Consider the following 72,089-nt stretch of genomic DNA (forward strand, 5'->3'; position numbering starts at 1 on the left):
CTTATTTGTATTTTAATCTCTTTTTTCCATTTCCTTTCTGTTTTCTATATATTTCATTCACTGTATATTTTATTCCTCAACGAATCTCAAGACACATTTATTTCACATAATCCATCCTAGTATATTTCTTTTATTGGATGTACATACATATAAACATACATTAGGTATGCTGTAGCAATGTTCTAGTGGATAAGGATTCAGATGTATATCTATATATTGAACTAAAATTTGTTGTACCAGGAATACTCATTAATATTTATATTTCCACTCAATTCAGACTCAATGAACCTACCACAGTTAACTCGAGTCATTTTTCAATGAACTATATCAAGTCCGGCGTAGGAATACATTTGTCGAGCTTGGACTATATTTTTTTTAATTCCTTTTCAAAAGTGATCATATTATATGAAATAAATTCCTTTAAAACTAATATTTGTTTTAATTCGCTATTAAGTTTGTTCACGAAAGAAATCCTGAAAGTATTAACCATATGTAGACGAAGAGTGATGACGTACATTTCGGTAAGTTCTGTGGTAGACTTGCACAAGTCCCTATTTGTCAAAGACAAAATATTGTACAAAATATCAAAAATATATAAATATAAGGATTGACTAAAGTTATGTTGAGGTGTATGGGGGTATAAACCTCAATAGGTCTTGAGACAAATTTATTATGAACTGCTTCGCAGTTCATAAAATTTGTCTCAAGACCTATTGAGGTTTATACCCCCATACACCTCAACATAACATTATTCAATCCTTAATTATATGTTTAAGCCGTCCTTTTATATATTTAACAACAGTATTATTTCTATTTTTGAAAAGTTGTACGTCCTTGATTACATGAAAAAATGTAATTTTGTCGAGGCATGAATAAATCAATCAAGCAAGTCTAATTATAGATTTTATGTTCAAATTAATGCATGCACACTAAACTGTCATGAGATGAGTTCAATGTTACAGAGGCTTACCCGCAGACGGACCGGTAAACGGCACATCTCCGATCACTAAATAAACTTCAGTACACGTTTCTATGTGACAAAATTAGAGGCTTTCCGACTTTATTTCTTGAAAACAATTACAGAATATGTATTTAAAAGACGTTTTAAAACTCAACCTGAGAGGGAAATGTATGGAATATAACGGCAAATCTTCTTTGTAAATCGCCGCTGCCTTTGAAGTTATCACTGTGCGGCACTGTGCACGTGCTTGTTTCTTTGATGTGTCAATCAAATCAGACTTAGTGCGGGTTGCGATTAAATAAATAATATTTAAAAATGAGGTTTTAATATCACTTTTCAGCGTTTAATAAGGAAAATAAAATGAAAAACTCAACAATTCCAACAATCTGTCATGTGTAAAAAATCTTTTTCTATTAGCCATTTTTTCTGATCTCTCTGCGAGCAAGCCTCTTTAACGTATGTAAGAATTAATGAAATATATTCGAAATGCAATATAATAGGTAGATATGAGAGATTGGTACATGGCGTCGAGGAGAGCGAGATGGAAAACTAGTGTATCGGATAACATGTCAATAAAATAAGTTATCATTAAACTTCGAATACATGAATCAATCCATGATATGTTTCATGGAAATTTTATTATGCAAGATATTTAATAGCTTGTTGTTGAATCATGTGTCAGCATAAATCCTTATAAAGGAAGTATACTCGGCATTGCTAAGGCAAGATATGTTGCCTACCGACCCCCGATTAAAATAGTAACAGTGACCTTGACCTGGATCAAATAACTCTAAAATTCGACCTTGCGATAGGCTATAGTTCTTTAAAATTGCGTAAACTTGATCCAAATTCGTCAAGTAATGAGGCCGCTAGAGGCGGAAATCGAGTGTACACTTTTAGTCCACCCGTTTCACAGGCGGGGGTCTAACGTTGGTAATCGTATTTAACCGAAACACAGATGGACATCGATGCTCCGTTACCGTCATTAAAAGTATTGTACACAATGCAAATAAATAAATACCTGCCAAAGTGAGAAGAATATATAATCGTCGTATTAAATGTCACTTTTTAATCTCTCATGTGATAAGATTTATGAAAAATTCAGGTGTAGATATGGCATTAAACGTACCTTCAAACATGTATTCGAGTCATGTATCTCTGCATCACATGCATGCTGGTTTTTACCTAATTATACTTTTAATTTAAACATATTTTATCGTCAATAAAGGGACAGAGTTTTCATGCAATGTACCTTTTATGAAATTACCATAAACTACTTTTTTTTAATTTACACATTTGATAATGTTCACATTCAAAGAAGTAATTATGTACATGTATGTGAACTGTCTATCAAAGCTATATTGGAATACAACAGCACATTTATAGATATTTAAAATTTAAAAGCAAAATATTTCAAAGGTATGTTAAACCTTACTTAGATAAGAATAGACCACGTGCACACGTGACAGCGGTCTGTATGTAGAGAGAATGTAACATAAATAACAACTTACCACCCACGGCGTTCGGTCACGTGAATACATTCCGAACTCGCATACAGACTTAAAATATGAACTCAAGCAGTCGAATTAACCGAGTACATTTATATACACGTTTTAATGTGGAACTTAATTTGGACCAGTTAAGCAGAATATGTATAAGTTGGCTGTATCCTTCAAATAAATCTAATCATAGTGACAACAGCAGTTATTTATATGACAGTGACAGACTTTAAGGGGACGCCTATCAGAGAAGGAAGTCACGAAAATCAATCTAGAGAATTATATAAGAGGTTATCTAACACAACAAATACAGTTAACTATATAGTTTTTTTTGTTTTTTTTTTTTGTTTAACGTCCTACTAACAGCCAGGGTCATTTAAGGACGTGCCAGGTTTGGAGGTGAAGGAAAGCCGGAGTACCCGGAGAAAAACCACCGACCTACGGTCAGTACCTGGCAACTGCCCCACGTAGGTTTCGAACTCGCAACCCAGTGGTGGAGGGCTAGTGTTAAAGTGTCGGTACACCTTAACCACTCGGCCACCGCGGCCCCTTAACTATATAGTCATTAGAACATTATCAAATGTGTTAGATAACCTTTTATATAACTATCCTAACCAACCTGAAGATTTTTTCATAACAATAACGAGAATGTTTTATATCATTTTATTCAACAGACAGCTTCGCCATTGTCAATATTTACTTAGATCTGCTCCCATACATCAGAACTATGAACGACTATGATAAGCCTCTCCTTGATATTTTCGACACTTAACACACGGCCGATATAATAACTTAACGTCTTAGAACATCCAAAGTGGACCTATGTAATCAAAGCGAGACACGTGATACATATTCATAAACCTCTACGTCATTGAAAATCGCCTACAACGACGACATGTCTATTCATGAGCAGATCTATAAATATTGTTACAAGCTCATTGATTGGTTGGTTAAAAAGCGGATGCTGGGTATTGATGTTGAGTCTCGAGCTATTTCCCGCGGGGCGTTTTATCATCACACCACACACAACAGAACGGATCCAACGCACGTGCAACTCTATTCTAAATCTCTTATTGATGATGTCGGTCTTCCGTTCCATGAATGTGCACTGAATTATATTGAGATCCAGCCTTGATATTTTCTTTAATGTGGAACGGATTGGGATTTGTGATTACGTTTTTAGTCGACCATGTGATTGAAACTTCTTACCTGCCGGAACCGTTTAAAGAGAACTTTTTTTCGTACACCGACACTATTTCCCATAAGTGAAGCAGTAAGGACGTGTCGGGCCTAACTGGGGTTTTAATTTTGCATTAGCACATATCTTGATCGAGATCAAAGAAAAGATTTGATCATTCAATTGCCATAACTAAAGAGGAAGGACTGGCTAACCTTTAATGACATCTTATATACTGTCAGCTTGCTCGAACACTGAAGCATACGTTGGCCTTGTCGTGCATTGTGACGTCACATTATAGAACTTTAAAAATACCAACGCATGATATATAACTGGTTGGCCGAATATTTTCATTCATTCAGAAGATATATTAGAACATTAACTCGTTGGACAGTATCGAGTGGTGCTTGTTATATGGGCTGACTGACGTGAACTATTTACATTTGTCCTGTTAATTAAGTTCTGTTTACGTACAGAACAAGATATTGATTTCGTTTTTGCTGAATAATATAAATTTAAGTTTCAAACGTAGAGCTTGCTGTTTTTGACTCGGACACATTTGTTTGAAGTGTCGATATCGCTGTATAAGTCCTGAAGTTTTTATCTAACTTCCAGCTAACTAACTGTGTAAGTGAGGACTTATCCAGATTTTCCCAACTCTCGGGAAATATTAAAAAAACTGTCGATATAGCAATAATATCGATATCATTTTACAATTTAATTCAAATTTTACTCCAAGAGATTCCAGAAAAAAACCCATCAGAAATCGTTTATTCTTTGGATATCATGATGTAAAAAACGTTTTAGATTTTGAGTTGTGATTTAAGAGACATTCTCTCCTGGAAGGTATCGACATCTTAAGTTTACAAACTGAAAAATACCGAAAGGTTTTAAAAGAGTACAACACAGCCCCAAACATGGACTTCGAGGAATACAGAAAAAGAGGTGAGTTCTTTTAGACTAGCTTCATTGTACACGTATTAGCTTTACTAGAATGTAAATCATTGTCGACCTATGCAGCTAAACAGCAGACTATTCGATTTTGATACTATTTTAAGATAAACCGTTCATGGATATAGTCCTGTAATTTTCATAAATATATATGTATCTATGCAGATATCATTAATCAAAGTACAGGAAAACTCACATTTAAGTCCCTTACTCATTTACAGTAAACCGCCCGTAAACGTTCTCTTTGACTTTAAGATCTTTAAAAAGAACTCTTCGAAGAATACGTTAAATCATTTAGATAATGCCTATCTTCTAAACTGAAGAAACGTCAATTTAATGCACTCGTTTATAGAACGTAAATCTAAACGGAAGTCAGTATTAGTACCACTTCAATATAGCGACCCCAGATTATATAAAGTAAACGCCTTGCTTCACTGTACTGCCTTTTTAATATAAAGCAATACATTGGTATATATACTAAATGCCTATCACACAATAAAAAACTTATTATTTTCTATCGTTCACACACAAATATTTACCATTGTATGGCACTGCCACTATATAACCCTGCCAATTCAATTGCGAGTTCACCAGCTTATGAACTGCCAACTGAAATTTGAATTTGAAAATTTCAAAAAAAAAATCGCACGACAAATAAAAAATCGCAGATGGTAAATATAAGCATTGAACGACTTTCAGTTGGCATTCTTAGTCAATATGAATGCCAACTGAAAGCCGTTCAATGCTTAATTAAAACTCTCTCTCTGTGTTATCATATTCAGGAAAGTCTTGATATACAACTTGTCATAAACACTACATATGATCATAGAGATGCTGTATTGTGTATGACAAGTTTTGACATCAAGATTTTCCTGTTTATTAAACACTATAAAGCCTCTCTGTTATCATAAACAAGAAAATATTTATATAAAACTTGTCAATGATATATAATAGATAAGGCTCTATTAAGCCAAAGGTCTATTTAAAGTAAACCATTGATTGGATAGACTGCCGATAGTTTACATACAGCGTAACCCGTTACTGTATATTTGTTTATATTCGCGAGGACTTTAATCTCGCTATATTCGCGGTCATCTATAATAAAACAATGATAAAAACCCAGCGAATGTCAATATATACGCTGCAATGTATCAAAGTGTTTAAAGCATCAAATGTTTGTAAGGTAAGGTGACCTGAAGGTAACGTCATTTAACTTCAAAGAAATCCCCTCTCTCTCTGTCTCTCTCTCTCTCTCTCTCTCTCTCTCTCTCTCTCTCAACGTGTATACACTGTCAGAATTCAGTGCAACTTACCTTGTGTATATACACAGAACAAACATATTTGAATTCTGATGATAAAAGGACAACCTTGTAACACTTTATAAATCACTTTGCTATCATGCCGTAAATCTTCCAACCTTACCTTGAGAATAAACCATATCATCACAATAGAAATGTTTATCTTTCCCATCTCTTTTGGTTTGTATTGTTTAACGTCTTATCAGAAGCTCTGTTCACTGTCTACGCGGTGAGTGTGTGTTTTGTTGGTCGTGGAACCTGCCTGTTTGTCTCCTACCGCGAAACTGATGTAGAGTTCGTCCAGAAGGACACCAAACCCGGTCACATTATACTGACAACGGGCGAACCACTACTAAAATGCTAAGAGCTTAGCATGTGTACCAACTACCGTTTTAAGAAACTCTGGTATGTCTCGGCCAGGGGACAGAACATAAAGCCTTCCTCACAGGGACAAACCCAAATCCGTCATTAATTAACACTCCTTAAAATGAACATTTTTTGAGTAAATCGCAAACAAACAAAGAAACAAACCACAAAAATAGCTCACAAAACTTAATTGATAAACAGTAACCAATCAAGCCGCATACTAACCAGGCTCCATTTTTGGTTAAACGATTTTAATCCGAAACAGACGTCACCACACATTAAAGTGTTTGTCGAGTAGACGACATTAAAAGAGGGATCGAAACACAGTGTTTATCTCAGCAGAATACCAATAGGGAATCTTGGAGCGTCTCTATAATCACTTCAAATTCTTCAATTGACAAGTTTTTGCGTTTTGCCGGATGTTGTTTTTTTTTATTAGAATTGCGGTATTGTCTATTATTACCCTCTTGTCATCACCGAACAAAGCGTTTGTTTTAATAGGATTTCTGTAGGGACTCATCATTTATGTCTGAGTATTGTTATATAAAACAGTATAATGTCTGAAGTCAGATATTTTTACTAGCACACTAATACACAATGGTATAACTGGGTTAAGCTGTTTAATATCCGGGAAACTCTTTAATGTTTAAACAGCATGTGTTAAACTTTTACTGAAAATCATTTATCATCAAAGATTTAAGATACCGTGAAGGCGAATAAAGAATACGATGTATAGAATATATATATAAATTGATAGCCTATATTGTTGATAGCATATATATCAATATCATATTAAATTGTGTAACTTTTCTACGTTCTAATATTTGATCGTTTGTAATTTACTTGTGTCTTGATAAAGGGGAAGATTCCCTCGAAATTTGACAATTTACTTTTTGTGCTGTCGTTGTTAGCGATGAATATAAAACATCAGAACAATATAAAAAGAAGTATTGCTGTACATGTGAACAACGAGGAGTCAGCTCATGATTGTAGCATACCTTTATATTGTATCTGACGTTTTAACATCTGAAGTTCAGTCGCGTGTTACATTTCGCGAATCCTTGTCGGTAAGAGGCAATTATGTAGGCCTTTTACCATCGTGCTCTGTGCTTGAGGACATGAACGTGACTTTTTGCAACACTAATTAGTGATAACGACCAGGTGGAACATTATAATACCATGCTATGGTGTGATATTTCAGTGCGATAACACTATAAAGGCGTCCGAGAGTACAACATGTAGTTTTGTCTTCCGCATACGACTCCTTTTTGTGCAATTGACTTTTGCGAAGACGTAATTCCTCGACCAAATTAACTGAATGACTGACACATCATCTAACAACCTTAGTCAGAATGTGTGTATTTCGTCACATTATCTGACAACTTTAGTCTGAATGTGTGTATTTCGCACACCATCTGACAACTTTAGTCTGAATGTGTGTATTTCGTCACATCGTCTGACAAAGTTAGTCAGAATGTGTGTATTTTGTCACATCATCTGACAACTTTAGTCTGAATGTGTGTATTTCGTCACATCATCTGACAACTTTAGTCTGAATGTGTGTATTTCGTCACATCATCTGACAACTTTAGTCTGAATGTGTGTATTTTGTCACATCATCTGACAAAGGACGTCTGAATGTGTGTATTTCGTCACATCATCTGACAACTTTAGTCAGAATGTGTGTATTTTGTCACATCATCTGACAAAGGACGTCTGAATGTGTGTATTTCGGCACATCATCTGACAACTTTAGTCTGAATGTGTGTATTTCGTCAAATCATCTGACAACTTTAGTCTGAATGTGTGTATTTTGTCACATCATCTGACAAAGGACGTCTGAATGTGTGTATTTCGTCACATCATCTGACAACTTTAGTCAGAATGTGTGTATTTTGTCACATCATCTGACAAAGGACGTCTGAATGTGTGTATTTCGGCACATCATCTGACAACTTTAGTCTGAATGTGTGTATTTCGTCACATCATCTGACAACTTTAGTCTGAATGTGTGTATTTCGTTACGTTGTCTGACAAAGTTAGTCAGAATGTGTGTATTTTGTCACATCATCTGACAAAGGACGTCTGAATGTGTGTATTTCGGCACATCATCTGACAACTTTAGTCTGAATGTGTGTATTTCGTCACATTGTCTGACAACTTTAGTCTGAATGTGTGTATTTCGTCACATCATCTGACATTGGTAGTCTGAGTGTGTGTGTTCCGTCACATCATTTGTCAAAGTTAGTCTGAATGTGTGTATTTCGTCACATCATCTGACAAAAGCAGTTTGGTTTGTTTTAACGTCCTATTAGCAGCCTGGGTCATTTAAGGACGTGTCAGGTTTTGGAGGTGAAGGAAAGCCGGAATACCCAAAGAAAAACCACCGGCCTACAGTCACTACCTGACAACTGCCACACATAGGTTTCGAACTCTCAGAGGTGGAGGGCTAGTGGTAAAGTGTCGGGACACCTTAACCACTCGGCCACCGCGGCCCCTGACAATGGTCTGAATGTGTGTATTTCGTCACATCATCTGACAACTTTAGTCCGAATGTGTGTATTTCGTCACATCATCTGACAACTTTAGTCTGAATGTGTGTATTTCGTCACATCATCTGACAACTTTAGTCCGAATGTGTGTATTTCGTCACATCATCTGACAACTTAAGTCTGAATGTGTGTATTTCGTCACATCATCTGACAACTTTAGTCCGAATGTGTGTATTTCGTCATGTCATTGAGTGTAACTGTCTCGAGGGTGGGAAATGTTTAGCTATAGAGACGAGTATTTATGGAGATTCAGAATAATACGAACGATCGAAAGAGAAGACACAGAGCTCATGTGGCGGTAGTAGGGTACCTTGAATAGGATCGGTCGTTTCTATGTTACCCAGGCAGGAGACTTAAAAGAGTTATTTCACAACTATCATGAAGGCTATGACCCTGGCAATATCAGAGAGGCAGATTTGTTTAAGGAAAAAAAGAGTCATAAGCCAAATTCAAATTCCCCTTATCTTACACTTTACACAGCAGGGAACTTCCTTACAGCTATTACATCACATGATTGTGAAATTAACATTTCAATGGCACTTGCATGCAAATTTGTGAGTAAGTTCTATTCTTAAAGCCACATCGTATTCCTGAACAATTGTTCACTTTTTATTCGAGACTGAAGAATTTTCTCACCTGAGAATATCTATAACAAGGTCAGCTGTGCATATTTAACGATTGTGTCTATCGAGCGAATCTGTAATACGACGTGGATTTTTTTTTTATATCTGCTGTGGTTTTAGCCACAAGGCTAACAGCACTCGATCATAAAATGTACAATTTAATAAACTGTGGATACGTATTTGTAAGTAAATTCTATTTATAAATCCACATCGTAGGTCTACTCAATTATTCACCTTTTTATACGATGTTGAAGACTTTGCTCAGGTGAGAAAATCTATAAAAAGATCAGTGATATAATATTGATGGTTATGTCTATCGGACCAGTCTGTATAATTAATACGTCGCAGATTTTATATCTGTCGTAGTTTTAAGGAAGGATCATTGATAATATCATACAATTGTTTGTTTAAGGTGTAACATCACGACATGCACGCGCGCTCTGGATAATAAGCAGGCACGAAACACAGCTCTACAAAGTTAATTCTAGGTTGACGGTGTCTGTCTGAGTGCTCCTTTGTTTTGGGAAGGTCATTGGTTTAGATCTCGCAAAATCACGCCAACGTGATTACGCTTCCCTAATGTCAAATTCACCTTCTGTCGGAGCCAAATGCATTGGTATAATGAACAGGTTACTTGGATTGAGCTGCCACAGAAGTATAGCGTGGTACCAACATATTTTATTCGTTGTCAGTATAATGTGACCGGGTGGGGTGTGCTGCTGGGTGTCTTCGGCAGTATGCTTCAGTGAGGTAGCACTATAAATCGGCAAAAGTTCCGGCCTATCACAAGGAGACTTAACACGAACATACCGCAGCTTCCCAAAATACACATACGCACTCACCACACGCATGCATGTCGCACGCACGGGAGGCCGTCCTTAAATGACCTTATCTGTTAATAGGACGTTAAACAAAATAAACCAAACCAAACCAATTTGATTGGTGTTCGGCTGGCAGAGTGGTAACACACTTGTCTTTTACCCAAACGGCCGGGGTTCGATTCCCCGATCGACATGAAAAGGTATGGGGTCACCTGCCCGACCACCTTGGTTTCTCTCGGTACTCCGGTTTCCTCCCACAGTAAGACTCTTCGTGCGCTTCATCCGGGTCAACAAGCCTGATTAACAGAAAATGGAATAATTTGTTTAGCAATTTGTTGTAAAATAAAATTTTACATGACAAAAATAGTTTTCCGATTTAGGAAATTATGATTATAAAAAGTATTCACATTACCGAAACGGAGGATGTGATCGATGGAAAATATTTGTGCAAATAACGCAGTTTATACTATAAATGTGGAAGCGTCTTAACTAGAAACAAGCTGAAGAATTTGAAAAAAAAAAGTTCTCGAGTTGCTTTTTTTTTAACAAATAGCGTTTGACCTCACAACCTTTAACGTTTTATAAATCTGTGGAAGATTTAGGAGAATCTGCAGGACGAAGCTGCTTGTCCGGTGTTTATCGTCCTGGAAAAACTCAAGGTTATATTAGGATCAGTTTCCAGAGACAGAACAGTCTGACTCATTTAACAGTTTTTCAGAGAGACAAAAATTCAGGGCCGTTTGAGGACGATTTTGTAGCGACACAAACATGTTGATCATATGACATCAATAACTGTGTGTTCTGAGGACGTGTTTAGAGAGACACTTACAAAGGAAAATAATACAAAAATATAGTGATAAAGATACAAAGTGTTGCCATGGGAACAGAATATCTCGTTTGGTCTCTTCGATGTCGCTTTAATAGAGGTACGAAAGAAAATCCCGATTTTGCATGGGACCCGCTTTTAGTCGCCTCTTTTGACCAAGAACGGTGTTACAATGATATGTATTGAGTATAATACCGATGATACATTTGTTAAACTCTTTCATGAATAAACATTTGAAAATCCTTCTTGATTTATTGATTTTGAATAAAAACATTTGTATTCCCAAGTTAATCATCAATATTTAAAAGTGAGAAAATGTTAAAATAAAAAAAATATATTGTTGAGGAATATTATTTGCATTGCCAAAAAATATCTGTTTTGTGTGACATTAGAAAGTTAGCATGGTCCATTTAAACTACATCTATCTTCTTCATGCATTGATGATTCGATGATTCTGAAATATTACAACCATACAATACACGGTCATTGTGTTCGGGCCAAGTAAAGGTTCCTTTGTGTAGCATTGTGTTTTAAACGTAAATATCACTGTGTCAACAAAGCCACTACCGATAGAAAGAGGATTAATTATTCATTCCATTTTCTATCATATCAGAAAATCTTAATTAGTTTTACAACGCAACGAACAACTACAAAAGGGATTCTTTCGAAAGATAGGCATTTCCTTTAAAAATGTAAAAAAAAAAGTTCCATAAAATATTAAGGAAACTATTTCTCTGCGCCAGCATCAGGAAAGTTGTGAGTTAAAGTGTTGGCGTCATCGTGAAACAGATCTCCGTAGACTGTCAATTTTAGATGACGTTACAGGAAAAAGTGATTGACGTTCTTTTTTATACAATAGAAATGTACAATTCCTTTCCTTTCTACTGCTTACAAAACGTAATCGGTTGTTCACTTTGTGCGAAATTTTGAGAAAAATCGTTAGATATGATAAATTGTTTTGTCAATAACTCGTTCGCGATGTGAGTGCTGGTTTCTAAATCAGGTCATTTCGCTGCCGGAAGTTATTGTGAGAAGCACAGATAGATCTATTTATATATACATTGTACCCTATACGTTCAGTTTCTCTCTCTCCTTTTATTAAACTCATTGTTTGTCAATTCATTCCTCACTCGATAGTTCTTTAAATAGTGATCAGATGACAAGTGTCATACTTTTTATGAATGACGAAAAGTCTAAAAAAAAAAAAAAAATAATAATAATAATAACAAAGAGCTTGTCAGAAAAAACCTGTTACAATCAGATACTGTCGTTTATATATACATTAACATTTCCGGTGTGTGTTCGTTACATAACCTTACAAACGAAAACATCGTTTACAAGTGTGTCAACATGAAAGTTGACGCGTAGGAATACAATGTTCATCGCAATTAGTGTAAATGCGCAAAGATCATTTTCGCCTCTGTTTTGACTTTCTTTCTAATGAAATATAAATGGAATATGGTAGAATTAACTAAACATAACGAATAAAAATAAAATGTTTGAACTATCTTACACAAATCGAATACAAAACGATGTTGCTGTGGAACTCTATTATATTTCTTCCTGTAGTTGACAAACTTTCCCGCCAAATTGGAGTCAGCTGTACATGTTTAGCGACTCCGTTAATTGGCCGGCTGTAACGAATTTGTTGATAACCTTGAATGAAAACACTGATTAAAAAGTAAATATAAGGACTAATTTTTGTTTGGAACCGTTTACTGGTGTGTAAACTGCATTTTTACAGATATTTCAACCTGACACTGTCATTTAAGGCATATATAAAACAAACAAAATCAGCTTACACACCAGTAAACGATAAAAAAATCATTAAAGATCAAAGTAAATGCTATATTTGTTTCATCTGAATACATCCCATTATGATGCTATTTTCCCTGAATAGATCAGATGAGTAGGGCTTTAGTTTGTTAGATTTTTAAACACACCAACATTATTTTTATTTCTAAAACTTTAAAATGCTATGTTCGTGTGTACTTTTTTTCGTGGTTGGGACTTTCAAATTATTCCGTGGGTACAAACTTTCGAGGTTAGTCCATGAAACAATGTGTTAACACACAACAATGTCTGTTCCATATCGAACGTTTCATGTTATAAGGTAGTGTTCTGAATTCGAAATTTACGAAAAAAGGCACATTTTGTCAGGCTTAAAGGGGAATTCCTTCGTTTGAAAAATTTAACTTACTGGATATTATATGTATTTTAGTTATAAACTTTAAATTGATATGACATTTTTACTCTCAAGATAAACCAAAGTTCTTCGAGTATGAAATCCTGAAAATTCTTAATTCGACCCGAAATATCACTAATTACCGCAAAGGCATATGGTATTTGTAAACGATACGCCTTTTTTCCTGTACATTTCGGCGTTAATTTCATTACATGTAGGCATAAACACTCATACAATCATCGCATCATTAAGGCTTGTGAGAGAGAACCTTGCATACAGTTTCACACATCGAGGTGACATTTGCCAAGAGATTCCTTCCATAGCATAGTCACAACAATAGTATAAATGGCTGGTAGTGTCCTGAAGTCACGTTTTGTTCTCGCGAGAATTTCTATGTAATCCACACGAACATATTATGAGAATGATGACTTCCAGCCATTTACGATCAGCTTGCTATCTCATTCGATCGGTGACGCATACGTATAATAGGACGGATAAATTTCACACCAGAATTCGGCCTTTATAATTGATCAGGTTTCCGTGAACTCTCGCGAGATTTAGTTTCCAACATCCCGTATGCCACATGTCATATTGATCGGCTCGTTATGTGCCCTAATTACGTCACAACTGATCTTCATCTCATTACGACTAAAGCTACACGGAAGTTAAGCCGGTCAAGTGGTCAGTTGTGTCTAAACCTCACATCGACCGCCGAGTAGGATCCGGAATATGACACATGGATATATGATTCTGCAAACTGGATAAGGACCCCGCCGGTATCGGTTGTTTTGAGAGTAATCCCGCAGTGCTTGGAGTCTGGGAAATATAAAGGGTAGGGTACGTGTACCTAGAAATTGAGATAAGATGTCAAGAACATCCAACTCGGCTCGACACAAACATTGTCCGGAAATATCGTTGAAATAGAGAAGTAAGATGTCGAAGTGTCACGTAATGCAATAAATGTATTCTAAGATACGCAATATCACCATACCACTAACACTGACCGAAACAATCATTAAAAACAAAAATAAAGCATAGATGGAATGATCCATCCTGTTTTACCATGCATCATTGCTATCCATTTGTTAATGTTCATATTCTCTGCAGTGTACTGATTATGAGAATAAACAATTGTCATTGCCATTGTCATTGGGCATTACGCCATACAAGCTCAACGTTTATTCTGTGACGGTGACATTTCCATAAAATATAGAAGTGGCTTTCATAGAAATTTACTGTCAAATCACTTTGGACAAAATACACCAGCAGAGCCTACCTCCTAACTCTCGGAAACAACACTCGCTAACGATTGTACTGCAACTTGTACATAGGGAAATTAAACGAACGGCACGGCTTGACTTGGCGACAATCTTTTGTTAATTAGGGAATCAGACTGTTAAATACATACATGGTTTGGTTTGACTTGTATTGTTTGAGGTCGTATCAACAGCTGTGGTCATTTAAGGACGGCCTCCCCTTTGTGAAAGATACATGCGTTTAGTGTATGCGTGTTTTGTTGGAGATTGCGGGTTCTCCATTAAAAAGTTTAGGTGTAAATCATATGCAATATCTCGTAAATAAGACAGTTCAGAATAATTAAAAATTGAGCATTGATCATATCAGGAAAAGAAATTTGTTATAAAAAACAGGCTATATATTGGGTTTTTTTTCGCCAATTAAATATTATTTTATATCGTTCTATTTATTCCTTTCAGCGGGCGACTACATACTTTATAAATCATAAATGGTATTTAGAATCAATAAAAAAGTTCGCGTTTGTTTCCCTGAGATGCAGAATACCGTCGAAGACACCAAGCAAGACACCCACCAGGTCACATTACACTGCCAAATGGCGAACCCAGGCATCCCACTCCCCAAAATTGCTGAGCGTTAAGCAAATAGTCATGTTCAATTACCAGTAATATGGGTTTAGTCATCAGGAGCCTGACCAATGAGAGAACAAACAGACAATTTAAAGAAACCTCTAGTTTAATTTTATATCAATACTCATTCAAGTGTTTTATATAAGTCGATCATCAGACAGATTTATTGTTCATGTTCCAATAACGGTCAAACTCATTATCGTTAATGCTGCTGAGGATCCCATCTATCATGTCGATTGGTTTTAAAACATTAAATAAAGAAAACTGATTACAAAAGTCAACGTGTAATGCTGGTTATGCTTAAATAATTGTCTCTATTTCAGGTTCACCGATAGCTCGTTGTCATATAGTAGATGATTGAAATGGATTTCTGTAGATTGTGATGGTTTGCAAAACAATTTCATTCAAATAAATGATGATACATGATGCGCGATGGGCGATCACAATTAACTGAACTATGATGCAACAATGCTAATACTTTCATTCAATAAAACAGCAACAGAACATCGAATAAGTTTAAATAGAAGAACACGTTGGATCAGAGTGACGACAAGACAGAAAAAGAAAGTAATGAAAAAAAACAACTCTTATCATTACAGTATATCTACTCCTCTGTGTTTCTGTGAACTTTTTTTTCTGTCGGTGTCTCAAATACACCCCATCCTGATAATTATAACCCTGTCTGTTGGTGTCACCATGACACCCGTCCTCATATGACCCTGGCTGTTCGTGTTACCATGACACCCGTCCTCATATGACCCTGTCTGTTTATGTCACCATGACGCCCGTCATCATATGACCCTGGCTGTTCGTGTTACCCTGACACCCGTCCTCATATGACCCTGTCTGTTTATGTCACCATGACGCCCGTCATCATATGACCCTGGCTGTTCGTGTTACCCTGACACCCGTCCTCAAATGACCCTGGCTGTTCGTGTTACCCTGACACCCGTCCTCATATGACCCTGTCTGTTTATGTCACCATGACACCCGTCCTCATATGACCCTGTCTGTTGATGTCACCATGACACCCGTCCACTTTCGAATATCGTTATCTCGAAGTCAGCGGGGTCATGAAAACTACGGAATGTTGCAGGTATTCAAGATAACCGACTCTATTACACACATATATATATATGATTTTTGTGTCAGAGCTAAACTTCTACTTTGAGTTAAGCAGAGTAGTCGAGTGGCCCGAGTTCGAAATAAGAAAGATTCGTTGTATTTATACAATCTGGTGACACCTACACTAGTTTGATAGTCTGATAGATTAAAGTCCTCTTAAGCCGCAACCTTGTACGTATACCACGTTAAGTATCAAACCGGTTCAGAATACACACTGATTTTGTATTAGTTTACAGTTATTAATTATTCAAAACTCGAGCGGCTTTTGTTTTTGTATAACTTCACACAATGATAAAGGATAATAATATCTCGGAGAAATTAAAGCTTCGTGGTTTTTAGGTCAAGGTTAAGGTCACTGTTACTATCTTTAGTGGGGGCCGAAAAGGGGATAAGTATTGCTTTAGCGAAACCAAGTATACCTAATATATCCATATTCTGCATTTCTGGACCATTGCTACACTAACGAGACGAAACACTTTTATGGAGCAGATCTGTGAATTATGTAAGTCCTGTCTCCATTATTGATTCTGAGGGTGCCATCTTACGTTTATCTCATTAAAACATTACCGTTGTCCTCAGGTGCCATGTCCTTTTGTACCAATTTTGTACAAAACGACAATTCGATGTTTTTTATTTGACATATTGCCAATACTTAAACACATATGTACTTTATCTTACTAGTATTCTAATCAAGTAAGTTCGTGACAATACATCTTGTAAATATTTACTAAAATATATAGAATACAGTGCCGAGTATTAAACATTGATTTTTAGTTCTCATTAAAATACAGGTTAATGACATTTTTGTACCGTGTCAATACTTCAATGTGTTAAACAATAGAATCAGATTTTTTACACGTGACTTGTTTCCTGTTACTATGAGCAATGCATTATTTTAAATTTATTTGAAGTGCAATTAACAAAACCTTATACACGGAAATCCCATACAGATCATTTACAGATTTGACATTAAGGATTATTTATATACAATTTGATAATATATATCAACCTTGCATTGACACTGAAACCTGCATCCATTACCTACTTACATTTATTTTATCAAATGTACCAATACCCTGGTCGTATCCGAGTGTCTATAGAAGTAGAGCGATGCATTTACCGTAAGTATACCCCTTTTAATACATCATCTAGCCGACCTTATTCCAGTAGACACCACCGGGTCATAAATGACCTTATTTGATAGGAATTTTAACAATATAAGCCGAGGGGAAGAAGAAGTCTTTGAACATTTTATCAAGCTGCATGAAATTTAGGTGCGATATGTTTGACACACAAGTATATACAAAACATCGTAATCTAAAGTCTATAGGGTCATGGAAAAATAGCTTTGTAGGAAAGCTATAATATTTATATAGAATTTCGCTGTAGGAACTAAATTCTTATTTCGAGATAAACAGTCTTTGAAGCATAACAGCTCGAGATGACGAAGTTTGACTGCAGTATGGCAGTAGTAGTTGTAAGACAATAGATAACGTATTGGTTAAAATTACTAAAAAATCCAATTTGTATTGTTCTTATTTTATGAAAATATATGTATAACTAGAGCGATGTCAGGTAAGTGTAGCATCAATGTGGGGCTAAACACGTCGATCAAATATGCATATTACTCTGTTAATTATATATTTGTTCATATATGTACAGATCAGGTCATATGAATTGTTTGATTTTTTCCGACACGACAAGGTGCGTGTTAGACATTTACTAACATAGGCTATACATGATTCTATAGACATCTTAGTATGTGCAAAACTATGCGTGTTTGTGCTAAACACTCCCATTGGAGATTGTGGTTTGACCAGGACTTGACCTAGATTTGTATGACACAGAAGACGCCTACTCTTTTGGAACACCTGGTATCATTCTCATTGTACTTTTGCTATGAGTCTCCACGCAAATATAATTTTTTGCTATACATCAAATATTTACACTTGTCATCACTTCAATCACAATTTTAATCTTTGTTATGAAAACGTTTTTATATGTTGACACAATATGTTGAGTCTCTTGAGAATACGAATGAGGCCTGCTGTGTATGATTAAAAGTCACCATTTCAGCTCCTATGCATTCTTTCTCCACTTTTTTTTTTGTTTCGTCCTGTTGCCCGTCCCCGTTTGACCCTGGCTGTTGTCATGACAATGAACCTGCAACACAAAGAAAAGTACAAATGATCTGAGAAACAATAGGAACGTTATCACCACTTCTGACACCACATCAGATGACAAGGGACATAATTAGAGCCTAAGATAAAATGTTTACTACTTAATTCCATTTTAATGTTGATACACGAACAAATTGATGACAGCTGATTTCAGAGAGTGCATTTCTGATTGTTCCGATTACGGTTAAAACGCAATTTTAAAAATTGTTGAGGTTTTGCTTTCATTTTGAGCAGGTGACGTAACCTGTTTTTGATCTAGATTTGCATAATGGCTGTAGTCGATAAGCAAAAGACGTACACTCGTCCGGAACACCTGGTCATATTTTCCTTGTAAATTTCCAAGGGTCTCCATATAAAACCTTTTTCTTTTCTTTTTTCTTTTTTTTTCTTTTTCTTTTTTTTTCATATTTTGTACTTTTTTGTGAGAAAATATGGTTTCTTTATCATGTCAGTATTATCTTTTTTTACTTAATATAAAAAAGGAAACGGATATCGTACGGAATTTTGCAACGTTATGTAGAGCTAACTATTTACGCTACTACTGTTTAACTATAAAATATATTTTATGATAAAAATATCAAGAGGATTCGTTTACTTATTGTTGAACTCGTCCGGTAAATCTAAATCGGTCTATTTAGAACATGACGCTTAATTCCGTTGACGTCATGTTATCAATATAGGTCAATCGGTTACACTGTTACTAAGACGAGAAATGATACTAGCCATTGCGATAAAAAAAAATCAAGGGACAGGCAGTGTCTTGTGAGGCGAAGAGTTAACACAATGAAGTCTTTGTTTTATGGACAAATAATGATCCTCAATTATGCTCAGGTGTATTTTAATTACAAATGTATTGATTAAATATTGTAGCTTATGGATATTCACAAGGGATACACGATTTCTAAAACAGCATAAAACGATGACACCACACCGGACAGATCGTTCCAACTGTTTTAGGATTTTGTAATGACGGCCTTGAATAATTAAACTCAAACCCATAGTAAATACTGACGTCACTGTCTACGTCACTGTCTGGACAGACTGGTATTCCTTATTAATGGCCCACAGTCCATGAACGTGACCTTAGAATTCTCTTTTTCAAATAAAGGTGTTTGCCTCTTGGATATTTTAGAAACTAATCGATGTTGATTCTAAGTTTTTTTTACCTAATATTGATACCTTTGATCCGCGTTTAATACACTTTGGAGGTTTTGTTTACGTCCATATACATATCTGATCTTGACATTGTCTTCATTTATTATTATGATCAAGGTAAAAATATATCAGGAATGACATGATAGGGGAAAGCCTTAAAAAACGTACCTAAAATTGATATTATCATATGTAGACACATATGACTTATATAACATAAGAAAGATTAAGATGTTTTCTTATGGTGCCCTGCCAAAACTTCTGTTCCCTCACCTGTTCCCATTGTTGTCATATCCTTTGTTCTACCCTGTCACCTGTTCCCATTGTTGTCCTACCAATTGTTCTACTCTCTCACCTGTTTCCATTATTGTCCTACCCTTTGTTCTACCCTCTCACCTGTTCCTATTGCTGTCCCATTCTTTGTTTCTACTCTCTCATCTGTTCTCATTGTTGTCATATCCTTTCATCTATTATCTTACTTGTTCCCATTGTTGTCCTACCCTTTGTTCTACTCTCTCACTTGTTCCCATTGTTGTCCTACCCTTTGTTCTATTCTCTCATCTGTTCCTGTTGTTGTCCTACCCATTGCTCTACCCTCTCACTTCTTCCAATTGTTGTCTTTCCCATTGTTCTACCCTCTCACCTCTTCCCATTGTTGTCCTGTCCTTTGCTCTACTCTCTCATCTGTTCCTGTTGTTGTCCTACCCATTGTTCTACTCTCTCACTTCTGCCAATTGTTGTCTTTCCCATTGTTCTACCCTCTCACTTCTTCCAATTGTTGTCTTTCCCATTGTTCTACCCTCTTACCTGTTTCCATTGTTGTCCTATTTGTTTTGTTTTTTTGTCTAGCAGGTTCCTGTAAATGTATTCAATGAAATTGATGGTGTGTATTGTCGGTTTCAAGCATCTTTTATCTATTTTACTCCCGAGTCTCATGCAATATTCATGTATAGTCTGTATCAGATTTCCCACATATTGCAAAAGTGCAATGTTTTTATCCATTGACATAATTATCTATATCTAGTCTGTGTGAGTACAAACTATCAATGAGGAACGAGATATACAAAGAAACAAAACTGTACGACTTATTGACAACATATGAGGATCTTTTTCACACGTATGGGCAGTAGTAGTAGATCAATAGTACCTGTCGTAGTACCAATCCCTTTTTTATGAAGCGATGAAAATCGTTATCGTCATCAATCGTGGCTCTTGAATATTTTGTATTCATTGTTAATGCCTCAGATTTTGGACTATAGGAATTATCAGTTTATGCTCCTTGCTTAACTCAAGAAAATACTTACGGAGGAATTCATTCTGTTAACGTACTCATATACAGCGTAGACGTAAACAAATATTAATTTTATTTGCTTTACATTAATGGCGAAAGAAGAAGACATGTATATCAATTTATATTAAGCACACTTGTTGGCCCGGATGAAAGCGCGTGAGTAAGTTTACTGTGGGGGGTAACCAGAGTACCCACGGAAAGCTACATGATCGGACAGGTGACCAAATACCTGTTCACGTCTCCAAGGTGACAGTATGTTACCACTGTGCGACCCGACCACCAACGACATTGGCGTAAATACAAGTGTGATTTTGTGGCGAAATAATGAATAGACGAATTCGCAAAGCTCTTCGTGAAAAAAAAAGTATATAATAGCGGAGTGATTTCGTTGCAAAAAGCGATAAAACAATATTACCGATAAAATATGCAAATTCGCAGTAACTGGGTAATTCGTTTATCAGTGACTACGACATTTCGATAAAACTTGAATTGCCTTATTGTGCCGATAGAAAGTTTTATACCAACAACCAATCGTAGCAAGTTAAGTTCCATTTAAGCATTGATGTCATTTTTTTTTAGTTTCATCGGGGTATGAAACAAATTTTGTTTTCAACCTGTATGAATCCGCGTAGCGGATTCTTACTGAAGTTTGCAAACAAAATTTGTTTCATACCCCGATGAAACTAAAAAATAATTGACATCAACGCTTATAGTTAATTTTTGAAAATTATTTTCTAATTTAAAACATGTTTTATGTACAATTTTACTGGTTTTAAATGGGATTCTTTTTCTCAAATTAATACGCAACGTCAATTGTCGTATTGTGACGTCACATTTTTCGCGCCATTCTCGGAATTTATTTCATAGAAGAATGAAAAGAATTTTTCGACCAATCACATTTGAATATTTACCATGAAAACAAAGAAAAATTAATTATTTGATATTAGCGTGGATTCAAAGAACTTGCAATCTTAGGATGATAATGTAGGGGGTGGAGTGTCCTGCTGGATGTCTGTGGTAATATGTTTCAGTGAGATAGCACTATAAAGTCGGTATAATTGCCGCGCTACCACAGGGAGACAAACACAAACATACCGCAGCCTCCCAAAACACGCACAGACAGACCACAATATATCATCTCGCACAAAGGGGAGGCTGTTCTTAAATGACCCTAGCTGTTTATAGGACGTTAAACAATACAAAAATAAACCAAATTCCACGGTACATCACTTCGTCATTCTGTAGGCGGTATGTGAAAAGGAATATATGATGCAAAATCTGGCCATGAAAAGTTAGTGATATAGCCATCCAGCTGAGATAGTCGGGGTATTAGACATCAGTACATGCATCAACTCAAATATATTCAAGATAAATCTGGAAAAGACAAAGGTAACCGTCTCTCCTCCTTGGTCAGCAAATAAAGACTCTCGAGATAGCGGTTAGATTTCTTTGGCAGAAACGTTTACCACAAATCAAAACAAATCAAAAATCTTATTAGAATGTAAGTTTAGAGAATTTTTGAGCCTTTTTAAAGAGACATGAACAACATAAAAACTGGACACAGGAAAACACTGGTTAATATACTGTAATAAAAGTCTATACGTTTATAGACTGGACATCGGGAGAGTGTAGTGTCCCCAAATCGATAAATATAGATATTCTAAAATGTATCGACGAAGTGTCAAACGGAGCTAGATGGATTAAACAAATATAGATAGATTCACAATAGTTTGTGTGTATACATGCCGGGAGTTTAAGAGTTTATTGTGAAATGATTCCAGCCTCATCTCAACCTATTTCTGGCCCTCCTTAAGGACATTTAACACTTAAGTATAGCGTACAGCGGGAGTGTTTAAACCCGCGCTGCCAAGTTAATATGATATTTTAAGGCAGCAAAATTAAAAGAGGAAATCGATTACTGTATATATTCGGTGCTTGTTCTGACGGAACCTGTTAAATCTAAATATCACACAAATAATACCGAACATACTCTGTTGTTTCTTCCGTTGATCACACTGCCTACGCTCTTAAAATACCGGTCTATAGAAATAACTAACAAAAATTGTGATTCTAATACAAAACTTATATGGAATGATTTCGCCGTATTAGCGTTCAAGAGATACATTTTGTATAGAGATATATATAATAAACATCCATTGACGTCAAGTGTGTATAAATGTAGGCCTTAAACTCGAGCCGACTTGGGAAATCACGAAATACTAATCTCGCGAAAATAAACATCCATTAGCATCAAGTGTGTATAAATGTAGACCTTAAACTCGAGCCGACTTGGGAAATCACGAAATACTAATCCCGCGAAAATAAACACCCATTTGCATCAAGTGTGTATAAATGTAGGCCTTAAACTTGAGCCGACTTGGGAAATCACGAAATAATAATCTCGCGAAAATAAACAAATTTACAGTAAAATTTTGTATAACGAGGAAACCCAAATTAAGATTCACAAAGAATTGATTACGAAAAACACAGGTTGGGGTGAAAGAGTCATATGCTACCATTTCTTTTCCTAATCTAAATTTTAAAAAGCTACTAACGTGTCTTTTCTTGTTTGTAAATCATCATAAATAACTAGTTACTAATCCACTGAAGAAGACATTAAATACAGCAAGGCCTATCGACATAGGACTTGTGAATTTATCGTTTACATATTACGTATACAAATATCTAAAACTGTTTCTGTAGCTCGACACATGTCACAAGCTAAACTGGGGATGTCATCTGGACATTTAGTAATACATTTCGTCGGATCCAGTTTAAAATAGTGTCTATTAATCAGTCCGCGTGTAAAAAAAAAACCAACTTCACAAACAAGCAAATCAAAATAAAAAAACCAAAAACACTAGAAAATTACTGTATTTATAAATACTAGAATGGTATAATGCCACATAAACAAATCAAAATTCTTATAGATCTAATGTTTCACGCCTTATTGGCTTGTCCGGTTCTGTGAAAACATAAATAGTAAATGAAGGACAGACTCTTGTTCAAAGTAAAAATGCAGTTTCAAATACTTATGAAGGTAGACCACTCCTAAACTTAAACAGAACTGAACCTCGGTCGAGGGCGAGCTATTTGTGGACATTACTTTCTATTTTTACATGTACATAGATGTGCTAATATACAGTGTTAGTCTTTCCGTGCCGAGCTGTGTAACAGTGATTTTAATCTATAAACAACCTTGTAGTGTTCCTCTTGCCGAAGGTAATTAATGGCTGTCCAATGTTAATGCCAGTGTCTGAGGCTCGGGCTGTCGTGGGCCCAATTTATAACGGCAGGGGACACATACACCCTACGGCATCCACCTAACATCGCATCTCAAGCTTCATAGACAGGAAATATAAAACTTTAAATACCGCTTCTGAGCGTTTAAGCTATGTTTATAATACCTGAATATTTTCATGAATAGCATGTCATTTTCTAACTTCATTATTACCAACAAAATTGCATTTAAGTCGGATAAAAGTGCTGTTGTTAAAGATTTCAGTCAGATATCATGGTATGTTGACAAGCTAATAGTACTTTACACAAGCAAGGACGTGACTCGGACGTTTGAGTGTATCTGAACGAAGCATTCGCCATCTGTCACTGCCGTGTGTGACATGCTAACCACTTTATAGTAGCCGTCGGCAAGCTGACAGCGTCTTATAAGTGTTTTGACTCGTTTGTTTCCGGACACGTTCGGGTCTCTTCGTTAGGTAGCTAGTTTAATTTGTATCTCTCCACCTGGGTCACTACAACTTCGTGTGTAAGAATCAGCTGATATACATGTATACTCAATTCATTTAATATCTCTTGCTGCATAATGAAATAAATGAATAAATAAATAAAATCTATTTTCATTTATCAACGATTAGTTATAATAATAATTAGATATGGCCCGAATTACCTCAATTCTCATTGCCGAAAATATGGTTATTGAAGGGTTAATGGTTTGAAATCTTAACCCGATGTTTCTATTTTTGGAAGTACAGAGTCAATATTTTGTTCTAACGTAATTATCATTGTGACGTCAAATACATCAATGTAAAAGAATGTAAAAATGAAAGTAATACTATTCCATCATTTAGTAAACAAATATCATTGATTTGGCTGATATCAGGTTATATCGACATTTTAAAATCTTAAGTATTGACCCAGACTTCACCCTTAGTCAATATTTGTTTTCATCCTGCCACTGGAATCCTCATTGTTGGAATACACCCACCAGATATACATGCATTTTTGTTGTATTCCGCAGTGACAGAAACCAGCTGTATTTCAGAATCTTAGCACGTGCGTCAATTTGACTGACTTTACTTCCACGTGAAAGATACCCTTTTATTTAAAATGCTTATTTTTGATGACTGCTGCAGGATAGAATGAATACATGGTCAGTGTATCAAAATATGTGCTATATTTTTGGCCCGGATAAGAAAAAAACAAAAGTGAATCGCTAAGGATCGTCTCATTTGTCTTTGCTTACCCTCGCCAAATTACAACTTATATTTTAAGACACTAACCATGTCTTCCCTATCTACAAGGTTGATATATCACCAATATTAACCTCGCCAACGTTTCAAAATAGATAAATATCAGACATTGCTGCGTAAGCAATAAAGACAAAGTTCGGTATTAATTCATTAGGGTTTAATTTCGTTATGACTGATACCTATATAGTTCTTAATAACACAACGCTGGCATAAGATTATGTTACAATATAGTGATAGTCATACCTATGTAACTACACAAACACCACATAACATTTTAGTGATGTCATAAATAGTCACGGTATTGCTATGAAAGCTGTGTGCTTCCGACAAATATGGGACTCGATATTGCTATTGAGCTAGGATGTACATCAAGGGACACTTTATATAAATTCATACTTTGCCTAGATTACTTGGATAAAATTCGAAAGTTGTCTCTTTGCAATATCATATATCTTCGTCAGTTATGTAAATAAAAGTCCGTTGGTTTCCGGACAAAGTTGCGTCTATCGGCAACAGTTTTGTTTCCTCTGGGAATTGAAAACCTCACTGGCATGCGTTAATCATACTCTGTATTAAAATTGGAAATGTCGATCGCAGTCACATTTCGATCAATTAATTCAGCTCGTGAAATTCCGTTTGTTTCCGAGAAATTCCGGGTATTTCCGCAGAAAGTTCGTCTATCGGCCACGGTATTGTTCCCTCTGACAATTGATAGCCTTACTGTCAAGCGTTAATCACATCCTGTATTTAGCGAGGTTATTGGAATTAGAAGTGTCCATGGCAGTCACAGTTCAATCAATTAATTCAGCTCATCTCCATATCAATTCCAGCTTACTGCTCGACATAGTATCGTCAGCTTAGTTTAAAGAAAACATGAGACCATCAAACTGAACACCTTTGACTGGCGAAGTTGGGTTTGTATAATCCTATCAGAAACAGATCATTCAGTTATATTACACAAACTTTTATTGTACAACTGAAAATGTAGGACATAAAGTTCACATATATAGATATGTAATTTTATATAACATTCATAGCAGGGGTGGGGTGGGGTGGGGGAGGGGGGCGGAGGAGGGGGAGGGGGACAAATGTGATTATATGGCACTGTTTCTTCATTGGCGTTACACAATTTAAGCAAATTTAACCAAAATTGATCAAAGCGCTGCCAGAGCTATGGGCCTGATACCAAAGGCTTTGTATACACTAATCACAAGCTTGTACTGATGAAAAGGCTGTGTGGTTCGACTGGAGGGCTTTAGTAGATATTTTAAATCAATTCGCATGATCATTTTGAGAAAAAAAAATCCATATCTGAGAAATTTTGCTTCGTCCTACAACAGAAAAACCGTTTACGTCGTAGAAATAAGGACTGGAGTTATCGCCGTTGATTGAACGATGTACATGCCCTTAGGATTGTGTGTGATATTTAAGAGTGCAAGTTAGAGATCCCGAGTGACTGACAGACAGACAGAATGGACTGTGTGACCGCTCAGTATCACATAAACACAACACAAACAACACAGACAATCGTAAACAACACTTAAAGTACATCTAAATTCCGCTGTTAATTTTAGATGTGCTATATAGAGAAAAAAAACAGTGGTTATCATTCCAAGTGTTTATAAGAAGATGTTTGAATGTCACGGCAACGCTTCATACAATAGCTGTCTCGGGTTAAAACATAAAAGAAATGATTTCGTGTGATTACTTTTTGTTATCAATAATGCATAGGTCAGCTCATATTTGGTCGTTAATGACTCGTAAATCTATTATTAAAGCCTTCCTACCGGATCCATTCGTACTTGTTACATATGATGACCTGCTAGTCATTATCGGAATCCCTCGGGAGTAACGCTTATATTAACCTATCGATTACCATGTTCGCTAGATTACACAAGTGTTCAATAGAAAAAAATAATACTAAAAACTATTTTTTTTATCCTATACTGAAGTTAGGCTATATTTATTACTTATTAATTATATATCTAACAATATGGTATTGTTCCGATACCAGGCCTGGTAGAGGCTAATGTTTTATAAATGTTTGGGGGATTTAATGTGTTTCGGGATTTAATGCATCGCGTGGATGCTTTCCATTTCCTCGAATATTCCTTCTCTCCTTTTTCCTTGTCTTTGCTATTTTTTTTTCCTGTCTGATCAGATGACACTAAACAATGTATAATATGAACAATAAAACAAACAAGTTGTTTTGTTGTTGGCATGGTCATTGTATTCTAACCTAAATTAATCTGTGTCGTCAGTATTGTTTAGGCGGCTCTACAGAGATTTGTTTTTACTGCTTAAGAATAAGACTAATAGGAATCTTTATACATCTTTTAGATTATCGCAATTTAAAACATTTTTTATAAATGCTTTATAAAGGTAAACATAATTTTTTTTTTTTGAGATCACGGTGGTCTAATGAGAGCACGCAGGGCAAAGTGGCCGAAGGGCCCCTAGTTCGAGTCCTAGCTGTGTTATGACCTTGAACACGATACTTTACACCGTTGTTTTCCAGTCGACTCGACTGTAATGAGCACGTGGTAGGGCAGTGTAAGAAATGTCGTATGTAAGCTGTTATCGCCGAAACGGCAGCTCCGTCTGTGTGCTTCCCAGGGAATTGATAAAGACATCGTTTGGTTGCCTTACAACCACATATATTAATTTGTGAAGCACTCTGAGATTATATTGTTATATAGTGGAATATAAACCTCCAAATTAGTATTATCATTAATAGTCTGCTTTAGGAATCATGTTACTTACCAATCAAATGTGACGTATATAACAAACATCAAACAGATGATTTATTTCTATGACTACTATGCCCTCCATCTGCTCTCCCTATCACATGATTCGTAAAAAGCGACACAATGTTTCTGACCAGCGCTCTTCTTCCTAATATCTCTTGTCATTGCCTCAGGTTTTGCCTCAGTTTTTCGCTAACCCCTGTGAGGACGACATTCTGTTTTGTCCCCTGGCCGAGACAGATTTTATAAAATGGTAGTTGCTGCTAATTTAATAAGAACTGGTACGAACGGAATAGATTTAATTTGGTTTCTTTTCGTATTTTTTTTTTAAATAATATAAATAAATACGTACATACAGATTTAAGTAACAGCGATTAAAGACAATTGTACTTGTTAATACATCTATCATTAAAATTACAATTTAAACTTGAAATTAGATATGAAGCTAGGTTTCATAAGATATCTCGATTAACTAAAATTGGGTATAGTTTAAGTATTTACCGCAAACATCTACGATTTATTATGATAAGTAGCCTACATAAATTCATTTAAATCTTTATCACATAAGTCATATTCATCTTTGACATGTTGGTCAGGTAATACAGGTAAATTTCAAAATGTTGGCTAAGTGGAAACCCTCTTGCTTAACGCTCGCCAATTAAAAAAACACACACGGCCATAAAACACCTTGAACAAATCCTGTTCCACACGGGTTGTCAGTATGATATGTGACCGGATGTGACGTCCCACACTGTGTCTTTGGCAGATTACTTCCCAGGTACTGTAGTGTATACATCTCGCACATAGGGGATACTTTCCTTAAATGACTGTAATAATGGACAGGACGGTAAACAAAAATGGAAAAAAACAAACAATACTCGCACAGTAGAGGCCATCCTGGAATGACCAAAATTGTTGATAGGTTCTTTAACCATACAAAACCAAACGATATCATTATAGGGGGACTGTCCCTAAATGACCTTAGCTGTTGATAGGACGTTAAACAATACTTTACCAAACTACCCACACAGGTAGGCCGTCCTTAAATGGCCTTAGCTGTTGATAGGACGTTAAACAATACACAGGGGAGGCCGTCCTTAAATGGCCTTAGCTGTTGATAGGACGTTAAACAATACACAGGGGAGGCCGTCCTTAAATGACCTTAGCTGTTGAAAGGACGTTAAACAATACGTAACCAAACCAACCCCACACAGAAAAGGCCGGCCTATGAATAACCACAGTTGTCAATAGGACTTTAAACAACACAAACAAAGCCAAACCAATGACTACCATTATCAGGCTCGCCAGTGTTTACCTGCAGTTGACTAGTATCCTCTTAAATACTGTTTAAACATTCGTTCTTCATGTTTAAAAGGCAACTTTGGGACTTGTGTGACACTTTTTTTGCAGAATTGTTTTAAATGATAGAATATGAGTTTAGTAATAATTTGTAGACGAGAAATACCTTTTTCGTGAATTTACGACCGTCACCTATATCTTTGGGCTTTCGTTGAGCGATCCTAGACACAAGCAGCATGCATTGCCTATTGTCTATGTCAATATTGAAACAGACATCGAAAGTAGATTTCACCGACCCACGCGACCAGATGACATTTATTGTGTCTGTTGAGGATTTTATGAACAAATAACGATATATAAAAACAATAATTAACAAAATTGTATCCAAAAAGGAGAATTTGTAGAAGTTAAATAATTTTCAGATATTTCAGGATCTCTGATATCGATCGTAGAGAATTACAACTCGGCATTATAGCAGAGCTTTCAATATTTCCGAGGAGAAATTGGTTTTGAATATTTCGCATCGATAAATAATTAAACGAAATGAACCGTTAAGTTAATATATATTAATGTATCCCTAACGACCTTCAATACATTTGAACTTATCAGACAGCGGCTGCAACCTTGATATATAATTTTGCTTCTATTTCTGACCGTACATGTCAATTAATGATCTAACCAAAAACGACAACGGCAGCGACCATTGACCGGCCTACAGGCGTTACAATATGACATATAACTGGATCAGAGGGACCTTTCCAGTTTGTAACATTTGTTTAACGCTCAGCAATTTGGGATTGGGGCGACTAGTAAAATGTGACTGGGTTGGGTCCCTGCTGGGTGTCTTTGGCTGTATGCTTCAGTGAGATAGCACTATAAAGAGAACAACATTTCCACTCTATCAAAAGGAGACAAACACGAACATACCGCAGTCTCCCAAAACACACATTCGCTGTTCAAGGACGTAAAAAAGAAGCCAACAAATATTTCTTTCGTAAAAGGACCATGATCACCGATTGCGAATTAGAATCACTACCACTTTTGGAATATATATATATATATAATATCTTATACTGTAAACGTTTGTATTTTAGCGGTAATCTTATTTAAGCGATTTTCCCGCTGAAACATGATGCTGAAGTGCGCTTAATTACGATTGAGAAAATAAATCTTTCTTAATATTGTCGTCTATGGCAAACACACTTCATCATTGAACTAATCCACTTAAATACGGTTATGTGCTAACATTTTGGTGCACAACAATAAATGCATGTACTTTTGGCCTGGTTTATTATGGGTTAACGTCCTATCAACAGCTAAGGTCATTTAAGGACGGTCTCTCGTGCATGCAACATGCACACGTGTGATGAGTCCGGATGTGTATTTTGTGTGTATAGCGCTTTAAATCGGACTATCACAAAGCAACATAACATGAACATACCGCAGCCTCCCAAAGTACAGGTCCAGTATTGTTTTAGAATATATAACTCTCTGAGAAATATTTTCGGTGATTTCAATTGATGTTGATGCATTTTTGATAGCAACATTTCCCAATTTGGAGAAACGATCGATAACAACCTACTCATCAGGATAAAATAACATATAGTGGACCTAAATAATTTCAATGGTCTCAACATTTGGCAATGTGTGGCACTTAGTGACTGTGTAGAAAAATTCCATAATAGTATCGAAGTGCTCCCCGAATTCTAAAAATGATGTCCCCGGCCTCTAACCAGAATGTGTTAACAGACCATAAAAGAGCAGACAAGATCGGTTTTTTTTCACCTCTTCTTCCAGATTTTGGAATTTCCCTTTGTCTATTTTGTGTCATGCTTTTGGTCGCCTCCTATCATTACCACTTTAGACTTTATTACTGACGAATCCTAGAAACTCTATGATGCAGTATCATCCATTATAGTTCTACTTAATCTAACTCAAATTTATTTTGAAAACTGCTAATATCTGATGTGTTTTGTACATCCTTATCTAAGAAATGGAATAAACACAAACCACTATACATTAGTGTCTGATTTGAATGCAAGAAGCAGATTGCATGAAAAGGGACAAAACATGTTTTTATTTTGTAAATTTCTATTTGACAGGAAAAGACATGGTGGACTATATAGCAGACTATCTGAAGACCATCAGAACGAGGCGTGTGTTCCCGGATGTACAGCCTGGATACATGCGCAATTTGGTACCGGAAACAGCACCAACGGAAGGCGAACCATGGCACGACATCTTCCGGGATATAGAGAGGGTTATCATGCCTGGAGTGAGTACTTTTACCGACTGTATGACACTTAACACATGATTTAAAGGTTCTGTCCGTGTTTAGTTATCATCAATCCCACTTTAATGTTACAGTGTAATGATGCCAATCAAATCATGCACTTCATTCTTTACATAGCGGTTGTGGTCGATTAAGCAGGTGAATCATATATTTATCAAACTTCTGATTGTTTTGTCCTTTTACTTATTCAAGAATCTTCAATGAAAAAAATGCGTTGGAATCGTAGCAGACTTTCAGAGTCAGGTCAAATTCCATGGCTCACCTGGTCGTTGTTTCACCTGAACATACCTTTTGTTATATCTGGTGGTTGCAAACTATGTGTACATTTACAGATATATTACTAAGTTTACCGTCAACATCATTTGGTGTGAACCTCATTTCGTATATAACATTTCCATGGTAATGTCTGGGTGGTTGGGTGGCACAGTGGTAACACCCTTGCGTTTCACGTAGACTTTGATTCCGCGATCGGACATGAAAAGGTATGGGGTCACCTGCCCGATCTCGTGGGTTTCTTCCGGGCACTCCGGTTTCGCCTCACAGAAAGCCCTCGTGCTCTTCCATCTTGGTCAATGAGGGTTACTAATATATAAAGGTATAACTTTCAATCGTTATGAAAAATAAAGTTTATCTTATAATGTCTATTTTAAGCCACACTTTAATTAGGAAGTTTCTTTTAACGTATTATGACATCTACATGTAATACAGCCAATAGATACGAGTTATTGATCGAATTACTTATGCAAAACGAAGGATAGTATTTCTGTTCAAAAACATTTTTTGTTCCTGAAACAGAATCTGCTATTCCATAATACATCATACATCATACAACATTCATCCATCATTATTCCTATTCATAAATTTTAGAATCATTTATTCAGTTATGAAATTAGGGACCGAACAAGTCTTCTTAGCACAGATGATTGAATTTTCTTCTTTTTCCCCACGCAAGGCGACAAAACATGATCAAACACCACTTATTTATTGATTATAAAGCTCACCAATGCAAGCAAATATAGAACGTCATAAAATATTTCGTAAGAGATCAGACTATGTCTGTAGGTAGGTAGCCTTGACCTCAAAATTTCAATAATGAAAAAAAAAAACGCGATTGAAAAGGGTATAAAACGTCAGAATCACAAACTTCCGGTAATGGTTTCATCATGGTCTCATTTCCGTCTGCCAGAAGTATGATTTCGACATTTAGTGTTCTATCTCAGAACATAAAATAACATTATCTTGACCAGGAACAGTCATAATAGGCCTGTAGCACTTCAAACACTTTACAGATAGGATCTATATAAAGTGATATGTCAAACTATATGTATAACGTTCCTGGTAATTTTCAATGCATTTCACTTTAAACAGCAATACATGTATAATGTTTGACATCTAATATAATTACCCAGTTAAACGTCATGATATTATTCTAAATTAAACAAAAATCACATGCGAAGAAATATACCACGAGACGCTAATATATGTCCCAGGCTGTCATATGTCACCAGGGTTTATTGATATAATGTACATTTACAATTGTAAGTCTACTAAAATATTGAAATATACAATGTTATAGCATAAATCTGTTGATCTATGACGTCACCGACCAATTCATGTTCAGGGTTCTGTATTCTTAAATAATACTCTGATATCGAACATTGTACCATCAGCAAATGATATCTGTCAATAATGACATGATGATACTACCATTAAACGTCGTTAATCAAAGGGAAAAGCAGACCCAGGTGTTTTGTATCAAATTGATATCTATCACAATACTCCATTGTTGTAAGCTTTGTCGTTTTACATGACCTCACCTCAATAATGTTCACCTGGATTACGTCACAACTACATACAAATATCATACTATTTCAATACACTGACTACCCGTCCTGTAATATTTAGGTTGTCATATTCATAATTTAATATAACGAGGGTCTGTTTTCGTGATGTTTTGTTAAAATGTTAAATTTCGGTTAAAATATAATGATTTCTAAGGTAAACTAACACTTTTATGACGATATTTTTTTTGTCATTGCAAGCTGATACGCCGCATATTATTGAGTATTTTATTATTATATATAATTACCCCGAGCCGACGTTTATTTTGTCTTCCTCGGTAATGATTTCTAATAAACAGTCTGTTTTACGAGTCCGTTCCCAGCTCTCACTCATGTTTTGTAGTAAGTTTGGTTTTGTAATTGAATCAATTAACGATTTTCCGACTGCAATCTAGGTTAATAGATAATAGAATGATGCCCATTGAAGAACAAGTACGTATTATTGGAGAAAGCAAGAATGAAACTATCAATAAATAGAAAGTTCAAAATATGAAACGGGTAACTGTTATTCTCATCATACAGGTTAGTTGTGAACTATCCATGTATGTAACGCGTTAAGAAAATATCAAGGAAAACAGGTATCAGGTATTTGATAACAGTCATATTAGGTCACTGGACAAGCTAGTCGAGATTAACACACACTTGGTATGCCTTTACAAATACTTACACAAAATTAAAAAAGAATTGTCAACCTGAACTTCTATCATTCTCGTCAGGATTGTTCATGTTGCCTCAGTAAGGTTTTTCAAAAAATCTTCTCCAAAATATATTTACGAAGCATAAAAGTACACGTATTACTATTGCCACTCAAATTTTTCTTTTGCTATCTAAAATAATGTTCTCAAAATTGACACTATTTTTGAGGAAAGAATGGTCAGAAGAATTTTGAAAAAAAAATCTAAATTTTATAGAAAATGCGATTAAAAATGATATTATGAAACATGATCAAAAATGTCTGAGAGGGAAGCCTGTTTGGCCACAGAGATCGCTGTGAATGTATTGTTTCTGCGGAATTTAACAAGCAAATGTGAAAAAAAATATACTTCAGTTGTTCTGTTGCTAATGAAAAAATACTCGAAGTAGCGATATTACTCTCACAGAGCTGATATCCTACCATCAGGGTTAGAGATAATCCCGCTAGTCTGACCTACATTCAGTACATTGCAACCCTTTCACTTTTACACTTAATGTACCAAGTTAGGTTTCTTTACAGGAGCTAATTGTGAACTCCTTTAAGATAAAATACCATAAACAGAACATCTAATTATGGACCGAAATAGCTAATTTTAGAGTTGCTAAAATAGTGCTGCGTTATACGATAATTGGGTAATTAGAATTTAGGCTAACAATCCTATTGGTGAGATATATATCATACACCGGACAAAGTACATCATAATACACACATTATTCACCAAATGCGGTCGGCCATTTCAACAGATAACGTCGATTCATGAAATACAAAGAGTTTTCATTGACTACAATGCTACTGATTTCCTGTAATGATATGAGTTTATTGTTGTGACGTTCCCTGTCGACTTTATACACCAAGAAGAAAAATGGAATTTTAATTGATGTTTAACCTGCATATGTTACAATATTGTGCTGTACTGCATGAACGGCGTAAGGATTGTACCCGCTGCCCTTTTGTGTGATTTCTAATAGGCGGCTAGGGTATTTCTTCATGATGTCTCCCTTTAAACTGACTTACATTCGTTCTATAATTGAACGTTCACCCAAGTGAGGACATTACTGTGTTTAGGTTCGACTTACAACGTAACATCACCATAGAGCCTGTGTTAATGACCTGTCATTCGTGGAAATCTTCTTAAAATTACTTTATTTTATAATATGACATGGAGCACAATCATTCAGTAAATTCACATACTAACAAATCAATTTCCCTTCTGGATGTTTCATTTTTACCCCAGCATCACTGACTTGTTCGTTCGTTATCAGTATCATGTGACCGGGTGGGGTGTCCTGCTGGATGTATGCGGTAGTATGCTTTAGTGAGGTAGCACTATAAAGTCGGCTTCACTTCCGCGCTATCACAGGGGACGAACACGAACATACCGCAAAATACACACACTTACCTCACGCATGCATCTCACACACCGGGAAAGCCGTCCCAACATGACCTTAGATGTTGAAAGGATGTTAAACAATACAAACCAAACTACCGACGTCATAACAGGAATAAAACAGCTATGAGTTTGATGCAAGGCTTTATTAATAATTCGGCACATTCTATCTTAATCATTCAATTCATAGGTAAATGTGATATCCTTTTGAACAATTCTGAGAGGTTCCGATGATGCATTTTATTTCATATAATTCATTCTAACGCGACAATTTGTCTGAACAACTCGTGCTCTTTTTTGTAATGTTTTAACTTTTTATCCTAAAATAATTATATTACTGTAAAAATTTATAAGAATTTTCGTCTCGTTTACAGGTTACCCATTGGCAGAGTCCATATATGCACGCCTACTTTCCCGCCCTCAACTCGTTCCCGTCACTCCTGGGGGACATGCTTGCGGACGCTATTAACTGCCTCGGTTTCACATGGGTAAGTTTGAAGCAATATCATATCGGTAACTCATCTATCTTTATAACTGAATTAATTCTTCCAGTTTCATTAATAATATATCGACTCAAGTTGTAAAAAGGTCATTATTTGTTATTTAATTAACTGTGACATCTAGATAGAATGAACCTATGTAATACTCTTAAACCAATTACTTTGAATACAACAAAAGGATCCATATCTACTGTTTCTAAGGAACATCACTACATATATTTTAGATACTAGGCGATATCATGAATTGAATAACAAAGGGATATACCGATATGTAATGGTATTGACAACCAGACACTGTAAATTAATCATTTTTATAACATAATGCGTTTGATTTTCCTTAACTATACACATAAGGTATACATTTGTATTATGAACTATTGTATGGCTAAAATGACTATTGCACGGGAACTATTGAACACCTGTGACGCTTCGGAATTTAGTCACGTGCGAGCTATTGAACACCTATGCCGTTTTCAAATTTAGTCCTACCCATTCAAGCGTATAAATCACTCAGATGTCAACACTGCTAGATGACAATAATGGCGACTTCTAGGCCTACATGAAAGTCGATATTTCAGTGATTCGAAGTGTGTTTTAGTGATTATGCAATGAAACAAGTATATCATGGGTACTGGCCGTCGGCCTCGTGCAATAGAACAGCAGTCGATTACCAATACCTCGTGTCAAATATTCTAGACCATTGCACATACATTGTGCATCCATGATATATTCGTATAAGAGATGATATCCTTCAAATACTATTTATTATATCTTTGATACCTTATCATATATTGATAGCATATGAAACCCGATCATTCAGTGTGTTTAAAATACCGTAGAAACCGCAACCGTATTGAGACCGGGGTTGGAACATATAGTAAGCCCTATCAAAGTAGCATTACGAATGGTTATGCAATATTTCATTACTGTGTATCTCAGCGCAAGGCCCGTGGGCTATACTTAATGGAAATAATGGAAATGGTATTTGTGACCTATCTGTTCATTTTTACATACAATCTGTATGTTATCATACAATACAGTCTATTGTTCACTACTCGCGACCATAACAAAGTTAAATCGAAAATGATTGGTTCACATACAATTCACATACTATTGTTCACTACTCGCGACCATAACAAAGTTAAATCGAAAATGATTGGTTCACATACAATTCACATACTATTGTTCACTACTCGCGACCATAACAAAGTTAAATCGAAAATGATTGGTTCACATACAATTAAAATAAATGTATACATGTATGTAATTTCAATTGTCATGTAACCCGCGGGTAATCTGTCGGTGCGAGTCATCTGAAATCATTTTTACAAAATGCTTAGAATTGAAAAAGAATATTCTTTTCCCAAACTCAGGCCTCCAGTCCTGCATGTACCGAGTTGGAGACGATCGTGATGGATTGGCTCGGAAAGATGATTGGACTTCCGTCTGAGTTTCTCCATAGCAACAAACAAACAATGGGAGGCGGAGTGATTCAGGTCTGTGTGACGTCACGGATCATTTTTAACTAACATTATCAATAAAATAAATCAATAAAAAGACATGTAGATAAGGTAATTTGATTGTTTGAAGGCCAGTTTCATTGGATGCATAACGATAACAATATTATAAGGAAATCATCTAGCGGCCTCCGGGCTGTAGGTAATACTGATGTAAAAGTCTGCTATGTCTGCAATCATTACTTGGTATTTCATCCTATAAAAATGATTATATAATGATAACGTGAAACATCGTAGTGCCATTTAACCCTATTTCTAACCCATACACGTTGAAACGAAACCATTATATGAAAAGATGTATCAACATGAGGACCCTTGAAAAGGTACAACGATAAAACCAGGCGTTCCGGAATAGCACCATAACGTGGTGTATATTGTCTACTGTTTTTATTTATTCATTTTTGTTATTTCATTATTCTTTTGATTTTTGATTTTTTTTTTCTGGAGTAAACAATGTCAAAGGTATATATAGGATCTATAGGATGTATAGGGTGATATTTCATTTCATCCGAGATTTGACGAAATGTATCTCGTAAGTGTTTTTATTTTTGTGATCCTTTATGTGTGTACAGTGTATATGTTGCTCAAGTATCTGAGTGTCAAATAAAGTTCTGTTAGCTCTTATCAAATATTTCTCATTGTTTCCATCCTTTCAATAAAAGGGACTTACTTTTGGCATATGGGACGACAGTTTACCTATGGGAGTATAGTTTAACTGTATATCATTCCCGCTCCAGTCTGAGAATATAAGTAACCTATAGAATATATGTTTATTTTTTTATTATTAGTATGCTACCCATTAAAATTAATCATGACGCCTTTAATTTGCTTTCCTTTCCTACCTCCTATTTTCCAGAGGACCGTAAGAGCGAAAAATGTGCCTTATACAGGTCTACACACGTTTACTACAGGGAAACGGAATTTTAACTTCGATTAATATTTATTTTAGCTAACAGCCAGTGATTCCACATTCATCGCTTTGCTTGCCGCGAGAACTGAGGTGTTCAGAAAATACAAGTGCTTGCATTCAGGACTCGATGATGCCGAGATCAATGCGAGACTGGTCGCCTATTGTTCTGACCAGGTAAACAAACGCCCAATCTGGGCGTATCCAAATCTAGAATGATATATATCCATTACTAAATTAGGTCATAATGTTTATTTTTTTCAAATCACTGATTATTTTAGTAATTAGGAATTAAGCATATCTGTGATCAAATAGCCTTTCTGATATATAACAGGTTATCTAGCGGTACGTGATCTTCCTTGAATAACCAGTACAGTGTGTTTGCCCTAAAGTGGTAAGTGCGTACGAGAGGGTAGTAATTGTTGAAAGGTAAGCGCATCTTGTAGTGATAGTGTACAGGCAAAGTGGCTTCACTTCCAAAGAAGTCGACTCGGCTACTCTAGTGAGCAGCCGATTTGACTGCAGATGGACTTAGTGTTCACACGCTATACTGGTCATTTAAGTCTGAGGAAGATAACAGAGTTGCTATCGAACGTCATTAGTGATAACTTCATTGGTTGTATTAGATAACCTTTTATTTAGCTATCCTTACCAACCTGAAAAATATGTTTCACAATTGTCTGGCTAAGGTTGCCTCAGGAAAAATGTCGCAATCAGGACTCGTTATACTTTTTTGATGATTGTAAACAATCAAACTTTAGCAACGCACCTGTTTTCGTCGAATTCCCATAGCTACCAGAATAAGAAATGAAACAGAGAATACTGAAATAACATGACTGGAGTATAGCTACATTCAAAAGGTTACAGAGGAACTTACACCAGACACAATGTTCAGAGTAATATAGAATTCATAAAGTTAATTCAATAATTGTATAACTTATAATTGATTTTCCATTGTTTGTACGCAGAATGCGGCTTTCTGATTGGTTGAGATTTTTTTTCGATACTACTATGAAAAAGATTCCGAGAATGGCGCGAAAAATGTGACGTCACAATACGACAATGGACGTTGCGTATTGATTTGAGAAAAAGAATCCCATATAAAACCAGTAAAATTGTACATAAAACATGTTATAAATTAGAAAATTATTTTCAAAAATTAATTATAAGCGTTGATTTTTTCATACCCCGATGACACTAAAAAAAAATGACATTAATGCTTAAATGAAATTTAAATTTCATTGACAAGTGTGTATGGTTTTCTATATTATATCATAATACATGTATTAATGTGAACGGTATTTTTCAAAAACCAAGGTTATCATTATGACATAATTTCTCAATGACGTCACAAATTGATATTACATTTTTGTCTCTCGATATTATAGCATCACATAGCATGCCGGTTATATAACAAAAATGTATGCAATATATGATATAAAGTATATTATGAAATAGAGTATTTGCTATCTATTTGGTGAATGGGAATATTATTGTTGCATGATAATTGCATTTTTCAGGCGCATTCCTCGGTCGAGAAAGCTGGGCTCATTGGTCTGGTGAAAATGAGATTCATTTGTAGCGACGACCAACTGAGCATGCGCGGGGAGAGTCTTCAGTCCGCCATAGAACGTGACCGGGAGGAAGGATTGATTCCTTTCTTTGTGAGTATGACAAACGGCAGGTCATGTATCACCCCTTCAAACTTTTTCGTTTCAAATACAATATACATCCAAGAAATAAAATTCACGAAATACCGTTTATCAGAAAAAAAATAATAACATAACTGTTTTTACGACGTCATAGAGATCTACAGTATAAGTAATTCCGATCGAGAAGGATTTTAAACATTTCCGGTTTTTCACTCATATATTCTTCTTTATGTATGTTTATAACTATTCCGTCGCACTGCGTTAGGAAAATAAGCTTTTTGGGGATCCTATAACGCCAGGAATTTCTGTATCAAATTTCTTTCTCAGTAATACTTCCTTTATTATTTTTATATCCACGAATCCAAGTCGTTCCTGGCAATTTTGAAATATCTTCATGATTTATTATAGAGATAATTCAGAATAGATATTCGTCCGTACGTTGTGTGAACGAAATTTGAACAATGTTTAATCAAAATAACCTGTATAATCTCAATCAATTAAAACTTAAAATGGTATAATATAATGCCGGTGTAGATATAAAACCGTACTTTAACGTCAGAGTACACGGAAAATAAAATGAATCATTTTTAAGATAACATGGGGAGATAACAAATAATATGATCGCAGTTGTCATGATCAGTTAGGTCATTTCGCTTCACCGAGGATCACATTTATTGCCGCTTAGCGATCAGCATTTTGTGAATGAGACGGCTGATTGGTCCGTTGTCTATATCACGTGATTGGGTGGTGTATCCCGCTGGCGGAAGTATAATATAGTGAGGTAGGCTTAATCCATTCCGCGCTGTCACAAGGAGACAAACAAGAACATACCGCAACCTTCCAAAACACATGCATACATCTCGCACACAGGGGATGCCGTCGTTACATGACTATTTTTCTTAATCAACGCAAAACCTATCCTAGGTTATAATGTTTGTCTAGTTTTCAAAAAATGATAACTAGATATTGAAATATACACCAATTAACATTAAAATCACTGAAAACATTCAAGGTAAAATTATAATCCGCGATGAAATCATAACGGTTGCCATTAACCACTGGATATCGCAAAACTCCGTTGCGCATGTTGGACCGTCTGGATGTGACATCCCAGCTGCGATATGCAAATGCCAAGAATGGAGAGGAGGAATACTACTACCAATACAGAGAATGTTCATAATTTGAAAAAAGAATGATGTCATAATTCTTATCAGATAGATTTGTGATAATCCTTCTGTAATCGTTTCGCTAATAAAGACAACATTCCAGACTGACGTAAAAGTCTGCAATGTCTATGATGAACTGGTACTGTATCCCATGGAAATGATTATATGATGATAACGTGAAACATCGTAGTGTCATATAACCATATTTTATGAAAGGATGAACGTAGTGTATAACGGATTCTTTTTCTGGTATAAACAATGTCAAATGTAATCCTGGTTTTATAGAACTGGTGTGAAGTTATGAACCTGTACGTAAGTCAAAAAGTACCAATCTTTAAATATTTATGTAATTGTTATACATAACTAATGATAAGTTAGTAATCATATCCATGCGTTCACCATCAAACCAATCGTTGATTGATAGTTTAGTCTAAAATTAATTGATAAAGTCAACGACGTAAAACTGCTGCCGCGCATTAGAATCTACATAGTGAGTTCATAGCACCCACAATTGATAAACTACGGGTTTTAACAATATTTGCACCGAAAGTTTTTAAATTCAACAGCAAAATTGATTTTTCTTTTCAATCAATGAAATTTTGTTGGAAATAATGAAATCATAGTTCATCTTCGTTGATATAGCATTTCCTGGCCCATGAATGACCAGCTAGACATTTTCTTGAATCAAATCTTTTGTCATTATGTATTCTTAGCGACGCGTGGATCGTTATTTAGGCATGACACGCACAAACCGGAACTTATTCTTAATCACTAGAGAGTTTGTGTCGATAGCATTGTTAATAGATCAGACAAGGCTTTTATATCAGTATGATTAGACATATGCCGGGGGACAGGACTGCGTTTTAGTAACGAGGAGCTCAAGATCAAATGAATTCGGTCTGCTGTAAACGGTTAGAATTTTCAATTATTCATTTAGGATAGACATGAACTGGTACACATAGCACTTACGAGTCCCCAAAATGTCAATCAAGCCGCCAGACCGTTGGGGAATGATCATTAATTGGTAAATAAGAAAACAAAAACGTGTGAAAAATTTATAACAGCACCGACTGTTAGGGGGTTGTTAATGTCTTAACATTGTCCATACGGCGGAGCTAACTTGATTAAGTTGTTTTGGACAGTGTGCCTAAATATGGTAAGTACAGCCAGATTAATTTAAATGTTACAGGAAAAGAGAATTGATAAAAAGTTCGTGTGAACAACTAATAATTATGTTCCACGACGTTGATAAGTACAAAGAGAGCCATCTCCCGTAGATCACCCTTAAATAGATAATGATTTCTCCCTCGTTGTCAGTAATAACATACCATTTCCCATGCAGAGTAAATCCATGTATCTCCCTCTCTGTTACTGTACAAATCTTAAGTCTTGAGATTATAAGTATAATTCATAGTTGTTCATAAATTCGCATTGAAAATTGTAAATAAGTGTTCCAAACCATATCACACTCATTTATGATTCAAGGTTTAAGTGAAATATGTAGCAGATTTTTCAAAGTATACTTTTTTATGCAAGTACATTACTAGATTTCCTCCATGGATCTATTACGCTGATAATCAGATTTTCATTAACACACGGAGGATCTGAACTTCCTGATGTAGTAAACATGTTTATTAATTATTCAAGCAATCGTGTGTACTTATCTAAGTACCCACATTATGACTTAGAAGTATCCCGCATTGTACAAAATGTCTCATGAACCGGATATAGAAATCTTTTCTGGACTATTTCCCAAATCTATGTTGCGTGTTGTCATCATTAATACGTACGTCACTAGTCATTTGATCCTATTTAGATCAAGATGGCGCAGTAGATTGATATATATTTCGCATAATGCTTTCACCTGCATTTGAGTATGGCTAACATTTAGGGTCATTGTCCTCAGAACAACTGTGCAGCTAATGTGATATCCCGCAGTAGCTATCTTCTAAATATAGACACTTTTACTATGTCGCAATTGATGAATGCTGTCTTGAAAACACGTTCAGTGATTCTTCATATCTTATAATGATTAGATTTGGTTTTTAAAATTAGATTTAAATTTCTGAATTGGTATCTAAAGCGTTATTTTTATCCGAATACACATTCGTTATCAATAAATACCATACAGAAAAGTTCAACTGAATACTTAACGTTTTTATCGTTATTTCACTTTTGATTACGATTGATAACATAAATAAGTGTTCGTCTTCAGCAGTAAATGAGCACGTTGATCGAGATTAGAATTCCATAGATATGTTTAACGACAACTTTCATTCTGCCTTACGGCATGCTTAAATGATAAATATAGCTCAAAAACGACATGCACAATATGTTACGACTCTCTATTTGCTTTACGATAATATTATTTATTCGATTGAGTCATGCAATATACAACTGCATGCCATGCAGTTTTTATTAATGAGAATTCAGCATATGATAGAAGTTGCATGACACAACTAATATTATATTTATGAATATCATATTGGTTGTGTCATATAACTTATCCTGACTAGTCTTACTTAACTTACGGTTCCTAATAGGGTAACACAGCATTCTGATAATTCTAATTCAGTTTTGTTATTATTACTTAGTATATTCTACATTTAGATCTAAAATCATGTTTAAGTGTTCTATTCTCTTGGTTATATTCACCCTTGTATACGTTGTACAAATCAATGAAGTACGCGAACATACTATGCCTTTCGACATCACACTTGTGTCGAAAACTTAAATGTATTGTTAAATATTGACGAATTGAAACGTCACACGAACGAGACAAAGTATGGTACTTTACTGACCTAATTTAGTTTTAATAAATGATTCACAAACTCTTGTTACAAGTAGCATGTTATCATGCTATATTGTTCAGTTGTTGTTTTGACTCATTTCTTTATTTGTTTTTACACATCTTTTTATTTCACCAAAGTACCAGTACATGAATAGGACTGGATTTATAGCGTGATGACTGTTGACTAGAACAGCTCCCTATGTGATACACTGTATTTAACTTTGTTGACAAACTGTTTGAATTTGTTTACCCAGTCAACCAATCAATTATTTCAATTGGCAATACATGAACTTCGAATCAATATTATGAATATTTTATTTGGTTATTTTTGTTGAAGACATTTAAGATGCCATCCGGTCTGGGAAGTTACTTGTCAATTGGCACAGGCTGTCATAAACTATACAATACTTCTTTTATGAAGATCAATAATCTTTACTGTAAATCAGACATAAGGTTGCCACTTAAAACAGCCAATGTGTCGTGATTCGTCACTGCTTAATGACTGTCTATAAGGAAATTGATTCATCTATACAATTTCTACAAGAAATTAGAATTTTGTTTTTATTTTTAAAGTAACAATTATATAAAGTAGTCAACTACTGGTGGCAAGCAGTGTTTAAATGGAAGTTTCTACCAAATTTAGAAACACGGCGTTAACAAAATGTGTTGTGTGAAATTAATTAATTCGTAGCCAACCGGAAATCACTGTTACTCTATAAAGTTTGGATATTATTGTAATAGCACGGTATAATCGAGGATCACTTTAGTCCGATATTTTCAATGTTTTTATGTTAATATACTAGGTGTTTTTGTTGGCGCCAACGGGTTTTGTTTTCGAGCCTGCGAGATTTCCTGGATTCGACCTAGATTTATATAGGGGATGATGAATTGTCGATAAAGCATTAGAATGAGACAATACTGGTTATGTTCGGGTTTATTAAAGTTATCCGTGTTAATCCACAAGTCGTTTTTCTAGTTTTACTAACTTTACTTACTTTTATATATGTTTTTGCAAAAAAAAAAAAAAAAAAAAAAAAAAACAACGATGGTATTTTGAGTGTATTCTAAAAAAAACCCGCTAATGATGAGAGTACTTTCCGGTCTTTGTGTGTGTTATATCTCCATAACATCAAAAAGTATATTCAAGTCAATCCCTATAATTTAAGCTATACCCTGCAAAAAATCACTTTAATGATTGACTCTTTTCATCACTGCTCCATCCGCAACGGTATAAACGGCGACGTCATGTTTACGTCATTGCCTGGTAACGTAGGTAAAAAGCCAATGAAAATGTTACAAACAAGATTATATTATTCCATAATACTTCGACAACGAAAAGGCGAAGACAAGAAATCAGTGATGATTATTCATTTTCCATGCTGGACTTTTAAATCCAGCTTCCTAATCTATGAACATTCTATTATAGTCTCAGTGATCTTGTTGGACCTTATAAAACACAAATCAGGTGTTCAATGCTAACTTATCTCTCAAATTCCTCTTCGCCCAATGCCCAATGACAAATAGCCTTCTACTGTATAGGACATTGCAAAAGGTGGACTGTTGGATTAGATCACTGGGCAAACAACGTATTGACCTTTCATACGCTTACATTTCTTTCTCTGATATGTATTGTGCCTTGTATGAAAATAGTGATCATCTTACTTATCAGGCAATGTAACAAAAGATTGAATCAACATCAAACCTCACTATTATGTCAAAATGAAGAGCTTATATTATGATCTACACATTTCGCATTGTCGCAAGTTTTCTACACTTCTATTGTACGAAACAATGAATTTAAACAAAGAATTTCACAAACATGCTGTTCATGCTATAAGTCTTCTTCGTCTTTTTTTGCATATCCGATTTTCCATTTTGATTGTTAAAGGCATTGGATATTTATAAAAGTCGTTTCAATTCTAGGTATGTGCAACTCTGGGAACAACTGGAGCCTGTGCTTTTGATAATCTAGCGGAACTTGGTCCGATTTGTAAGTATCGATTTAATAACAACTATGATTTCATTCAGTAAATACTTGTAATTACTGAACACAGCCTTCATTTGGCGCCTTTTCAAATTTAGCGCAAAAATAAAATAGCTCGCATAGGGGCGGTGACGGTGGTCGAGTGGTTAAGGTGTTCCGACACTTTATCACTAGCCCTTGACCTCTGGGTTGCGAGTTCGAAACCCACGTGGGGCAGTTGCCAGGTACTGATCGTAGGCCGGTTGTTTTTCTCCGGGTACTCCGGCTTTCCTCTACCTCCTAACCGAGGTACGTCCTTAAATGACCCCTGTTAATAGGACGTTACACAAAATACGCCAAACCAATCACAGATAGTTTAAGCTGTATTTAGGAAATGCAGTAAGTGCAGGACCTTTTTAGCGCAACGTTTCCGTTGCAAAGCGCTATAACAACACAACCGCTAACATATCTAACATTACGAAAATTCATGATAAAGATTAACCAAACTGTGATACAGATCCCTCAGTATCAGTAATATAATTAATATGGTGTGAGTATTTTTGCTGCCGCGCTTTCCTTCGGCCATTTAACGGTCATCTTAATAGCAAATCCAATTTACAAGCCTATACATTTTGTTAAAGAGAAGTATCTTTATCATTTTGATCATGGTTAAATAATAGCCTTGTTGTTGATATGTTATTTGCTACGCTACTACTCGGAATATATTGTTATGCTTTTGCAGGTGAAACAGAAGGCCTATACCTACATATCGACGCTGCTTATGCCGGAACAGCGTTCATTTGTCCGGAATACCGGAAGTTCATGGCTGGGATAGAGTATGCGCACTCCATTGCATTTAATCCATCAAAATGGCTGATGGTACACTTTGACTGTACAGCAATGTGGTATGTATATATTTCAATTCAATATTTATGCAGTTGCTTTTACATTCCGGCTCCTATGGTATGACGTCAAAATGATCAGGATGTATTGAATGTACCTGTACATTGAACGTATTTCGAAACGCGAATTTATCATCGGAGGCTTACATGAAATCTATTTGAATAACGCTTTGACGTCATTAAAATAGCATGTTTCTAAACGTATATGCTCGAAGCGGGTATCGGCTGTAATATTGTACACATTAAGTAACCATTTACTGTCATCTGATCCGAAAGAATCGTCAAAAATTCGACACGATGACATTTTTACACTTGACTACGATGTCTATGATGCTCACGATTTAACCAGGTTGTAGAGTTCCCTGATTTATTGCGGGACATTTTCCCTTTCATACGCTTTCGTACCCTGTTAATATGTTGCGTTACTACAAGTCGCTATTTGCTATCACGTTTCATCAGGTTCTGTTTTGATCTCTCGTGATCTTAATGATCAGTGAGTCTGCTGTACAGCTGTTTAATTTTACAGGGCTAATGTTTTGCGGTTGTCCCTGTCGGACCTAGTTCACAGGTATCAAATTTCGAGGAAATATGCCTTGTAAGCATTATACAGTGGACACTTCTATACATTTGTTTGTAAAACTAACATTGGCTGGATATTTATTTTCGAGCTATATCTAATTACCGCTAAAATATCGCAATGAAATCCCCCACGATTATTACCAGCTTTACAGTAACTTATATGTCTAAGATCTGAGCTAAGTCACCACATTTAAACCTCACATTTCGCCTACAGAAACCGAAAAGGAACGTGGAAGAAACGTGTTGGAATCGTAGTAACCGTAACGCTTTGTTTCCAAGTTCATCAAGATCCATGACGGTAGTGCATCTAGGTCTGTTGTGCATTTTAAAGGTCTGGCAAGTTTTAGTACGCTCATCTACGATAACCTCGTTCTATCACACTCTCATAAGACTTTCTATTGAATAGTGATAATCGTAGCATGATTGTTGACAGTCATACACTTTTGTCACGATTCTTAGGACCATCCACTACGTTCTCATGGTCACCACGATTCGGCACATGACTCTCCACGCTCACCGCGTTTCACTCAAATCGTGGAGATAGTAAACATCGTGGCCTAGTGTAAATCTGGCATCAATAAGTTTTTAAGCTCTTTTTGGACTCTTGTTGGTACGCATGTCACTAGGTAATAAAATGGTATTTGGAATCTGCGTGAAAAAAGTATTTTCTAACGTCTGACCTTTTTTCGTTAAAAACAAAACTCTATGTATCGTACTACGCTATTTTTAGTATAGTGATACGTTTTGGTGATTATCCGATTCGTGCTATCTACCTGGTTGAAGTAACATTGTGTTTTGAGTGTTTGAGGCGAGTAAAGATTAGTTGATCCTTACACTGATATGTTTGGTTCCCATGGCTGATGGAAGTTATCTACTCCTGTTAACGTTCAGCATTTATGAAGTGGGATTACAGGTTGGCCCGTTGTCAGTATAATTCCGGTTGGAGTGGTTTGGTTTGGTTTATTTTGTTTAACGTCCTATTAACAGCTAAGGTCATTTAAGGACGGCCTCCCGTGCGTGCGACATGCATGCGTGTGGTTTGGTTTGGGAGGCTGCGGTATGTTCGTGTTAAGTCTCCTTGTGACAGGCCGGAACTTTTGCCGATTTATAGTGCTACCTCACTGAAGCATCGGTTGGAGTGTCCTGCTGGGTGTCTTCGGCAGCATGCTTCAGTGAGGCAGCACTATAAAACTGGCATCAGTTCCACGCTATCACAAGGGAACAAAAACGAATATACCGCAGCCTCCTAAGTACACACACACTATCACGACACGCATACATTTCTCAAACTGGGTAAGCCATCCTTAAATGACCACAGCTGATCATATGACGGTTAACAATGCATACTCATCCAAACACGTTTGTGATAACTCTATAATTGTTTTGTCTTTCTAGGGTGAAGAATAGTGGATCCTTACATCGTACTTTCAATGTCGACCCCCTGTACCTAAAACATGAAAACAGTGGTAAGAACACTTCATTATGATGTATTTTATGTTTTTTTTTTAAAGTCTTTGAATCTACAATATTCACTTAGTTTTTCCGTTTCTTGCAAGAGTAATCAAAATTATATTCATTAGACTTATGGATTGTAGATTACAATATGGTTGTAGCTGTTTTTAATAGCTCTCGTGGTTGATGGTAAAACAAATAGATATCGTGACAAAACGAGCTAGGCCCACCTCCTTATCACAAACGGTTATGAGTTTTTGCAGTGCTGCAGCAGAATGTGCAGTACTGTAGCGGAATGTGCAGTACTGCAGCTGAATGTGCAGTACTGTAGCGAAATGTGCAGTGCTGTAGCTGAATGTGCAGTACTGCAGCATAAATGGCTTGTCTTTTTTAACGTAACGGATAATTTGCTGATAGGGTTTTCTTCGTTATCAAACAAACTTTTTTTCCGCAAACAATATACGTTTATTTAGATTTCAGCTACCAGCTGTCGTTTAGTGACACGGATCGTCGTTAAGAGAGATTGTTGATAATGTAGACAGATGTACTAAATAATAAAAAGACGTATTCAACTTTTGTCAACAATTAAACTTAATATTTTAAGGTTTTTCTCTAATTCTTGTAACTATTTGGTAACATACCGCTCGACTAGAAAGGTTTTTCTTTAGCTCGATCGATTAAGCTCAAGAATAGAAAGTCTGGGATCCTGGGTTCGATTCCTAGGAGAGGCAGTGATTAAGTGAAATGTCTTTGTTACGTGTCTTCATAAAACTTTTGCAGTTATCGTTCTTTGATATGTTTAGAATATTATTTGTTAAACACCGAAATGTAATCTGTTTACTGGCGAATAGTCACAAAAATGGACGGGAACCGTTTCGTAAACAACTAATAATACCTTCATATGCCACTAGACTGGATTGCCAGCCTCAGTATCGTTTTTCTCCGCTAGGCTGCGCGCATGAAAACTGTTTTCGAAGCTAAGCTAAGAGAAACTACAGCAGACAATCAAGTCTTCATGTGCCACAAACCTGAAAGTTCGTAAGATATGATATAATTCAACTTATTAAAGGTTATTTGTAATGTACTGTGATGTTTTACCCCCAACATTTTATCAAACTAACGGACAATCAATTCTTAAAATGATTCCGTCCATACCTCGTAGTTCAGCTGCAAGAAATTTTTAAACGTAACTGAAGCTGGATCGTATATCGTCTTAAGGACCCACTTTAAGTTGCTCTAAAGAGTAACATTGAAAATACATTTATATGGGAATAAAAATGTCCAAGGTTCTAAGACTCCTGGACCTTTTTATATTTCCTCAATTTTGTTGATGTATCGTGCTTTTATGCTGTACATCCGGTAAAGGCTCCGTGTTAGAAGAGTATTAAGCTAGCGATGGAAATCATTAAAGCGTTTATCAAGGAGTGTTAAAGGATTATATGCAAATCCAGGCTATAATTGTTACTGAACAAAGATAACATTTACACCTAAAATACATGTAGACGGCGACACTGTGTGTTTAAAGGAATTCAACATAAAGACAAGTCGTTCGCTTCGAATGGAAATGCAAAACACGATTTCTCTCGTCGGATTACTGTGAGATCGGCCATTGTGTTCTTATATTGTATATAGAAATGAACGAAATTGGTGTGTTGATTATTAAAATATGTATTATTACATATTGTGCAATATTCATGTCAGATATTAATTCATGGTAAACTTTTGGTATTACATCACGTTTGAATCTAAAAACACTGCTACATTCCCATACGTTTGCTTGTCAGGTATTTAATGCTCTGATATTTGAATTTAAGCTACGAATTTACATATTCTCTGAAAAACACATTTCCACCACAAAAGTTAAAAAATCAAAATCATTATCTTTCAGTGAGAAAGAAATTAAAGGAATTTGTCGCATTCTTTAAACGTTTGATTATTCAGACATGCATTTTGGTTGAATTGCTAACAGGGCATAGCACAACACGGGCGTCAAATGCAGAGACTTCAGGAATGAAGCAATCTTTATACAAATAAATCATTTTTTTATAACAACATCAACATTTTTCATTCATACACGAGAAATTTCTTTTGATTTTCTTTTACAAATAATTTAAATAAACATGAATTTAAAAAGCTACTTTTCTGCACTTATTCGCATACCTATTTCACCCCTAGTAATAGTGGGCGTTACATGGACTGGTAATGCCTGATGAGTATTGTAAATACAGCCCGACTCGCTCCATTGAGGGGGGTCATTTCAGTGTTAAACAATTGGTGCCATCGTCTATCTTCATGTCGAGTCTGTCGATATTTTATTGAAGAAGATACATTATCATTCCGTTACGTACAAACCATGCACCTTAATTTGACATCTTTATTCTCATTTGATGTAGATTCCAACAGGCCGACATTTTCTAATCAGTTTCACCAAAAGGCTTCATCATTCTGTTTGTGTAGACAGTTTTCGGGGTCTCATTAACGTTTTATTGACCATCTCAAGCCCCGGGTCCTTTATGTTTACCGTACATTTTTTCCGGACGTGTTTGAAATCTCTTTACCCCTATTATACCACTATTTGTCAGGTTTATGGCTGGGAAGTGACTGGCCAATTAATGGGTGCTAGTATTGAATCAATCTTATCAGGGATTTTGCACACTTCACCAATAAAGGACGATCCGCACTCGAAGGAAGCTGACAATACGATTGGATGATAAAATATGTGATCTGTCAATAAAATCACTCAGAATACGTTAGTGCGGTCCTGTTATCAGTCTCTCAGATAAACCCCTATGACACCTACGTAATGCTGAGAACACTTCAAACAAAATTAGACGTAAATTAATTATAAACTGGACAGAGCTTACCGTGTCGCGAGGACAACAGTCTTCAGTACAACTGTCTCCTCTTATGGCTTGATCAAGATGCGATCTCTCTGTGAAGGCTTACATTAGATTAAAACCAACAATGTTCTTCACGCAGGAATCAAAGGGTTGTTCAGTCTCTTTTCATTATAGTTTTCATACCGACGGAATAGAAAAGTTAGCTTCTTATGAAATTCAAATTTCTTTCAATTGTAGAAGAGTTTCATTGAAGTTTCTTCAAAAGTAGATGATTATCTCTAATCGTTATTGGTATCGTGTATGTTCCTTGTAAAATTACAACCCAATATATTGAGCGTTTTGTTTATCGTTATGTTGAGCTTTGAAATGAAAAGCATCATTTCTATTGTTAAAAAAATCACTATTGTGCATTTGTCATAATATTGATTTCTTTTGAAATTATCTCATTTGAAGATATTTCATTTCCTTTTCCAACATGACATGACGTGTTTGATGCCTGTTGATTTGGCTAGTAGTTCCGTTGTCACCATCATAACTTTCATTTGAGATTGTGATTTAACCCGGATATGATCTAGCTGGAGAAGACGAAAACTATTTGGGAACCCCTGGTCTTATTCACCGTTTACTTTTAAGTAGCCTCCATCTTAATATTTTGTTGAAATTCTGATTTTGAATTATATTTTAGTTTTCCTTATTATTTCGGTATTCTCTGTTGTTATTGAACATGCAAAGTGATGTCCACTATTTTCATTATTATATTCTGACAGTGGTACACACACCATCACGCACATAGGTGTAAATGTTATGCACTTTTGACCTTGAAAATGTAGTGTAAAATTCCACAGATCACAACGCCGTCAGTTAGAGAAATTCTAGGGTAGAATCGACCTTAGCGGAATGTTTACATTGCCAGCGAAGGAATCATTTCCCCGATTCATTACCATCAAATTCCCGTTAGTGAGCGGTTGCATAACAAAATTAACATGTACTTCAAAAGTAACATGTACCTCAAAATTAACGGATTTTTTTTAAGAATCTGCACAAGCTCTATTTGATGCATTAGAAATGTTCAAGCTTTTTCATTAATGAAACATATTGGTTGATAACAATTTTATAATCAAATCCATGAAATGTTATTGAAAAGATGTTTAATAGTATAGATAGCACACAACACCACGTCGCTGACAAATGTAGCATGTGTTTCTGAGATATAATGTTTCGTTACGTTATGGTGTTATTTAGCTACAAAATAAAACATACAACTATTTTGTATTTTTATTTATTTATTTTGTATTTTGTAACATTTTATTCTAGAGTTATATTAAACCTAAACCTTAATTATGATTCAACACAACCAGATCAATGATTTAAAAACAATCTGCACTTTTGACCTTAAAATTAACAGATGATTCCATTACCGAATCGCTAACCTACAGGAATGTAATGATTAGCCCATTCATTTCTATCCAAAAGTCGTTAGTATGGGGAGTAACACATGTACATACACATTACTGGACGTTTGGTTATACTTATTTAGTACTTTAGGGCCTAGAACAGCCCTGTGGGATACATCACTTATACATTCGCTTAATCATGGAATATGCGTCTAATTCAATGATAAATCATCACAATCAAATAAATGAAAATACGATGTAAACCAATACATCACGTTTTACTGTCATTCATGAAAGATACTTTTCAAATGAAGCCCGTGCTTAAGATTCCACGTTTCAAGGAATGAATGACTGCAGTCCGAAATGGGTTAGCGTCCTGTTGTGCGAGACTACCTATCTATACAGAGGATATTACATGAATGACTGTCTCACATGGAATTTGTGAAATGAGTTCAATAATTTGATATATGATGAACCTTTAGGCGAGTATTATTTCAAACTAACGACTTAATGATTAATGCCATATGACATAGTTACGAGTGTTAGATTCTGTTTATCCTAGAACAAATGAGAACTCAACTTAATTTCTTTATGAGACTCTATGGTTTTTACAGCCAACCGTGTGGCGTCATATATTAATTGTGACGTCATATATTAGTTGTGACGTCATATACTAGTTTTGACGTCATAAATCATTCATTGTACCGTTATTACATTGTTCCTTGTGATATGATTATCCAAATAACAAATAATAAATAATAAATAATGGTAGAACGGGTCAGTTTTATTATCAAACTAGTAGCTAAAGTAACCTGTATCTTATCCTAACGTGACATGTAGAATATAGGCAATATATGTATATGTAGCTTGTAATATTATGTTTTATATAAAAGTCCAAATTTACCTTATATATCTTCAAAAAATAATTATAATGAAAAGATAGGTAACTATGACTTCAAACAGACAAAGTGTATATTTATTTTTGTTTTCGAGGTACATGTATTCAAATAATTATGTATCTTCTTCCAATAACTGTGAACGGTTATACTTTAAAACTGACTAGTCGTTCATGCTGTACCTAACATTTCAATGTCAAAACAATACAAATTCGGTAAAATGTTTGAGTAACTGCATCCGACTATATGTCTCCACACTTGCTGAAGCCCGTTTTATATTTCCACATTTAAGGTAAATACTGTGTATATTACATTGGTCGGTTGTGAAAACTTGCGCCCAATCCTTTGTGTATTTTTATGCAATAAAACTTATTCAAATGAATTCATATTAAAAGATTATGTTAACTTATGTCCTCTGTACTCTTATTTGATCCTATATCTTGTAATTTTGTTTTATTTTGATCTGTCTTTACTTACAGGTGCTGCCATAGATTATATGGTAAGTCATGTCTTTACAATCCTGACGATTTACCTTCGAGGACTTACCTGTATTACTTTGAAACTATTTTAAATTGATCAATTACACATTTGTCATTTAATTATGAGAGCGTGCGTCTAAGCTCGTGTTTTTTACCAAGTTGCATATAGGATACTATTTTGGCGTACGTTGGTCATTGTGATGCCCAACAGGCAAATGACCACGAGACTAGTTAGTTCTACATTAAACTATTAAATGTTCGTCAGATTGTATGTGCTGATAATTTTAATGCAACCTGTTTTTTTAAAAGTATGATATCATGAATACTATATTTATATTTTCATTCTATGTCAATCTGAACTGAATTTTCTTGACTGTAAATAAACTCTAGATAATGCGAACGTAATATTACGTCAAGTCACACCTATAACAATCTGTTGTTCAACAGCAATGTTAATATTACGAAATATGGAATTGTGTACGTCAAGTAAATTAAGTAAATAAAAATATTTTAAAAAAAGGTCAATTCATGAAAAGTTTACAAGACAAAAAAAAAAACCATATAATAAACTGATAATTGTATAGGATATACAGAATTTACATAAATAGGCGAACTATGTGTGGTAATCATCAAAACTGATTTCACACAGGAAACATTCATTTATTCTGCAGCTAAATGAACAGTTAGAGGATTTTGTTGGATTTACTAACTTGAAGGTGATTGATGAATTTATAGAAAACGGTGATGGACATGCTATTCACTTAATTACTCTGTCATACACCCGTATTTAATCAGTATCTTTCAATCATGTTGGTCAGTTGTGGATATATTTATGTATTTTTATACATCACTGACCGATAATGGTAATGTGCACTTTATTATCGTACACTACGCTAAAATCATATTTTTGATATCAGCCAGCTTGTGATAAGTGCATGTAATTGTCAATAATCACATTATTCAAATTATTGCAAAAATGACATTGGTTCCATCATGATTAATACTATTTGTAAGATTACTTTGACATTAATTAACAATGATAATTTAAGTAAGAAGATCTGTATTTGCATGTTGATGACCTATTGGGTCAAGTATATAGTTAAAATCACCATTCCGTTACATATAAAAACTAACAATTGAAGTCTGAACGTTAGGAACGCTGTTTTAAAAAATATCAACTGAAAATGATATAAAAAAAAATTTTGATATGCAAATATGTTATAGGTTACGTCAAAAAACAAACGCAATTTCATATTGGTTAAGCAGCTACTTTCAATTTTACAAATATTTATTGTATCTCTTAGTGCAAGGTGGAGTATGCATTGATGCTACAGATTATAATTTCTGAAATAATAAATATATCTTACTTACCTGTTAATTGTGTTATATTATCTCATACATTTGTTTGTAGCATTGGCAGATCCCACTGAGCCGAAGATTCCGCGCCCTGAAGCTGTGGTTCGTCATCAGATCCTTTGGCGTAGAGGGCTTACAAGCTCACGTGAGAAAGGTAACCTAATGACAACGGACGGCAAGTGGACATTATCAGGGAGATTGCACTTAACTTCAACTAAAGTTGTTTGATAAAATGTTAACAGAGTTGAGAACTGTACTTACGATATGTTAATTATTTTAATCTTTACTTGACAAAGACAACAGATTAAGAAAGCTTGAAATACAGATTAGTTGTTTGTTTTAAAGATAACAAACCAATCATCCCGAGTTTGGCAAGATAATGAAAATATGTTACAGACAGGTACGAATCCTAGGACTTCAGTTATTTAAGGATTAACATCAATTATTTTTTCTGTTATACAGTCATAACAGAAAAAACTGGAGTGTACTCTAAATAAACCGCGAAGCGGTTTATGAAGAGAGTACACTCCAGTTTTTTATGTTATGACTGTATAACAGAAAAAATAATTGATGTTAATTCTTATAATTTAATTTTGTCTTATACACACCAAGATATTTCACTTTCTTTGGCGAACTCTTTTCTGTGATAAATTATTACGCAACGTCATCAGCCAATCAAAAATGACGTTACATTTTGCAACGTCAAACATTTTGTTATGGAGGTATAACAAAATTATTTCAGCCAATGAAAATGCGTGTTTCATACAAAATTAAATTATTAAATGATAAATACTTTTTCCGGAACACTCAGATTTAATGATGTGTCTCAATAGCGCTATTGGTGTTTTGTAGGGTGTTCGTCTGGCGGAGAAGTTCGAGAAAATGGTCCGAACAGATGACAGGTTTGAGATTCCAGCTGCACGACATCTCGGAATGGTCGTGTTCCGCCTGAAGGTGAGAATGACGCTAACAATTATTGTCTATGTCGATTCTAAGTACAGTGTAACAGTGAACCAAGTTTGAAGCTGCAATGTAAAATATGCTGTCGTTGTTGCTTTTCACACCTTCCTCCTTGTTGGCCTTCCTATAATCAAAACTATTTTTTTTGATAGAAACATTATATAGAAAGTGCAATTTACGCAATTGTAAGTTAGAGCAATTCTTTCAGCGCTAAAAGCGCAGATATAAGATTACCACTAAAATATGAACGTTTACAGTATTTTGATTCAAATATTAACCGGTAAATAAAACGAACACATCTTAGGAAATATGCAGTAAAGACTTCTATAAAAATGTTTCTTCAAACAGATATCTGGTAGGTATTTATTTTGGCGATATATTTCATGACCGCAAATAGAGTGAAATAATATCCCGACGAATATAACTAATTATACAGTAATATTTTCGGGCTGCCTATACTACTTCCGAATGACTAGTGTCTCATATCCAGTTTTCGATATGCATTGAATTCTGTTTCAGGGGGACAATGACCGTACAGAAATTCTTCTAAAACGGTTGAACAAAAGTGGCAAAATACACATGGTACCTGCTGCACTCAAGTCAAAATACGTCATCCGATTCACGGTGACGTCACAATACACCACTGACGCAGACATCGAGCGAGATTGGAAAATCATTCAAGACATGGCGACTAAAGTACTTCGGAACGAAGAACCAGGCGAAGATGACGTATTTGAGGAAACGCCACCAATTCCGGTCGTCATTGAACCGGAAGTGCTGAAACGAGTACCCTCCTTGAAGAAAAAAGATTATGGTATGAGCTTGTTACTTAGCAACGTTCCGTCATCTCCCAAACTCATAAACGGAAGTTTTGCTGCCCTGTTTGACAACAATGACGTCATTGTGGAATTTGCTAAGGAGATCACTAACAGTGATTTTAATGGTCGGCCAATTCGTCTGTCACCAAGACGACGAATGAAACTCCGGGACCAAAACAGACAACGGAGTCTCGACTGTGACGTCACTCCACATCGATCTATCATCAGCCGATTCAAACAGGCGTCACTCGATTCCAAAGTAGACGAAATTCTCGAATGGTCAACTCTGCAGGAAATGTCCGGAGGTCTGAATGAAATCGAAGACGGAAACGAGAGCGGAGCAGATTCGGATGTTGACCTGGGGTCAGGGGTCAAAATGAAAGTTTCAATCAATGTAACAAAATCATCTGAAAATGATGATGATCCAGAAGTAGAAAAAGGTGAACTATCAAACGGGAATGGGATGCATTCTACCAATGAACCCTTAAATGGACATATAATCTGCAAACACTGCGGTCACGTAATTAACGGATAATCACGTGTTGTGTGTAACTAACATTGTGGAGAAGAAACCGAAATATCAAAGAATGGATGGAACAATAACTGTGCAATATATAATTATATACAGATATAAATAGATCAGTAAACAACAAGTTTAGTTGTGACGTAGGGCATAATTGTATTCGTATAATCTGCTTAAACTGTGTTTATAACAGTAAAACTCGTCCAGAACATTGACACTTCACGTACGTGTTTCTATCATATACTTGCAAGCCTGTGTTTACCAACGTCCACGTTCGCTTTCAGTTTATAATACATTTTGTATGTATACAGTAAATGTAACTCTGTCTAGGTTATTTCGAACAAAGTCTATTTTTGCTTTCATTTCCGTTCATTTAAACAATTAATGCAACTGTCAGACGTCTATTCAAGCAATGCATATCTTCACTTTCTATTTCGTTGATAACATACCATTGCATACATGTATGTGATAATGTGCTGTCGTTCATTCATTGTGCTATTTCTTTAATAGAATAGACGAAGCTGCAAGCTCTATTCGAAATGGCGTCCGAGCATCAATGTCAATAAACACGTGATCGTGGTTGTCAACTAATCCTGCCTGTAAAAAAAATGTAACAAATATGATACCATTATTTATTACATTTTTACCAGTGAAATATCAAAAATTATTCATTCTATAAAAGTGATATTTTTCACTAGTGAAAAATATCACTTTTGCTGATTTGACCAATCAAATTAATGATTAGAAAATACCAAAATAATTGACCAATCAGAAAGCCCGACATATATGTCAGCACCTGGACAGGGGGAACTACTTTTTTTGTTTACAAATTATCGCTGTAGGCCTAGTTAGCATACGGGGTAGGTTTTTCGTTGATAAAAAATGTAATAAACAGAATATCTAACAGTGTCTTCAGTAATACCAAATATATTTCACTCGTGTGGCTAATATTTTGATATTTTTCACTCGCGCTGCGCACTCGTGAAAAATATCAAAATATTAGCCCCACTCGTGAAATATATTTGGTATTACTGAAGACACTGTTAGATATCCTCTATATCACTGATAATCGGTTATGATTGTTTAAGGAGCAGGTAGTGCAGGATCGTTAGATATAATCACCAAGAAAAATCTAATCAGTCCCTTCTGTATGTCTGTATTAGTTTGTCTGAAAGTTTTTGAGGCTGCACTGATATCCCGTGACGACATCCTCCCGTGACGACATCCTTCCGTGACGACATCCTTCCGTGACGACATCCTCCCGTGACATCCTTCCGTGACGACATCCTTCCGTGACGACATCCTTCCGTGACCATCCTTCCGTGACGACATCCTTCCGTGACGACATCCTCCCAAGACGACATCCTTCCGTGATATCCTCCCGTGACGACATCCTTCCGTGATATCCTCCCGTGACGAGATCCTTCCGTGACATCCTCCCGTGACGACATCCTTCCGTGATATCCTCCCGTGACGACATCCTTCCTTGACGACATCCTCCCCTGACGACATCCTTCCGTGATGACATCCTCCCGTGACATCCTTCCGTGACGACATCCTCCCGCGACGACATCCTCCCGTGACGACATCCTTCCGTGATATCCTCCCGTGACGACATCCTTCCGTGACGACATCCTCCCGCGACGACATCCTCCCGTGATATCCTCCCGTGACGACATCCTTCCGTGACGACATCCTTCCGTGACGATATCCTCCCGTGACGACATCCTCCCGTGACGACATCATCCCGTGACATCCTTCCGTGACGACATAGGCTCGTAGTGTAACAGAAACTAAACCACAATCCAAAACATGCTATTATCAATACCGTTTACAGGGGCCAGTGTCCTTCTGGATACACTATTAACTGACCTGGTGTTCTGCTTTCAAACTAATTATATTTCTCTGATTTAATATGTTATGAACACGATAAACTGTTACAATATAATATTCCAAAATTTATTATGGGGAACAACTTAATGCTTATTTCTGAAAAGAAAATAATAGAATATTATTTTAGAAAACTGACATCTGCAAGTACTGTGTAAAACTGGAAACATGAATTGTTTACAGAGAAATGACGCCCTGTTTGTTTTGTGCAAGATAATATAACTGTACAGACAATTGAGATCCTTTGTTTATGTGTGTGTATGTGTACGATATTGACTTATAATTTAACAGATAATTTAGATTATATAATATGATATACCGAGGTATTCATACAGATTATTGTTTATGGAAGATAATTATGTGATGAAATATAATTTAACAGTCAATTCAGATCATGTAATAGGATATATTCATACAGATTATTGGTAGCATGTACGTTTGTGTGGTGGAAAATAATTATGCGATGTAATATAATCGAACAGTCAATTCAGATCATGTAATAGGACATATTCATACAGATTATTGACATTCACATACGTTGGTGGAAGATAATCATGTGATAGAATATAATTAAACAGAAAATTCAGATCATGTTTCGTGTTAGATATTGAAATGCAATTGCTTTTCGCGTTAGATAATTGATATTTTATTGACAATTCACATTCTGTGTACCGGATATATTTGTGCAAAGATAAGATCGAACATAATCTTACAATATATAGGACATTTTTCTGTGTGCAAATTTTCGATTTTGGCAGTATGTTTTCTGATTTCTAAATAAAAATTCAGTAGATGCTTATTTTGAAAATGGTTTTAATAAATATATCAGGCAGTTAGATTACAAAATATAAAACAACAATAGTATGCCATCTAATAGCTAAGTCCTTATTGAACTTGTACAGATGATCTGCTGTTTATTGTGAAAATACCTTTTCATTGTGTCCAATTAGAGTGAAGCATATCAGGAGAACTGATGTCTTTCAAAATAAATATAATGAGCATCAAATCTTGTCTTGTGTTTTCCTTTTTGAATTGTTCAGTATTTTATGAATTGTTAAGTGTTTTATGAATGGTTAAATGTTTTCTGAATTGATCAGTGCTTTTAATGAATTGTTCAGTATTTTTTAAATCGTTCAGTGTTTTGTGAATTGTTCAGCGTTTTGTGAAATGTTCAGTGTTTTGAGAATTGCTCACTGCTTTGTGAATTGTTCAGTGCGATGTGAATCGATCGGTGCTTTATGATTTGATGAGTATTTTGAGAATTGTTCAGTGTTTGTGAATTGTTCAGTGTTTTGTGAAATGTTCAGTTTTGTGAATTGTTCAGTGTTTTGAGAATTGCTCAGTACTTTACGAATTGTTCAACATTTTATGAACTGTTCAGTGTTTTGTAAATTGATCAGTGTTTGGTGAATTATCCAGTACTTTGTGAATTGATCAGTGTCTTATAAATTGTTTAGTGTTTTATGAACTATTGTTGAACAATTGTTACGAAACTCTATACCACTCTGCGGGCTCCTCCGTTTTAAAGTGATATACATACACATGTTTATAACTAAAGGAGTAAGGATATGTTCTCTTTTTGAACAAATGTGCCCAGATGGGCGACAGACGACGGACGCTGCAACACAGCATAAGCTCACTTGCCCTTCCGGCAGCCGCAGGTGAACGAATAAAAGACAAAATATTTTAGTATATATATATATATTTATTTGACTTAAACCACTCACCACATAGTACAAATTTAGACAGAGAAACAGTGACTAGAGAGAGAAATGGACACATACCGGTCAGTGCTCCTCGCATACAAATCTACTGTAAAATATTCTCGGGATAATTCAACGACATTAAGCGCCATTTTGTTAATCATATATTGCTTTTTTCCAGAGACTAACATATTCTGTCACATAAGTCTCTGTTTATAAATACTGTACATTTCATCCAAATGTGTGTTCTGTAATAGATATATAAAAAAAATATTTTTCATGATAGCAATAACATTTTATCATTTTAATTCAGAACTCAGAAAGAACAATAACCTAGATATTAGATTAAGGAATTGTTTCTACACATTTATCTTAAACATCGCTTTAAATAGATGTTTTATCCATAACAAACTTCAATAATTCAAAATTTATATAAATATGTCATGGAAGAGTCAATTATATATTAACTAATTTATTTTCGAACAAAATCTATTTAACTACATATTCTTTCAGCTACGAGTCATCAGAGATATGATATATATATGTAGTTGTATACGTCTCTGCTGTCACTAATAAGGTATTGTTAAATTTCAGGACAAAATTAATACGACAGCGTAATTCCATATTACAGGCAATTCACAGAACATTCATGACAATGTATGATCTTCATATTTTCATATTTACTTTTAAACTTCCGTAATTTTCCATCAACGTAAACTTCCATACTACATACAACAACAGACATATCCTAATGGTTCCAGTATTTCAACCAACATTAACCTTGAATATGATTGTATGTTGCCATGAAATCATCCGTCATCAAAATATATTTTAGTAATCATCAAGGACATTTCAATACAAACAAGTATTTCTACAATCTAATTAAAATCTAGATGTCATTCTCACTATGATACATGAAACGTAGTGAGAATGACCATCTAGATTTTAATTTTGCATTGTTGTGATGCAGATGTACAATATATTCTATGTACATAGGTATATGGTAAGTTAAATACCTGGAGATGGGCTCAATATTAGACTGGTCATTGAAATACCACCTAAATATTACACTGGTTACGATATAGGAGTTAGAGGCCCCCAATAACCACACTGTTAAATAGTTTGGTATTTTCCTTATGTATATCATGATATGTAAATTACATGTGTATAACTTAACGAGACAACTGACCATATGGCACAAATAGTATGTTCGAAATAACAATCCTGTAACACCAGTTTTAAAAGTAATAACTTCATGCATTATTATATGCATGACTTTCTACAGAAAGATAACTTATTTTCAAGTTTCCCAGATCTAAAATCAGGTGATATTGCTAAATATTTCATTAAAATTGATCAAAAATATTAATAATTGTTTATTAATTGAATGATGCCATTTAATTAATGGAACATTCTCCAAAGCTTAAAACATTTACAATGCTAAAATATGCATTAAAATTATCAAAATCAGTTTTTTTAAGCTTTTTAATTGATGACAACAATGGAGCAGATTTGAAATGGTCCATAGAAAGATGTTAGATGTATTATAATACTGCAAGTTTGTCAGAGAACTCGCAAAAATGGGAATATACAGCGGAGTAAAAGAAAGGGCTACAGACAAGGAGAGATGGATCAAAGTGTTGAGTCACTACATACACTGCCCTCAAAAGAAACGTCAGTAAACGTCAATAAGAACATGGTCTTAGGATAATATGGTACATTTTCTCAAAGCTAATTAATTAATTTATTTATTAAACATCACTGCTACTCATAATGCTGTACATCCAAAATGATTTTTTCTGCAGTGAAAAAACTACTCTAAATATATTGAAATAAAATATCTTCTGAAAAGTATCAAGAAATATGTGGAAGGCAGTGCATTGTTCTATAATAATTTTAGAATATTTTTTCGTAACAAAAGATATCAAAATATTAACAAATGGTATATTAATAAACTAAAATGCATTCTACATTCTGGAGTAAGAGCGATATAATAAATAATTAATACTGGATAGTTAGTGTTTTATCATTGAGTAAAGTAACTTTGATTGTAGCTCTCCTCACCATTATCCTCCATTGATAACATTTTTCAAATTTTTTTAATCTGGTACAATAGACATGTTGACATCTTAGAATGTCTTTTCTATCGTATTTAATATATGTTCACCTCCAGGACTAGTACCAAATCTGGGATATTAATAAATAACATTATTCATCTTTTATATGATTTCAAATTTTACATTACATTTCTCATCAGCAATGGATAAAAAATCAGATATTCCCCCTTTAATAGCAAAAACATAAAGATATTGTCTGTCTCCTGTTGCAATACCTGACAAATTTGTTGTACCTACCGAAAACTGTTTTCGAGGAACAAATGTCTACATGTAAGTCATACTCATAATCACTGGTAAAAAAATACATACCTTTTAAATAAACCAATTCACAAACTTGTCCTCAATCTTTATAAATATGTGACGGGAAACATGCATACTTTTTTGTTCGGCATAAGAATCCTGATTATTCATAACCTTTCATGAATTCAATTTATTAATATTCTCTGATTTTTCAACAATAATTTTGTGAGTTTTACACATTTTTTTTGTGAAACGTTGATATGTAATGCTGGAATGTTTACAGATTATCAACGAATACAAGCAAGCACAATTACTCATCTGTGACCATTCTATATATCTAGCACCATGGGATCTGCTCAAATATTTCGAACTAATTTCCATTAAAACTCAAGATTTCAGAAGGAACTCATTCCCCCATTGTTCAATGAAATCACTCATATCTCTCCTGAAGTCCATAAAGTCACTTTTACGAACGAAAGCTAGAAGCAGCATTTCACTCAGATATGTCAATATCAGTAAAAAGGCTATGCTTTTAATTATACACAGGTCCCTGCTAGTAGTAACAGCAACCTTGACCTTGACCCAAAACTGAAAGTGCTTTCTGAGATATCATGGTCCTTTATCTTTGAGTTAAATTTGATCAAAATCCCTCAAGGAATGAAACTGCAAGAGCACTGAAAACTTTGGGGTTATGTACATACGTACAAGATTGACAGAAAACCTCTCTTCCCAGCCCCCTGCTTAATTCTCCAGTAGGGGACTAATAACTTAACATTATTGATAGAATTTTGTTTTATATTGATATCATATTTCCTATAATGATGATTTTAAATAAAATCACATGTAGAAAGAAAGCTAATACTTTGGTATATTTTCAGATATTTCTCAAAAATCACATTTTGTTTGTAAATTGTGTTAAGGTTGACCAATTAGCTATCAGTATTTAATTATCTATAAACTGTTTCCTGTTTTATAGCTGAAATGTTCTTATATTCATATTATAAATTATACATATATTTGCACTATATACCGTATTTATTCTTATAAACGCCCTGGAGGCGTAAATTTTTTCCAAGGGGGGGGGGAGATCAAAATTTCAGAGTCCGTAGTTGTGAGATCTGTTGTATGTACCCTTTTCACACACCATGAAACATATAGTGGTACTGCATGTGTTTATAGTTACTGAAACTTTGTTTTGTGGTTTGTGTTAGTTTTATGTTGGATATCCTTTAAATAATTACCTCTGGACACACATGGATGATATAACTGTGCCACAGTAAATTCTTTATTCTTTTTCTTGAATTCTTCTTTCCAAAGAAGGGGGGGGGGGGGGGGGCGTTTATTAGGGTGGGGGCGTTTATTAGAATAAATACGGTATACCTAATAATACATGTACCATTATTCACCGTACTCACACACCCGTCAGCAGATATATCACCCACAAAAACAATTTCCCCAGATTTACTGCACTCAACTATTCATTCATTTGATGTGATGGAATCCACTGTTATAGCCAGCTAAAATATCAACTCAGTTTTTACTTTACAAGAAAAAACATCTTTAAGCAAACTGCAAAAGTACTTAAAATATCTAATTCAATAATAACAGAGATAAAACATGCTATGTAAATGCTTGTACTTTGTGGACACCGATAATATTCTCATAATTTACCACAAAATATCTTTATTTCAAATTTAAAATGATTTATTTTAAACAAATTCAAGAAAATTTCAATATTACAATGAATACAAATAAAATTGATGTTATTTGTTTCCTCAGATCTTTGAAAACAAGACATTTGAGATGGTACAATTCAGATCAAGGTTCCTGTGATCAGCTACATATTGGTATATGCAGGGAAATGCTAGATTTAAAAGATATGAGATCTACTGATGTAGGTTATGCTTCTTTTATTTTTCCAGCATCAGAAAAACCATTTCATCTACACCAACACTAACCAACTGACTTGACACAAAGAGGTATGAGTGTTGTACATTCATAAATTGTCAGTAAAAATTTGGGTTAAAGTGAAACCTGAGACAACTTACCTAGTTTGAATGTAGGAAAATCTGATACCATGCAAAGAAATTGCATCATAAATTTGCATGACAAAAGGAAATGCATATCAAATAAGTTTTTAAAATTCTCAAAAACTGAGGAAACCCTTCTTTAACACGAGACATGATGATTAAAAACCCTCCAAATATCAATAAATTCTAACACCATATACCTTTATCCTCTCTTGTGTAATTTGAATAATATTACTATCATTTCGAATAAACACTTTGTGGAATCAAATATATACTCAAAAACCTTATTTCAAACACTACAGGTTTTATTTGAATTCTTTTTGGGTGTGTTAACATAAGTTTTCTTTAATATTACAATTAATGTTCGGGATCACCATCCTTCAAACATTTCAATAAGTCTATTTAATTTAGTCTTAAAATGAATTGATGTGTTGCTTTTCAAATTACACGAGGAGTTATCTCCCTTAGGGATAGAGTTATCTACCTTGAAGATAAATGCTAGGTTACTTCTCACATTTACCAAAACATTTCCTTTTAAGGTAAGGATATGTAGTACCTTATACATTTATCAAAGGCCTTTTAGAATGTACATAACTGACAAGTTTCCCTTATTTTCATGCAATTGAACGGAACCATTGACTAGCTGGGTTCTGTAAACAGCCATCTATTATCTTTAAGATAAAACAAGGTTTTTACCAAATCTTGTTTAGTTCGCACCAAATAGTGTATACGAAATCATATTTCAACAACAAAAATCCTACTATTAAATATGATATAAATTATACAATAAATTACAACAAAGCTTTAGTCCAACTAAACTATCTTCCAACAACAATCAAAATTGAAAAAAAAAAATTAAAAAAAAAAAAAAAAAATATAATACCTTCTTATGGTGTTTTACCTCCAGGAAAATGTAACTAAAAACTATCCAATTTACAATGACACCATCTTATTCAAAACGATGTAGGATAACATACTGGTAAGGCTAAAGAAAATGTCCGGATAAAGTAGTTGTCAGATGTCATATTAGCAGGTAGTCAGAAAGCAAGCAAATTGGTTTTTCAGCTATACATTAATAGACTGATGTCACATTAGGCAAGATGTCAAATATATGGTGATAGAATTATGTCGGATAAAAAAGGATGTCTGAATATACAGTGATTTCAGATTAGACAGGATGTCAGAATATAAAGTTATAACAGGTCAGGTTAGACAGGATGTCAGAATATACAGGACGTCAGAATATACAGGACATCAGAATATAAAGTTATAACAGGTCAGATTAGACAGGATGTCAGAATATACAGTTATAATATAAGGTCATATAAGACAGGATGTCAGAATATGCAGTTATAATATAAGGTCATATAAGACAGGATGTCAGAATATTTTAGGATTAACATCAATTATTTTTTCTGATATACAGTCATAACATAAAAAACTGGAGTGTACTCTCTTCATAAACCGCTCGCTTCGCGGTTTATGAAGAGAGTACACTCCAGTTTTTTATGTTATGACTGTATAACAGAAAAAATAATTGATGTTAATTCTTATAATTTAATTTCGTCTTATACACACCAAGATAATTCACTTTCTTTGGCGAACTCTTTTCTGTGATAAATTATTACGCAACGTCATCAGCCAATCAAAAATGACGTTACATTTCGCAACATCAAAAATTTTGCTATGGAGGTATAACAAAATTATTTCAGCCAATGAAAATGCATGTTTCATAAAAATTAAATTATAAAGTAATAGAATCAGGTCAGATTAGACAGGATGTCAGAATATACAGTTATAATATAAGGTCAGGTTAGACAGGATGTCAGAATATACAGGATGTCAGAATATACAGTTATAATATAAGGTCAGGTTAGACAGGATGTCAGAATATACAGGATGTCAGAATATACATTTATAACATATCACATTACACAGGATGTCAGAATAGAAAGTTATAAAATTAGGTCAGATTAGACAGAAAGTTGCAATATACAGAGAAAGCTTAATGTCAAACTAAGACAAACGGTCGGAATGTAGAGTTATAACCTGAGGTCAAATTAGACAGGATGTCAGATTATAGAGTGATGTCAGATAAAACAGCATACCCGACAATGGAATTATAACTCCTTGGTAAGATTAGACTTTCAGGATGTTGAAATATAAAGGTCTGTTAGTTTTATGTTAGATTAGACAGAATGTCGGAATATACAATGATAGCTAAATGCCAAATCAGACAGGATGTCAGAATATACAGATATAGCTTAATGCCAAATTAAACAGGATGCAGAAATATACAGTTAAAACTTCATGTCAGATTAGACAAGATAACAGAATATACGGTTACTAAAACAGTGTATCTAATTAACAGGATGTCAAAATATTCTAAGGTCAGAATGATATCACGTTTACCACTATACTCATCACCAAGAACTTCGAGAAGGTAGCCAATAATGTTTTTCTTAACATAACAATACCTTTTATAAATTTACATCGTTTAATTTCTTTGCACAAAACGTTACTGAAATGTACAGTAACCCCATGAGGCATGGAAACACGACCGTATCAATAATTATCAGATTATTACAATATTTACTTCTAAGCAATACAGCTACTAGTGACACCAATACCTATATATAACATACTACTTAACAAGGTAAAAACAGGTAAAAATATCCGGCCAATTACATAAATATGGACAAACTAAACAATGAATTCATTTATAGGTAAAGTTCAGTTGTGATATATATTAATGGTACAAAATTTTCAGTTTCTAATGTTATAATTTTGTGAGCATTAAAGGTCCCAACTTTCCATTAATTTTTTTTTAAGTTAATAAATTTAATAACAATTTCAAGATTTTAAAATTGAAATTCAAGCAAAACCTGATTTGCTTATAACTGTGTTGTTGAAATATTTTCAGTTTTATATTTTAATTTGAAAATATGACTGGATCCGAGAAATGATGTACATTTGTACATGGAGAAATTAACAAAAAAATGCTCATGTTCAGGTTTAAAAACAAACTTCCAATTACACACTAATACAAATGTGAAGCAAGTTATAATAATAGCTTAATCACTGGCCCAGATGGAAGCATGTGAATGATCTTACTTTAAGAGGATACCAGAGTACTTTGAGAAAACCCATGTGGTCAGGGAGGTAACCCCCATACCGTTTCACATCTGAATAAAGAACCAAACCCCAGCCACCTACCAGAATGGACAGTGTACCACCTAAGTATACAATATTTCAATTTATGAGAAGTTGTAGTAAAGTTTCAGAATTATGCTCATTAAAAATCTAGATTGACCTATATTTATGATTATCTGGCCGGATTATCTAACACTTACTTAACAATGATAAAATATCTATGGTGGGTATTGATGCTGGGGTGGGAAGGTGGTATAAGGCAAGACGAATAACAAACCATCTCTAATCACAAGAGTGTGAGAGATCAGGATCATCAAGTTTAAGAATAAAATCATCTTATGATTGGCTTATCCAATCACAGGTAATGTTATTAAAAGAGACGTCAAACCTGATTGGCTGAGCAAAAACTTTAGTTTAAAATCGTTCATTGATCCCAGAGCCTGATCTCGTCCCTTCACCAGCTCTTACAGGTATTTATCAGTGGGAATAGCCTTCAAATATATCTTATGAAATCTATAAACTTGTTCAGGATAAAATTTTAAAGTTTCTTTTATCTTAATCAGCATGATAGATATCTGGTTAGTGAAAAGCTTGATTATGATGTGATGTTAATATAACTAAACTCAATAATATCTGGTTCATTCAAATCTTGTACTAACGTTCTCTTATTACCATGTACTCAGTTAATTTTCACAATTCACTCATTCAAATAAAACAAGAAATTCTGATCTTAGTGTTCACAGCATGCAGCACGACATGAAAACAAAACATGAAATCATGCGGTAAAGATATGAAATTACGAAAAAGTCTAACACAAGCTACAAATACATTATGTATAAGCTGATACTTTTATACAAAATATTAATTGACTCTCACAATTCATCAAAATATCCACGCTTCAACATGAAGATTAATATATCCCCACATTCGTGAAGAAAGCTTCATGATAAAAATAGTAACTGAAAGGTTCTATAATATAACCCATTTTGTAATTAAAATGCTTAACCCTATTTTTAACCCCATACATGATTTTTTTTTTAGTATCAATTTTCATTAAAAGACCTGTTCAAGATTCCATTTAAATATGTGTGAAGTAAAGTGCTTGTAATAAACCACATTGATACAGATCTGACAAAATAAAATACTAAGGTTAAACTAAAAAACAACCTCATTATTAAAATACATTCCAAGTCTTAAACTAGGACACTTATATACTTCCTGCTGTTTGTGGTTTATGGGATTTATAAACAAATGGTATTGTCATCATTTTATGCTCAAATTATGATGAGTTCCTGTAATTTCAATGAGATACCTATCACATAAAATAGCTATGTTTTCCTAAACAGGGACCACTGACAGCGGGGTTTAATTCAAACACTTCACTACAACAAGCTTCAATTTGTCCATCCCCAATCAAACATATGATATCCATTACATTGGTGAACTCATGCAGGATAGTTACTTAAACTGCTAAATTTTAAATGATTTTCAGAAATAAAAAATAACTTCTCTTTATCAATGTTGTTGTACTATTTGATATCAACGGAAAATGATTGAGCAATGTTCAATGTTTAAAGACTTTTAGAGTATCTATTCTTACTGATGATGGTGACAAAGTCCATGTCAATCTACTCATTGAAATGTTACATAAACATTGACCTGATTGCTTAAGTATAAATCAGTACTTAATACCAAATTAACTTGTCATATACACTGGTGGCCAACAAAAAATAATATCAAAATTTCTTGTAGGCTTATCACATGGAAATGAAAATCATTTGTGAGCATTGCTACTGAACGGTTAAAGGCAGGATTTGGCTTATTCCAGACATTAGCTTATTGCAGGACAATGATATAGCATATGTTAGCTTTTTTAGCGGAACTGTTAGAGACATCAAGGGGCTTATAACCAGGCATGGGTCGTGGGTTTATTGCAGGGCTATGAAATGACATTTGTTAGCTGTTTTACTTAACTGTAATATGCATGAGATTGGGGTTATTGTCAGGTAAATATATTATTGTGAGAAATAGAAGATTTACAATAATGGAATTGAAATAAGAGATACTAATAAGTGGAGAATCATTCAAGAAATATGGCATTAATATGAGACTAGTGTTATGAAGACAAAGGAAAACCATTGCACATGATAATAAACATCTTTCCTTTTACACAACAATAACAAAAACGGAATGCTTAAACTTCAGAATGAATTTTTTTTCTCAACAATTGTACATGCAGCAGAATAATGATAACATATTAAATGCTTTTCATTTTTTTCAATTTTCTATAAAATGCAAATAAAGTTCCAGTATTAACTTTTTATAATTACATTTAATATAAGTCCACCATCAAATTAAACAAGAAACTCTGACATGGCCCAGAGATTTTCTTTATCCAGTATGATGTACTCTCAAGCATTCAAATCAATCACCCGTAACTTTCATACATTACCCACACAATTCTTGGTTTAATTTGAATTTATTTTTTTTTCTTCAAAATTTTTGGATTTCAGACTATTTACAATCAATGGCTGTAAATTAATTGATAACAGAATTATATGCTGCAGACCTACAAATGTTTGAAGCTATCAAAAATTTGCAAATTTCACCAAACAAAACT

General features: G+C 34.8%; 2 protein-coding genes across 2 annotated transcripts in view; one reads left to right on the forward strand and one right to left on the reverse strand.

Annotated features, from left to right (window-relative positions):
* The first annotated feature begins 3,498 nt into the window (after positions 1-3,498).
* Positions 3,499-59,002, forward strand: LOC117315931 (histidine decarboxylase-like). The gene is made up of 13 exons (XM_033870356.1): positions 3,499-4,582; positions 31,529-31,701; positions 36,016-36,129; positions 37,515-37,637; positions 38,608-38,742; positions 40,086-40,229; positions 46,098-46,164; positions 46,880-47,042; positions 49,014-49,084; positions 54,680-54,699; positions 56,091-56,189; positions 56,888-56,989; positions 57,515-59,002. Exons 1-13 carry the CDS (start codon positions 4,555-4,557, stop codon positions 58,346-58,348), a joined length of 2,073 nt encoding a protein of 690 aa, XP_033726247.1. The 5' UTR covers positions 3,499-4,554; the 3' UTR covers positions 58,349-59,002.
* Positions 59,003-68,799: 9,797 nt separating this feature from the next.
* Positions 68,800-72,089, reverse strand: part of LOC117315578 (protein ERGIC-53-like) — a 16,553-nt gene continuing 13,263 nt past the window's right edge. Inside the window, exon 15 of the mRNA XM_033869823.1 lies at positions 68,800-72,089. This exon is cut by the window's right edge and continues 1,351 nt beyond it. The gene's annotated coding sequence lies outside the window, so the exon portion shown is untranslated.

Source organism: Pecten maximus, chromosome 17, assembly GCF_902652985.1.
Source record: "Pecten maximus chromosome 17, xPecMax1.1, whole genome shotgun sequence".
Taxonomy (NCBI): domain Eukaryota; kingdom Metazoa; phylum Mollusca; class Bivalvia; order Pectinida; family Pectinidae; genus Pecten; species Pecten maximus.

Excerpts from the sequence above, each read along its gene's own strand:
- LOC117315931 (XM_033870356.1), top strand. The coding sequence starts at position 4,555 with ATGGACTTCGAGGAATACAGAAAAAGAG. Across the intron at positions 36,130-37,514 it reads ACTGCCTCGGTTTCACATGG|GCCTCCAGTCCTGCATGTAC; the intron begins GTAAGTTTGAAG and ends TCCCAAACTCAG. Across the intron at positions 47,043-49,013 it reads TTTGACTGTACAGCAATGTG|GGTGAAGAATAGTGGATCCT; the intron begins GTATGTATATAT and ends TTGTCTTTCTAG.